Consider the following 72,089-nt stretch of genomic DNA (forward strand, 5'->3'; position numbering starts at 1 on the left):
AAAATAAGTTCTTCCTTTTCTGTACTAATTGTCTCAGATATCTGTATTCCTTTTACTGTCAAGAGACTTGATTAGGATATGGTAATTTTTTTTTTCATTTAATTCATGTATTATCCAAGCACCCACACAAAGACCAGGAAAGTCTAAGCACTAAGGATATAGTACAGACAAAACAGTCCTAGCATGTGCGTACAGCAATGTATAAAGTCTACGAGGTAAAATATGAAACAAAAGGTAATATTCTTAAAATAACCATTGTGTTACATTATATTTTAAGAGCCTTTAAGAGAAACATACTGTAGACAGGTTAAGATACACATGTAGATTGACCTCATATGTAAATTTAGATTGCTTTTTAAAAAGGCAAGAGATCTAGTAGCTTTAATAGAGTCAGGCATAATTTAGGTGGTCATTTTAGTATCATTGAATGGAACTTTAAAAAACAGAATACAACTTAGGTGCATTTAAGACATCCAAACACTTCATGGCCTGTATGCTTAAAATAAGACTTGAAGGTAACACCGTATCTGTGGCTGACTGCCCATCTATGTTAGTTCCTCCTGACTACATCTGTTTTTCAGCACAGAGGAGTCAGACCAGTACAGTTCCAATTCCATCCAGACCTGCATTCCAGCTTCCTGCTTTTTATTTTATTTTTTTTGTCAAATTCAGCTCAGATATCTCTTGGCAACTTTAGATAGGTGAGAGAAAAGTCTTGTTAGTAAAGTCTTTCCAAATCTTCACATAACTGCTATTCAAAAGAACAGAAAAGGTACAAAATAAGCCTGGTTGATTTTGTTTCCCTTGTTTTGTCCATGGAAGTGACCAAGTTTGAAACCAATTACTGAATATAGAATTCCAGTGTAATTATGTACCAAGACAAATACAGTTACTATTCATGAAAAGCTAATAATTACAATCTAAGTAACTTCAACATCTCAAAGATGCCTAGGAAGTTCAGGTAATTCTTTATATACTTTTTCTTCCCTATTATAATTTGCTTTTTATACCTGAAATGAATCCAACTGTAAACACAGGATATGAGTAGATGAATTATTTTTCAATAGTGAAAATTATTTTCTCCATAATTAAGATGCATCAAATTTATATACTCAGATTGCTTTAGATGGGCACATTTGTGTTCAGTAAGTATATTGTCAATGACAGTGCAAATAATTACTAGGTCCAAAACAAAGAATGGCACAGATCTACATACAATGGCTCATTGTCTCTAAAGAGGACATTATTGGGATCTCTCATGTATTTGTTCTTAATTCTTTTTTAAAATAAGGAATAGGTGGAAAAGCATTTAGTGGGGAAAATTTTAGGTGAAACTTTAGCCTAAATTAAAACTGATTTATGACATTTAAAAACAGAAAAGGGGCAGGCCTGACTTACACTGGGTGCTAAGAAAAACCAGGATCAGATTAAACATTTGTTTGGGGTGAATTACAAAACTATTCAAATTATTTAATATCTTGTTCTCAATCCTGATTATGCATCAAACCCCAAACAAACTGATTCCAAGTCTATAAAGTTGGGATCTGGGCTTCTGTTTTTAAAAGCTCAAAAGATGAATGTAGTAGACATTGTTGGTTGCCCACCTTTTTCTCTTTCTTACCAGAATCCTGATTTAAACAATTATCCATTCCTCAGAGGACGAGAATTCTATTTCCAGCTCCAGCAAACTAGGCTGGCTTATGGGTCCTTTCAGGATAGGTCTAAGCTATTTTAGATCAATAAGACCCAAGGATTTGGTGGCAAATTTGGGGAAAGCTTTTTTATATTAAGGAAGGGCTGCTGGAATACAGCCTGACTCCTCCACTGCATGTAAATGAAAGTGTCATACACGGCCTGAACTGCTATTGGCAACCATTCCATGAAGGTAGCCAGCCTTAGGATGATGCCAATGCTGCAGTTGAAAACAGGAGGAAAAACCCAAGAGGTTCCTAATGACACTACTGAATCACTGGATCAAAAACACTGAAGCCCGCCCTAGCTGGTTTGGCTCAGTAGATAGAGCACTGGCCTGTGGACTGAAGGATCCTGGGTTCAATTCCAGTCAAGGGCATATACCGTATTTTTCCGTGTATAAGATGCCCCTCACTTTTCTAACCCAAAATTAAGAAAATATTTTAAACATTTTGCTGGTTTTCCTCTAAGGGCCTTCTTTTTTGGATCTTAAGGAGTTGTTCCTGTTTTCTCCACTGTCTGATCATATACTCAGTGGGAAGAGGTCCAAATTGTGTCTCTGCAGCTCTATTTCCATGCTCTCTTGCATAGCTGATTACATTCAGTTTGAATTTTGCAGAGTAAGACAATCGCTTACTGGTATTTATCTTATGTTTTGACACCTTTATGGGCTCAGAAAGCTCCGGTTCTGGTTGCACCTGTGCACTCTCCACTTCCACCTCCAATTAGGGCATCAGTTGATGTAACAATAAGCTTGTGATTGGAGGAAGCCTGTTTGACAAGGTATGGGCAGCTATGCACCCACACAGCTCCCTCCTCAGTTGACTTCCATGTATAAGATGCCCCTCGATTTTCAGTCTAATGATTTTAGGAAAAAATTGCATCTTATGGACGGAAAAATACGGTACGTAGGTTGCAGGCTGGATCCCTGGCCCTGGTCAGGAAGCATGCAAGAGGCAACCAATCCATGTGTCTCTCACATTGATATTTTTTCTCTGTCTCTCCCCCTCCCTTCTCTCTCTAAAAATCAATGGTTAATTTCCTCGGGTGAGGATTAAAAACAAAAAATACCGAAGCCCAATGTATCAATACATTTTGTCATTTTAAGTTAAAATTTTAGTTATTTGAATCTGAAAGCAAGAGGGATCCCAGAACAGCATTCTTTGAACCATAACGATCTGTATAAAAACCACACAAACACTCCTTTGTACTTATTTAATATGCAAACCTGAAACTGATTTACCTTTCCTCTTTTAACAAAAAATCTAAAATATAATTTGTCTTGTTATATTTTTCTAATATTTGAGCTGAACTGTATTTAAAAGTTTATATTCATTGCATTCAATTCATTATTTACTCAAAGTTTTTGCTATAGGCTTTGTCTTGAATGTGTAAGACCATTCGCCGTGCATAGAAGTCCCTGTATTCCTCTGGTAATTCAGCCAATGTTTTTAAGGCTCTGTCCAAAATTTGTGCAGCTCTTGATGCTGCTGTGAGATCTTTGTTTCCATAGGTATCTGTTTTATCATAGCATTCAGACGGAAGGTGTTTCCAAAAGACATTCACTCCCACACCAAACTCTTCAGAAATTACATTATGGAACCATAAAGCTGAAGAAAAATTTTTAAAAAGTTAAAAATACAACCTACAGTTAAAAAGAACCAAACCACCAAAATGTCAGTGAAATATCACAAATTGCATATAACCAATGTAAGAAATAATTCTTGTAACTAGACCCCTTCGTTAGCACACTCCCAGCTTTTAACAGAATCATTTTAACTTTTATGAATTGCCAACCAATTTAAAGTGTCAATAGCACAAACCTACATTTAAAACCTTTTCAAATAGCAATTTTTCCTTTTTAACTTGAAAGACATAATAAAGTTATATTTGTTTTACAGATACGTAATTTGGAGCTGTATTTTGTGTTACTTGTTTACACTTCCTGAGCCACACAACCACATCAAAAGTATGTTTTGTACACAGAACATTTCAATTATTTGAGGAGTATATTTGACCTTTTCTGACTTAGCACAATACCTTTGTTCTCAAAGACTTCCTGTTCAAGCTGCATTTGCTTTCTAACTTGCTTAAATTTGCATTCATTTAATTTCAGTTTTATATTTCTAATGCAATCATAATCGTATTTTTAAGCTCCTTTACAATCTATCTACATATATATATATATATATATATATATATATATATGTCTAAGTGACCGTTATGAACAGTCGACTGAACAACCAGTTGCTATGACCTGCACTGACCACCAGGGGGCAGATGCTCAATGCAGGAGCTGCCCCCTCGTGGTCAGTGCGCTCCCACAGCCAACCTCCCGTGGTCCCTCCCCCTGGTGGGCCGGCCCTGATCGGCCCCTATCAACCCTGATCGACGGCCAGGCCAAGGGACCCCACCCGTGCATGAATTCGTGCACTGGGCCTCTAGTAAGTATATAAAACTAAAGCAAATACAGAGGTGGGCAAAAGTAGGTTTACAGTTGTGAGTATGCAAGTTTATTTTTGTGTTATTTATTTATTACTAGTGGCCCAGTGCACGAATCTGTGCACATTGAAAGGAAATTAATTAGAAGAAATATTTTAATAGCGCTACTCGCCTTTTCTCTATAGAAGTGTCAACCAAATTCACAATTGACAATGACAGATCAAAACATGCATGCAATTGGCGCCAGCAAGAGCTTTATATGTATTGCCATGTGCGAGTCAACTTAGCCTTTTATATATAGAAAATAACCTTGCTTAATTAGACCTGCTTTCTGATTTAACTAAACTTTTTCCAGCCCAGTGAAGCACCCCAACTTCTCTTTCAGGTAATTGTCAGCAACACAGCAGTAAATTATCAACACGAAGCAGATTATTATTGTAGACTAGAGGCCAGATGCATGAAATTCGTGCAAGAGTAGACCTTCCTTCACTCGGCTGCCGGCACTGGCTTCCCTCCGACACCCAGGACCCAGACTTCCCTTCGGCCGCTGGCAGGCACCCGGGACCTGGGCTTCCCTCGCAGCCCAGGCTTTGTTTGGAAGGTCATTCAGAAACACATCCGGTCTAATTAGCATATTACGCTTTTATTATTATAGATCATGCAGGGAGAACAAAGGGTAAAATATTTAACTGCAGCAGTGTTTGACTATATTCTGCGCAGTGAAAAACCTAAAGTCATTTTCAAGGTCCACCATTTCTTCTTTTCAGCCAAGTCAAGTTTCTAAACTTTCTAAATCTCCATTTTCCGGCTAATGAAAAGAAAATAGGATTCCACTGAGTCTCCCATCTACCTACTCCAGGACTTCTGTGAGGATCAAATGAGATGAGGCACGGGAAAATGCTTCACAGACATTTGGTTACAGTGTAAAATGTTTGCACCTGGCTATAAAGCAAGTTGGGTTCCTGGGCTGAAGAAATTGCAAGGCTAGTCGCTAGAGAGAGGAAGCCGGGCACTGCTACGTGACATCATTACCCAGCACCCACAGCCACCATTTCCAGACTGGGCTGAGCTGGCTGTGGGCCGCATTTTGTGCCATGGGTCTCAGCAGCATCACCTGCGATTTGGGGGGCTGTTCCTCTGGGGTGGTGGTGGGGCCTGTGTCCCCTTGGGTGAAGTCGAGTGTTGCTTTGTGGGCACCAGGTCCATGGTGCCGTTTCTTTGTAAATGGCCAATGCATGTCATGACAACTCCAGCACTGAGCGTCAGCTCCTAGGTGGTCAGTGCACGTCATAGCGACCGTCGGCTGGTCAGACACTTAGCATATTAGCCTTTTATAGATATAGATTGTATTACAACTGTAAACCTCCTTTTGCCCACTCCTGTATTTTAGTGGAGTGATCTTTTTCATATACATATAGCTGATTACTTTACTTTCACTAGAAGGTTTACATCTTTGTCTTCAATTGAGTAAACATTTCAAAATATAGGTGCTACAAGAATATTAAAGCAATACCACAGTATAACAAAAATGAAATAACTAATCACATCCAAAAATGTCTCAGTTAGTGAAAGGGTGAAAGGAAGATATTTAAGATGTTAAATTTAAAAACAAACTCAACAAATGCCCATAGAAAAAACAAAACCTTAAAGTGTTTTGATTTGCAAAACTAGTTTTTAAACATGGGTTTAATATTAGCCACTCTTTCTTTCAGAACCTTTTTTTCTTTATTCAATATAACAGGAAAAATTATAACCATTCTGTTAATTTAAATCCAAAGGTGGGGCTTTGCTTTATTTCAAAATATGTGCAAATGTTTAGTATTTCTGGACATTTTTTTCCTTTTTAAAAAGGTTGTACACAGAATAAGGGAAAATTACACAGCCCTTAATCATGCTCTAAAGATAAAAAAAAAATTAAATAATGGCAATAGACTTAAAGACTACTGTGCTGGTTGATCAATAAATATAAGAATCAGAAGTCAATGTATCAAACTTTATAGACAATCAATTATGTGAAGGATATTGTATCAAGCCACTTGGGGAATACAAAGATTAACAAAACATGGTTCCCTGTCTTCAAGGAATTTATAATCTATCTGCAAATGAGATCAGCATATTTTTAGTAATACTTTACTTAATTCTATCATTAGAGAGGTATTAATGATTTTAAAAATATTAACTTAGAAATGGGAAAATTATATAGAGAATTTGTTAATACAACTATTTAATCTGAATTATGATTTTTATAAATTTCAGGTATTTACTTCAGAATAATCCTATATAATAAAAGGCTAATATGCAAATTGTCTCCTCAGGGGTTCTACCAACTGGGAGTTTGACTGCTCGCTATGACATGTGCTGACCACTGGGGGAGAGGTGCAGAACAAAGGAAGGCGCTGGCTGGCAGCTAGGGGAAAGAAGGCCCCGATAGGCCCTGATCGCCAGCCAGGCCTAGGGAACCCTAACCGTGCATGAATTTCATGCACCGGGCCTCTAATAATTATAGATGTTAATTATATCACTGGTTAGCAGCAACAACTAATGCCTATTTACAAAGAAATTAAGTAATACATTAAAACTGTAGAAAATAATGAACACAAGATATCACAGGTGTTAAAGATTATAACATTTTGATATTTAATAAAATCTCTAATCTATTTTGGCTATGAAATACATTTACCATTTCTTGGTAAATACTGAAATGACAGTTCTAAAATACATAAATATTTTAAAAATAAAATGATTAAAAAGAACCAGATAGAATCTTTTCCCAGATATAAATCATCTTCCTTGATGTCATTTAATAAAGTATAATAATATATTTATATGTTGCCTTCAAAAAATAAGATTTAATTTTATAAGAATTTGCCAAAGCATACTTTAAAACACATACACACAATTGTATATAAAAATCATTTTTTATAGGCCAGCATACATATAATAAATATATTTTTGGACTAAAAAATCATATAATGGGTAAGCAATAGAGTACAGATTTTATAAATAGCAAATTACAGAGGTCCAGAAATCTTACCAGGAATGAATAATACATCTCCAGCATTAAGGGAACATTCATACCTTCTAGCCTTGGAAAACAGTGGATATTTAGCTAAGTCTGGGTCATCTATATTCAGTACTTCTGATTTAGTACCTGAAATGTCCCAAAAAAGAATAATACATATTGAGCAAAGTTAGCCTTTTTATAAAAGTAATTACAAATATAAATTTGAAAATTTATTTTTTTCTGTATGACTTTCTATACCCTCACTGTGAAAACAATTACCATTCTCCTGAAACCTAATACATTTTCCAGTGACTCATCCTTTATGTATGACCACTGCCATTCATGTAATACAATTAAGAAAATCTATAAATCTCATTCTTCATATAGCCTATCATTACATGTATACACATACACAATGGAACACAATACATTTTAATTAGGAAGAAGCCCTAACATGTTTTTCTATGAGAAGAGAGAGATGTCTCAAAAAAGAGTACTAAATAAATCAATCTTTAAAAACAAAAACTTAAAAGAAAATACCTGATAAATATAAATACTGGGCATCTCGAGGACTGAACAGTACAACACGCTTTTTTCCTGTCACTTGTATTAGGAAATTATCCATTACCTGGAAAGCAGTAAGAACTTATGAATAAACAGTATCTAAAATTCACATAAACAAAACCAATGGTATTCCAAACAGTGAACTGTAAATCCTATTCTTTAATAAGACTTGGCTCACATTATGTAAAATCTTAAGAGTAATGTTCTAATGTAACAATGAAAACATTTGTATTAAAAACACCACTGTTCATTTATGGAAGATATTTCTGTAGCACTGCCTTAACATGGAAAGGATTGGCAAGCCATTAGGAAATCTGTAGTTGCCTCACCATTATTACAGGGAGGGTAGTGACACCTATTTGAGGCTTCCCGTTTTGGTTTTATTACTTATCTGTCCAGGAATGCTAGAAGGCCAGTACTCAACAACAAATTAAAAGCACCTAGAAATATTATGTGTTGGAAAAATACAAGGTACTGTGGCAACCACTGCTCTTTCAATGACTTAGTCTATGGCCATAATTTGTTTATAGCAGCGGTCGCCTACCAGTGGTCTGCAGACCACTGATGGTCCACGAGGTCTGAAAGGTTGGCAACCACTGGTTTCAGGAAACCTTTGGAGCAGCAATCACCAACCGGTGGTCCGTGAGGTCCAAAAAGTTGGCAACTGCTGGTTTATAGGCATCTTAATTTTAATATTTCTATAGGACTATAACCTTGCAAATTTTCTTGACTGGAGCAATACTTATTACTGGAGCAATCATAACTCTTCCTGTGTATGCAAGGGTGCACTTTGTTGGTAGAGATTGTGAAAAATGTTAAAAGCCAGAGTGACATAATTCTCAACTAAACAATTAAAATAATACAAACAAGATATATTCATGATTATTTACATACTAGAGCAGTGATGGCGAACCTATGACACACGGGTCAGAGGTGACACGCGAACTCATTTTTTTGGTTGATTTTTCTTTGTTAAATGGCATTTAAATATATAAAATAAATATAAAAAATATAAATCTTTGTTTTACTACGGTTGCAAATATCAAAAAATTTTTCTATGTGACACGGCACCAGAGTTAAGTTAGGGTTTTTCAAAATGCTGACACACCAAGCTCAAAAGGTTCGCCATCACTGTACTAGAGGCCTGGTGCACGAATTCGTGGACGGGTGGGGTTTCTCAGCCTGGCTGGCAATTGGGACCGATTGGCTGGCTGCGGGGAGGGAGCGCTGGAGGTTGGCTGTGAGAGCGCACTGACCACCAGGGGGCAGCTTCTGCCCCCTGGTGGTCAGTGCGCATCATAGTGACCGGCTTTTATATATATAAATAGATCATTTCTACGTAAGCATTTTTCCTTTTACCCACCTTATAAACCTTAACTATATAATAACCAAAGGGTGTCCCAAAAATTGTATACACACTTTAACAGCTGATAATTTTGAAAATGAACTGTATGTTAATAAATATTGACTTTATAATCATTCAACGCCTGTATAGCAGTTAGTAGCTCACTTAATTTTGAAAATAATCTGTATGTTAATAAACACTGACTTTATAACCATTCAAAGTGTGTATAATTTTGGGGGGGACACCCTGTATACTACTACTATTCCTTTGACTTATTTTTAATTTAAGAAAAGCTTTATGATATTCCATAACTCAATATAAAAAGGATACTACTTAAAGTTAAAAATATAACCTGAGAATTCAGTTAAAATGTATTTGAGTTATCACATCATTTTCTCACCATATCATTTACATAAGACCTTTAAAAAACAATATGCTAGGATTCTGTCTATCTCACTTAATTATAAAGTTACTACGTTAAAATCCTCTCAAGAGATCTTCAGCTGAATTATAAAACATACTTATAAAAATTAATATAGTTGGACTCAGAACTTTTTAAAAAAAGAATTCCTTTATCTTTATAAACATATTAGGTATTAGCTTATTTCTCCACCCAACACCAAACCATACACAATACCAGATTTTTAAAGTTTGTAAAACATTTCTATCCATTAAGCAAATAAAATTACAACACCACAAAATAAATTATCAAGATCAATAATCTATACATCTTGCTACTCAACAAATAGATATCTGACACTCTCAGGGGATATATACCTAAGACCTTCTGATGAGTGAAAATGGCTGTCCACAAGCTTCTGACTCATACCGCAACCTTACTACTTTTTCTACTTCCACCATTTTCCTCCTCATCTAGTGGCCACTTCTCACGTGTTAACAAAACAAAAACACCTAATAAAACGTTATATATGACTAGAGGCCCGGTGCACGAATTTGTGCACATTGAAAGGACATTAACTAGGTGGTGGCTGGTGGGGAGGGACTGGGCGAGATGGGCGGGATATGCCCTGGAGCCAACCTCTCACGGTCTTTCCCTGGCCAGCTGCACCTGGGGCAGCGCTGGGGCTCGAAGGGCATCTAGAGTGAGTGGGGTCCCTCAGTCTGGCCTGTGGGGATTGGGCCAAAACTGGCAGTCCAACATCCCCCAAGAAGTCCTGGAGTTCAAGGGCACTCTGCAAAGTTGCTGTGGCTCCACAGCTCCTGCGTTGTCTGCCCCCTGGTGGTCAGTATGCATCATAGCCACTGACCAGCCCATCGACTGGTCACTTAGCCTTTTATATATATAGTTGATGAATCAATAACAAGACCACTGAGAATGCAAATGTGATAAACTAGGCTTTGGTGTTAGCTAACAATTCATTTCCATATCACCGCCTTGCAGAGCATCTGTTTTCAACCTCATGTTTTAGCAAATTACATGTCGAAGATACTTAGGGTAGCCCACAGAGCTGAAACTGTGACTGTTAAATCTATCAATGCTAAACATCTACAGTAGCCTAGATTTCTCATCTGTGTAGCATACATCATAGTGGGTCCAAAGTTGTAATCCCGGTGAGCTAATTCGAAAAACACTGGAAAAGAACTGCTCCTCTTTGAAAAATTTTGGAAACTTAATATCTTCTTCCAATAAAGGAAACTGCTTTCTGATATCTGCAACATCCTGCATTGAGAGGAACACAATAAGAATTTTAACAAAACAACACTGGCACAATGCTTATTTTATCTAAGACTGCCATCAGAATCCATGATACAAAAGAGAAATGGAGTGAAACTCTGTTCACTGCTTTAAAATACTAGGACATGACCATAGCCACCAATGAGTAATACACACTGTGTAACAAGACTGCAGATTTAACACTGTTTAGCTTAATATACTTCATTTATAGAAAGGTTCTTCCTACTTTAAGCAAGATTCATACAGTTGTTACATAACATTAAGTATTTTAAGTTTAGGAGTCATCAACTTGAATGTTATCAACTATGTAAACCTGTGGTCTGAGGAAGGAGAATGAAGGCAAAGAACTAATGTAATCTTACTTAATTATTTTAGGGATACTCTTCAGCACTACAGCCATATAAATTAGACTCTGAATGCATGTCAAAGCTTATATAATGAGTTATTCAGAATTTTTATAATTATTTAAGTTTATATTTTATTAGGTGAATTGCAATCTGTAAAATACAAAATAGAAAGAATTTCTTAATTACGTACAGATTACCAGATGACTTTAAACACTAAGATTCTATGGTCCTACTTGAAAAACTAAGTTATCAACTTTTAATAATCATACTTATTCGAATCATTAAGGAAAGAATGAAAAACGATAAAACAGATCATATGACAGGCAGCAAGTATAAACATTATAGTGCCAGTTTATATATGTACATCCATTTAAGCTTGAAGCAATTGTTTTATATTCAGAATTCTTACCTTTCTAGGGTCTTCCCCAAGTGAGCGTAAGTAGTACTTTTCATCCTTAAATGTCCCAGAGAAAAATAACATCAATACTCACTTAGAAATATTAGAAAGTAAAAATGAAAGGAAGCAAGTATTAAAATCTAACCCAGTGAAGTCGTTTTCCAAAAAGTTACATCTTCTTACCCTTTCTACTAATGCTCTCTGGTGGCCGTATGAAGAAAAGTCTTTACATGCTGCTTGTAATAATGACTGAATCCATAAAATATAAGTAAAATAAGTTCTAAAAGCAATACACACGTACCACATCTAAAGCCACATTGTTCAATTTAGACTTTATACTCCAAATTCTTTAGTCTCAACAATGTCTTAAGACTTCAAAGAATTCCCATATGTACAACACACATGATCTCAAAGTATTGTGAGTGCCAACAAAAAAGTTCTTATTTAATGTAATACAAATGTACAATAGGGGACAAATAAAATATACTTTTAATAATTTTTTAAAATTCTGAATTGTACTTTATCAAGCTAAGCCTATCCCTGATTATATAAATTCTCAAGCCAAATTCTTAAGAGTCAGTTCATGTATGTGAATTAGAAATGTCGTTTTATAGCAGTAAGTTTGATACAATACCAAAAATCACCAATTGTACTGCACTGAGTAGCTATAATAAGGAATTGTTTGAATTAGAAAACATTTCTGTTGCCTGCATTTCCTATGAGAATTAGAAAACTGAGATATACTGGGTCAAGCACAGGGGCATTCTCCCGTTTTTATACCTACATTGACTGTTAACACAAACTTCATTTACTTTATTAAACTTCATTTGCTTTTATAAATCCACTAGAGGCCCTATGCACGAAATTCGTGCAAGGGGCTCGGCCCTCACAGCCCCAACCTCATCCAGAAGGACATCGGTCTAATTAGCATATTATGCTTTTATTATAGACTAGAGGCCTGGTGCACAAAAATTTGTGCACTCGAGGGGGGAGAGGGGGTCCCTCAGCCCATCCTGTGCTCTCTCGCAGTCTGGGACCCCTCAGGAGATAATGACCTGCTGGCTTAGGCCTGCTCCCGGATGGCAGAGGGGAGGCCCAATTCCTAGGTGCAGCCCCTGGTCGGGCTCAGGGCAGGGCTGATTGGGGAGTTGGGACGCTGCCCCCTGTCATGCACAGAGCAGGGCGGATTGGGAGGTTGCGATGCCACCCCTAGTCACGCTCAGGGTAGGGCTGATGGGGGGTTGGGGCACCGCCCCCTGTCACACTCAAGGCAGGGTTGATAGGGAAGTTGCGGCGCCACCCCGTCACGCACAGAGCAGGGCCGATCAGGGGGTTGGGGCGTTGCCCCCTGTCATGCACAGAGCAGGGCCCATCGGGGGGTTGAGGAGCTCCCCCCTGTCACGCACAGAGCAGGGCCGATCAGGGGGTTGAAGAGCTCCCCCGTCACTCACAGAGTAGGGCCGATAGGGGAGTTGGGGCACCGCCCCCTGTCACACACAGAGCAGGGCGGATCAGGGGGTTGGGGCGCTGCCCCCTGTCATGCACAGAGCAGGGCCCATCAGGGGGGTTGGGGCTCCATACCCTGTCACACACAGAGCAGGGCTGATCAGGGGGTTGAGGAGCTCCCCCCTGTCACACACAGAGCAGGGCTGATCAGGGGGTTGGGGCACCGCACCCTGTCACACACAGAGCTGCAGGGCGATCAGGGGGTTGGGGAGCTCCCCCCTATCAGCACAGAGCAGGGCTGATCAGGGGGTTGGGGCGCCTTCCCCTGTCACGAACAGAGCAGGGCAGATAGGGATGTTGTGGCCCTGCCCCCTGTCACACACAGAGCCGCAGGGCGATCAGGGGGTTTGGGTGCTGCCCCCTGTCACGCTGATCCCGGTGCCAGGAGGCATATTACCCTTTTACTATATAGGATAGAAGCATGGTGGACAGGTGGGGGCTGGCTGGTTTGCCATGAAGGGTGTCCTGGATCAGGGTGGGGGTCCCCACTGGGGTGCCTGGCCAGTCTGGCTGAGGGGCTGAGGGCCATTTTCAGGCTGGCGGGTGACTGAAGCTCCCAACCGCTCCTTTTCTTTTCTTTTTTTTTATTCTGGGCCAGCTTTAGCTCTGAGGCCTCGGCTGCTGAAAGCAGGATTCTGGCCTTTGTTTACCTTCTGTATTTGATACAAGTTGCGGTCCGGCTGGCTGAAGCCCGGCTGACTAACGCAGGTTTCTGGGGTTTTGTTTAGCTTCTATATTTGCAACATAGTTGCTTAGAGTTGCAGCTGAGAGGCCAGCAAGTCAGGCAGGGAACGTTGGAATCCGCCGTCACTGGAGCAAGCAAGCCTCCCTGTTCACTTCAGTGCATGGCTGCCGGCCGCCATCTTGGCTGGCAGTTAATTTGCATATCGCCCTGATTAGCCAATGGGAAGGGTAGCGGTCGTACGGCTAATTACCATGTTTCTCTTTTATTAGATAGGATGATCAGAAATGTAAACTTTCAGATTGTTTTTATATTATTAGATAGTACCATATCAAGTAAATTCTATGAATTTATTACTGGCTAGACAGGTTTCAAAATATGTTCTCAAAATTCTAAGAGTTTTCTACCAGTTCTACTATTTCAACATTTAAATAAATTCATGTGGCAGATACAGAGACTCACTTCTCAGACCCCCTTCAAAAGTGTGAGGACTTCCAGCTGCCAGCTGTTAGCTCCCTCAGGTCCATCTCACTTTTTGAACCAACGTCCTGCTCTTCTTGGAGTTCCCCCAACTAATGACTGAGCAAAACGGTAAAAGCCTAGACACTGCTACCCCACAAGGACTCCTCTACAGGCAGGGTTGCTCAGGAGTTCCATGATATTTAAAGTGAATTAAAGGTGGATTATAATGTAAATAAGTAGACTTCTTCTGAATAAATGTTAAAGCAAATTAAAAAAAGTAATCACACTGATAGTAACTAATAATAAAATAAATAAATAGTTCTCCATTAGCATTTGAACTTGGTATATCAAACCAAAGCATTTTCAATGGAAGTAATACTAATAGCTAACATTTAGTGAGTAGTTTCTAGTCAGGCACTGGGCTAATAATTCCTCTACAAATTAGATTTAGTGAATTGTACTGTTATGATTCATATTTTATAGCTGAGTACACTGAGGCACAGAAAAATAATCTGGCCAAGATTTACAACCTAATAAATAGAACTAATATCTACGGCATATACAACCAAGCCATAAGAGTGGCTATTAGAGAAGGATACAGCTCTTGTATATAAAATATTCTCTTATAAGAAAATTGATTTAATATATAGATATTAATGTTTTCTAAAAAGAAATGTTAGAACCAATTACCTCTGAAATAAAGAATTCTTTATGCTTTTCTTCAGCTGCCCTCTGAACCAACTTGTCAAAAGGTAAAGTTCTGAAATAAACACAAGAGAATCCTTGGCCTTAATAATAAATCAATTAATAATACTCTAATCATTATATATTATAGGGGTTTGTTGAAGTTGGATATGACCTTTTACAATATCCATAATTTTTATTATAACCTATTATGTGGAATTGTAAATTTTCAAAATTCATTTAGCACTGTCCTTACTTGACATAGGTTGTCTGATATTCCTATTTTAAAAATTAAAGATTTTTTAAAATATATTTTATTGATTTTTTACAGAGAGGAAGGGAGAGGGACAGAGAGTTAGAAACATCAATGAGAGAGAAACATCGACCAGCCGCCTCCCGCACACCTCCCACTGGGGATGTGCCCATAACCAAGGCACATGCCCTTGACCGGAATCGAACCTGGGACCTTTCAGTCCACAGGCCGATGCTCTATTCACTGAGCCAAACCGGTTTGGCAAAATTAAAGATTTTTAAATCTATGGTACAGATGGATCCTTCTCATATGCCAATATCCTCTTATTCCAAGTTTTTGTTAGAAAAAGGTTCCTATGATGTTTGGTTACCTTTGGAAATACACACTTTCAAGCTCTTGTGATGATGGGGCAACTACTAATAATGCTCCTTTGGAAGAGACAGTAAGCAAAGGGTCGATGAAGGTCAAGTCCCCCCACCCTCAACTGGCCTTCCTGCCTTCTGGCGTCAGCAGAGAACACAAGCATGTAACACTACTCTCATCCTCCTGAACCATGCTCTGTCATTTTAAGGCTTCTGAGGAATATCTCGAGAATTCCAGTGAAGTGACAATGTTTTATTCTTCAATATTTCTACCCAAATGCCTGGCTCCTTCCACCTGGTTGAAAAGGCTGAATATTGTAAAAGCAAAGTGTGTTTCCTTCACCTCACATTCTTGAGCCTTGAAAGTTATTTTTTCTCCAGGTCCCATCCTATCCCTTCAAGAATCAAAAGTACTGCCCCTACATAAAGATGATCCCTTATCAGTAACATTAAGACAATCAAGTCCTCAAAAGCATCAAGGTCAAAAGCCTCTCCCCTCCTCCAGCAATGAACTGCAGCCTCCAAACCTCTGATTAAAAGTTATCATCTTTTCACTTTTACTTCCCCCTGAAATCTGTACTGGGAAGATGGGGAGAAAGGATTGGCCCTACTTTCTCCTAGCAATGTTTTCCTACAAACATACTGGTTAAGATAAATGTGGAATGTCAACTGTGACATCAGGTAATACTGTTTATTGGTGAACTATGCCTGGCTAGAGAGCTGGTGGTGGACTATAAATACTGTTAGGAAGCAGGGGATTTGGCATCCTTATGTGTAGTGTAACTCTTTTTTTTTTTTTAAATATATTTTATTGATTTTTTACAGAGAGGAAGGGAGAGGGATAGAGAGTTAGAAACATCGATGAGAGAGAAACATCGATCAGCTGCCTCCTGCACATCCCCTACTGGGGATGTGCCCGCAACCAAGGTACATGCCCTTGACCGGAATCGAACCTGGGACCCTTCAGTCCGTAGGTCGATGCTCTATCCACTGAGCCAAATCGGTTAGGGCTGTAGTGTAACTCTTGCAACTGAGTATGCCCTTAGAGAAACCTGCGTCAGTTCATGGGTTGTTTGTGCTACTGGTGTCTAAGCTAGGGCTCACTTTTGGTCTTGCTCCCTTACAACAAAGCTGTTATATTTGGTGAGCCAAAAATGGCTCCCGGATTGGCATAAGGACTCCTACTGATACTATCCTGCTAGAATGCTTTTTTTGGCAAATCCAAGTGAATCTGATGCCAGATTATAGACTAGTGGATCCTGTGAACATGAATGTCAACTGAACTCGAGGCCTCTGCTGGTACTGTAGAATGAGCACTGTGAGGGAAAAGGAGCCTGCCATCTACTCAGACCAATCTTCTACTATAGTTTCTGCCTAATATTATAAACAAATTTACTTATCATCCTCCTATTCAGTTTTTCCATCTCTGACCTCACCATATACCCTTCATTCCTACCAAAGCATCTTTGAAGAGTCTGGGAGCAATGGGGAAGCCTCTCTGTCCCAGAGCCACCTCTGTAATTGGTGCGGTTGCCCAGGCTTAGATTGTTACTAAAGAGAACCCAGAAGTGTTTCAAGACCTTTACAAGAAGAGGGCAGATAGAGTGGTTCAGTCCAGAGAAGAACAGGGCTGCCCCAGCACCTTTCTCCCTTAGGTACTGGTACCTGTCAGAAGTTCTGCAGAAGCAAAGCTGAGAGAGGGGGATATGAAGTATATGAACTGGCAAGTTCCTTGGCCTTGACATCTTATCTACCTCATGCATGTTTCAAAAAAAACACACAAAAAACCCCCACAAAACACCTGCTACTAAAGTTCCATTTGTCTGGACTAACATATAGACTAGTAAGGGAGGTAGTATCAAAAAGGGGGTAGGATCAGGGTTCTGTGGAGTCAAGCACATCTGGTATAAGTCCTGGTTCCATCATGTCAAGCTACATGATCTTGGGTAAGTTACTTAACATTTTTAAACCTCCATTAGCTCATCTGTATAAATATTATTAAAGTGAAGTGATAATACTGATAAATGGATGAGAGTTTCTTACTTTCTAGTCTGTCTGTGGCTGAGATGCCTTCCTTCTTTCCTACTCCCAATTAACTGCCAAAAATAATCTATTTTTTTCTTGCACTAAGAAAATATTCTTGTAGCTTTTTAGTAGCTCTAGTGAAAGGTTTGGAGGAAGCTGGGATAAGAACTATTACATAATGTATGTACTTCAAAAACAAGTTTTGAAAAGCTTATAGGACATGACAAAACATCAAGGCAATTCAAGAAGTTTCAATAACCACTTGCTATGGCATTGGACTCTCTGGAAAATAAACATTAACTGCAGGCTGAAAAATGCTTATCATTCCAGCACTTTCTCCCACTTTCTTTATTTAATAAAAAATGAAAGTTCTTAGACTTGGGAAAACTCATGGCAATTAAATTCAATTCATGGTCTATTAAAAACCAAAACTATAATGGTGAATATTCAAAGGATAAAAAAACTGAGAAATGCTTTGGCAAGCTGTTATATGAGCTTGGAAAACTGAGAAAGGGATGGCCCTGGAAATTAGAAGCTGTTTAACTCATCTCTACTCTGGAAGAAACAGCTAACTCCCTTTAAAAGTCAGGTTATTGTGAACTACACGTTTTTAATAGACTGAATTTGTTGGGAACTGCACATGCTCAGAATGTGAAAGTTGTTTGTTTTTTAATGTAACATTTTTAACAAAACTCATGGGAATAAATAGTATATTAAAACTATGAGATTACAGTATTTCAAGCTTTCAAATTTAGAAATCCAGAAGCTTTTAACAATTTCTTATTTGCTCCTAAGAGAGAGATAGTAAAACATAAAATTACAACCATGAGGAAAAAAAAGTATTAAGGTTATTTTTTAAAAAGAGAAAATTAAGCATGATTTTTTTGTTACCTGAGTTGATGAAAGCTTATACCAAACATAGCAACTACTTGCCCTACATTTCTGGAGAGGGCAGAAAAACAATGGGCTTATACTTACCAAAAAACAATCTGATTTAGAAAAATTTCCAAAACTAGGGCATTAAAAATCAAAATAGATCATGAAAGGAAACTTTAGAATTTATTACTCTGGACAATAATCACTAATTATTAGTAGGATCAGTTAATTAACGAAGCATTCAGATGTAACCTCTCTAGTTATGACAATTCTCTGTTCCTTCCATGATTCAGAAGGCATCAGGTATACACCCTATGTAGAAAATGGTGTTTGGAAATGTCTTTGTATTATTATGTGAAATCAGAATTCTTGTCTTTTGTCTTATAAAAGCCATTCTTTAAAAATTAGTACGCTATTCCATGATTATATCAAACTAGCCAAAATATGATGTGCCATATGGATTTTGTATAAATATCTTAAAGGTTTAAAACAAGTTATTTGAATCCCAAGAGTAAACCTGAGAAGAAAATACCTATATACAAAGTTCTTACTAATGAAGTCCATCTGGGCAACAGCAGCAACATGAATCTTCACTTCTTTCCTCCCTCCAACTTGACTTAGGTACTCCACCGTCCATTTGCTTGTGCATGTCCCCAAATCAATTCCTTCCAACACTACAGGTTTCCTCTACAAAGGGGAATAGTATAAAAACAGGATCCAACAATATATCAGGAGTTGTATTTGACAATAGAGGGATAAAAAGAAATGATTCTTTATCCCAAGATGCTCAAACTCAAACCTTTCGACAATTCATGCTGTAACTAAAATAGGAAAAGGACCCATCCAATATACTTAGAACAAAATTTTAACATTAGGAGAACAAAAACAAACAAAACAGTGACATCATGAATAGCTAAGAGATTAAAAAAAAATCTAGATAATCTAAATATTATTTAAAGCATTTTCAGGAGTGTTACTTATGACTAAATGACTAAAATGTGTATTTATAGTCAAATATGCTTGTAACTTTTTATTTTGATACCATTTCAAACTTATGGAAAAGTTCGAAGAACTGCCATTTACCATCTACTCTGATTCCCCAATTGCTTCCTGTACCATTTGCTCTCATTCTAATTGTGTATAGAGAACAAGATAATTATTCTCTGAACTATTCAGGGTAAGCTGCTGATATCATGCTCCTTTATCGCTAAAAACTTGAGTGTGTTTCCTGAGAACAAAGCCATTACTTTTTCTCTGAGTTTTCTTTTAAAGAACTAAGGTTCGAATTACACACGAGATTCCAATGTTTGAACTAGAACCCGGATTAGTTAGCATCCAAGACCAAAAGCAGTGGCGGTTTCCTGAGGGAATTCCCACCGATTCCCTTTGGCTCCGTACAGTGAAAAACTGCTCCTTGAAATCCCGTAAAGCGGACTGACAGGCGCCATTCACGCCAACAGGGGAGCCTGGAAACCTCTAAAATGTAAGAAACCCAAAGGAAGACAGCAAGGCAGGCGGGGTGATGAAAGCGAAAGCGCCCTTCGTTGCCAAGGTAACGGCAGAAGGCTTCCGGTCGGGGCTCCGGCAAGGCCGCTCTTCGCAGCGAGCGCAGCTCTCATTAGGCAAAAACGGTTCCCGCACGCAGCTCCCCGGAAACGCGGAGCTGTTCTCTCCGGAATGGATGAGCCGGCGACATCCCCGTGCGCCCACTCCCCCGGCCGCAGAGCCCACCGCCCTTTGTGACGCCCGCCCCTTCTCCCCACTCCCCGGGTCGCGAGAAACACGTTGGGAGCCAGCTGGGAGGCAGGGACGGTACCCCGGCTCCCTCGGTCCGGCCCCGCGCGGGGCCTCACCTGTGGGTAGAGGTGCTGCATGAAGTGCTCCTGCGAAACACCCGGGAGCCGGGGGACCGGGAGGTGCTGCCCGGCCATCGCCGCTCGCGCCCGTCCACTTCCGCGTCTCGGGACCTAGGCCTACAACACGTCCTCCACAACCGACCCGCCCGGAAACTCGACCCCGCGAGAAAAGGCCCGCGAGGCCGCTGAACTCGCGAGAGCGGCGGGTTTCCGGCGGGGCTGCGGCCCCTGTGCGTTGTCTGCTGCAGGGAGAGCGGGGAGGCGGCGGGCTCCCCCACGGTGGCAGCCACGGGCCAGCTTCCCTCGCCAGTCCCGCTCGCGAGCCCAGCTGAGGGGTGGTTTCCCGCCGGCGTCCGTTCGCTGCAGCACCGGCCGGCGCCGGGGTGAAAGGTCACAAGATGGCGCTGGCGGCTCGCCTTTTCCCCCGCTGGCTTTTGTCCGGGCCTCTGTCCGGAGGAGCCGCCAGACCCCGGCCCCCCGGCCGAGCCGAGGGGAGGCCGCCCTTGGCTGGACTCTGCTGCCTCTGCCGCCGCCACCTGGGCTGGACAACGGCCCCATGTCCTCCAGCTTCTTGGGCCTCGGCGGCCTCGGCGCTGCCTGCCCGGGACCCCCGGCGTCCCCTGCTGCTCCCCGCCGCCCTGCCCGCGCTCCCCGCCGGCCCCCGGCGCAGCTACAGCACCGAGGAGCAGCCCCAGCAGCGCCAGAAAACCAAGATGCTCATCCTGGGCCTCTCCAACCCCGTCAACTGGGTGCGGACGAGGATCCTCGCCTTCCTCATCTGGGCCTATTTCGACAAGGAGTTCAGCATCAAGGAATTCTCCGAGGGGGCGAAGCAGGTTTGTGCATTGCCCCGGGGGGACCCATGCGCCTTCGGGCCGGCAGCCTGGGCACGTCCCGGTGTTGAGCGGAGACCTGTCCCCACGGGCCCCCGGTCACCGGGGGAGCGGCCCTGCGCGCAGCCCTCCGGCCGCTTCTCGACGGTGAACTGCGCTTCCGCTTCTGGGCGGTGGCCGCGAGGTCCTCGGTGCCATGGAGACACCGGCGCGAAGCCCCCGGTCACCTCTTCCACTCTCCGCAGGCTTTGAATCAGGAATGGACTCAGAGCCCATTTCGGCCACTTGAAGGTCACATCGCTCGCTTTTCTGAGCGTGGTTTTCCGCAAAATGAGAAAGGCAAGGTCTGTCCATTGATAGGTCTATGTGACATCATACCTTCCCTAATGCTGCTGCCATCACATCACATGAACCGTATACTGTGTTTTTCCCGGTATCTTGCCCATTTTAGCCTTCTCTATGAAAAAGAGGGCTATTTCCTCGAAGACTCTTCAGGTGAGATAATCCTTATCAGACCCCTGACGGCAGTTCTGGCACCAACTCCCCGGCTCCCTGCATTGAATGCCGAGTCCACAGGTTAGGGCCTGTTCCCGCAAGACTGCCTCCACTTCACACACCCACCCACACTTCTGATCTACTAGCTGTGAATCGGGGGTTCCCACATCACTCAGTAATTGGCTAAATGGCTCACAGAACTCAGGGAAGCACATCACTTGCTCTTTCCAGTTTATTTGAAAGGAGCGGCCTAATGAAGGAGATGCACATGGCAGAGTATGGGGGGGGGGGGGGGGGCATGTCCATGCCCTCTCCAGTGCACCACATCTCCCGCATCTCCGAGGGTCACCCGCCCGGAAGCTCCTAATCCTCCCTTTAGGGTTTTATTGAGCTTCCATTGCATAGGTGTGATGGATTAAGACGTTGCCCTTGATGATTAACTCAATCCCCAGCACTTGTATCCTCCTTGAAAGTCTGGAGGTGGGGCTGAAAGTTCCAAACCTCTAATCCCAGAGTTGATTCCTCTGACAACCAACCCCCATAATAATTAGGTAACGTCATCTCTCTGACATGCCTGTGCATCCTCTCTCCTCCCGTTCTTCAGATTTCACCCCGGATGGTACTTGCTGCAGGAAGGCCTCCCGGGCCTCCCAGAGTGGCTTCGGTGGCTCTTCTGTTTGCTCCCACAGCATCCAGTCCTTACCCGTCGTCATGCTTGCACTTGTCAGTTTACTTGCCTTCCTCCTTCCTTGAAGACAGGTCGAGTTTTCTGCACAGCTTCACTTCTCACCGCTAGGATGTGGAGGACTGCAGTTTGCTCTCCCCACTTTAAAATGGGACCTCATACTTCAGAGTGGAAATCTACTGTCTTAGACTGCAAACTCGTTATCTTTCCTGCCACTTTCCCAAACCTGCTTACCTAGCTTAATGGCTCAGACTACAACCCAGATCTTTGGACTCTCAGATACAATTTAGATTTTACTGCTTCTCAGCTGCTGTTTATGTTTGATTAAGCGGGAGGTGGGGGGAGTCGTGTAACACTCAGAATGGATGATTACTCCATCATTATTTTAAAAGGAAATATGTAGGAGGATTTTTATTCAGGTCCTAGTGTGCACACCACGCACAGTCTTTTCCCGGGTCCTGAGAGTGGATACATAGTTAGCAATCTGCCTACTTCCTACTATGTATGTGGGAAGGCTCTATGAGAAAAGAAAAGCCAACCAACTGGAAGGAGTTGTGCCTGACATTGGTATATTAGTGCTTGATGTTGTTTATCACCTTTATCATAAAACAGTCTGTCACACTTGGCCATTTAAATGTGAGCATTGAAATAATCACCACCCTCCCTCCACTATTTTTTTTTTTTTTTTTGAAGGCTTTTGCTCATGTGTCCAGATTGCTGTCACAGTGTAAATTTGATCTGCTGGAAGAACTTGTGACCAAAGAGGTAAAGTATACTTTTAATTTTCCTATAAAAATAAATGTATTATTTTCTTGCAACCAAATAATATATATAGTACATTATCCTTATATATGCTTAAAATTAGTGTGTGACATCAGCCAAAGCAGAGTCCCTGTATCATTCCTTTTGGATAAAAGCATTGAATGACTTGCTACTAAGGCATAAGTAAGTAAATGTGACATCCCTTGATTGTTCTTATATAGAATGTTCTGTTATAAATTACCTAGTTCAGTGGTCGGCAAACTCATTAGTCAACAGAGCCAAATATCAACAGTACAACGATGGAAATTTCTTTTGAGAGCCAAATTTTTTAAACTTAAACTATATAGGTAGGTACATTGTTATTAACTTAATTAGGGTACTCCTAAGGCTTAGGAAGAGCCACACTCAAGGGGCCAAAAAGCCGCATGTGGCTCTCGAGTCGCAGTTTGCCGACCATGGACCTAGTTGAATGATAAGATGCTTTTTAGCCTTGCTTTTGAAGCTGAGTAAATATGGTAGTAAATTTAAAAATAGGAATAGAAAAATTCATTCCATGAACAGTTTATTGAGTTTCTTGAAAAGCTTTCGAAAATTTGAGAGGTGAATTACAGGTTGCTTTTTCCAAACTTAGCTGCTGCTTGTGTTGAAAGAAAAGGTTACTTCACTACCTGACAGCCACAAAGATGCCCTTGCTGCTGACATAGATGAGATTGTGTACACCTCCACAGGAGACATCTCCATTTACTACGACGACAAAGGTAATGCTAGAGCGTAGGCGGCTTTAAGTGACCCACGGTTGTCCAGGTAAACTAAACTACTGGATGAAAGATCATGACATAGTGGGAGTTTGTTGGTACAAATGGATACTCATGGGACTTCAGATAAAATAGTGTGTTCATTCTTTAAAGACCTAGCTCTGGAAGAGCTGCGATATGTTAGTAGTTTCTTATGCCTTTTATCTGGAACTTTGCCTACCACTATTTAATTCACAGGCGAGAGCATCGTCACGTTGATGAAAATAGTCTGTCTGGGACAGTGATGGCGAAGCTATGACACGCGTGTCAGAGGTGACATGCAAACTCATTTTTTTGGTTGATTTTTCTTTGTTAAATGGCATTTAAATATATAAAATAAATATCAAAAATATAAGTCTTTGTTTTACTATGGTTGCCAAGATCAAAAAATTTCTATATGTGACACGGCACCAGAGTTAAGTTAGGGTTTTTCAAAATGCTGACACGCCGAGCTCAACAGGTTCGCCATTACTGGTCTAGGACAAGCTGCTCCCATATCGCAATTAAAAATATTTGTATGTCAGATTTCCTAACTCGAAGAAAACAATTAAGCATTTTAAATGTCCAGCTATATGTTACATAGAAGGAGTAAGGAGTAAAAGAAAAAGTAAATAATATCAGCTAAAGACTTTTGAAAGTAAGATCAAATGTAGAACTCCCAAATTGGAGACAATGAAAAACATTGAAAGGAACGTTGGTGGTTATCTGGCTCATCATCTTGTCCAATGCATACTTTTTCCTTATAGCATTTCTGAAAATTTATTGACTTATTTATTCCTGCTACAAACCTTTGCATATGTATTATGTGCCAGGCACGTAGGAGATCTAGCCTTTGCTTACACACTTCCCAAGGCAGTTCTGATTTGGACTCTTAATATAAGTTAAGATTTTTTCATTTTCATACACATGTTAATTTGAAACATTTGTAAAGGTACTTTTACATGTTTTTCATAAATATTTTTTCTTCCCTAATATTTCAGATTGCATCTCAGCACAGTAGTCACTACCTGATTTTTACACAAGTCGTTGTCATAATCACTAGGCATAGCAAAGTGAATTAGGGTGGAATAGCAGTCTTCTTTCTGGCATTTGGGGTTAATTACTTAGTAGCAAGAAGTGTTTTCCCCCCTTATCTTTTGGTTTGACAACAGATATCTGTTACAGTTTTAGATGATGCCACAAATTGAAAACAATCTATATAGTATACTTAGTAAATAGTACATGCTCAGTAAATAGTAGCTATTATTATTACAATGCAAGAAGAGGGCAAAACCGACATTACCCTAAGAAAATAAAAAGGTAGCAATATAGGTACGTTAAGTTAGACTAGAAGAAGCGCAAAATTTGATCTGTAACAACTGTGTAACTACTGCCAATTTCTATTTCATTTTGGATATGTGGATGATAGACTATTGTGATTTGTATTTGTGTGTGTATGTGTATGTTTTTTCCCTAAGGAAGGAAGTTTGTTAACATCCTGATGTGCTTTTGGTATCTAACCAGTGCCAACATCCCCAGTGAAACTTTAAGCGGAGCTGGTGTGTTCCAGGTTAAGTTGGGGAATCAGAACGTGGAAACTAAACAGCTTCTTAGTGCAAGCTATGAGTAAGTCTGTCACATGCCATACTATGATCAGAAAACTAACAGAGCTTTAGGAAGAAAGGGTTGAAATTTGACAAGTTATTTATAAAGAGAAAAAGACATAATGACTACTGGCCATGACACGGCAATGTTCGGAAGGGGGAAAGGCGGTAATATTTCTGAACGTAATTGCACAGTGTTTCAGCTTCCATGGCTGCATTGCAAACCACTCCAAAACGCAGTAGCTTCCAGCAGCCCTTTGCTGTTGCCTGCTGTTTCACCGTCAGGAGTTTGGACAGGCTGAGCTATGGGGATTCTCTGCTTCTCCTGGGCCTGGCCTCCGCTGGGTGATGGGGGCTGGAGGACTCATTTCCGCAGTGGCTTCTTCACTGACGGGCGTCACCTTGGTGCTCCTTGGCCGCTCCAATAATGTCGAGTTCTCCCAGGCCTTTCTGCGTGGCTTGGGCTTGTGGTGGTCTCAGGCTAGTCACGTGTTTTATGGTGGTTGGGATTCAAGAGGCAGAAGTCAGAAGATCTAAACCAGTAGAGGGCTATGCCCAGGATTGGGACCACATCATTTCCACCGTAGTCCACTTGTCAAAGCAGTCACAGGACCTGCACAGGTAAAAGCACCTGGGGAGACCACCTCCTTATGGGGCACCTGCAAAGCCACCCTGCAGAAGAGCCTGTTGGGTGGGAGAAAAGGTTATGGCCCTTGTTGGAAAATAAAATCTGCCGTAATTGGCAAATGGACTCTCCACTCACTAGACGTTTATTGACCATCTCCCATTTGCAAGTACTCTGGTATGGGTTCAAATGCAAAGTTAAAGGGTTCTTGCCCTTAAGGAGCACTGTCTAGGTTAGCAAATTACTTAAAAGAGACACTATTGTTCATTTTTTTGCTAATAAAATTGGGAGCAGTGAACAAGTCAAGCAAGTCAATGGAGACATAATTATATATTTAAATACTTATTTAATTGAAATCTGAATTTTTCTCTTTTAAGATATCATTTATAATTAAAGAACACTATAATCAATACTGATCTTTGGTTCTTCTGATCTTCCCTTCCGAGACCCTGGGCAGCTCATTAAACACTGTTATTTTAAAGATTGATCTAATGTATATAAGCCAGATAACACTAAAGTGCTGTATTCAGCAACATAGTCCAATTTATTTCCCCTCATATTAGGCATATGTTATAGCTAGTGTTTAATGACAATAATACCCCAGTTTCTCCAGGATTGGCAGATGTTGGAGTGGAGATCCTTCCATTAAAAATACTCATTTTAGTTGAGAATGTACTTCTGATTTTGTGGGGATATTTTTGTGATTGAATTGGTAAAATTATTTTATTTTGATTTTTATTTACCATTGACTGTTAGCTTATTGCTAAAAACTGCCTCCTACACTTGCAAATTAGTTATCTGAGAAGATTTGGACTGGTGTTTGCACTTCTTCCCTAGGTTTCAGAGGGAGTTTACACAGGGAGTGAAGCCCAACTGGATCATTGCACGGATAGATCATGCCAAGTTACTAGAATAATCTTTCTTGGGAAAATCAGCTTATTTGAACTTTCAGCAAATGCTGTGAAAAACTAAGGAAGAATTTGGATCAGTTGATCTTCACTTAGTCAAGTCTGTGGATGACTTCTGCATTATTCCGAAATACCCCTTGCAGTATACTGACATGACATAATAAAGCATTTCCACAGATCGTTGCCATGAGAGAGGTCAACAGCCCATTGTTGGTGTCACATCCACTATCATCTCTAACGTTACACATATGTGTATATATACACAAACTAATTTTATAGACAATAAAGAAGTATTGAAAAAAACTACACATTTCTAACTTAATTCTTAAGTATTTTATTTATGGTTAATACATTTAAACCAGTAATTCAGGAATGTGTAAGGTTTATTTTTTAAGATCAGTGCTGCTATTTGATTACCTCTGGTCACTAGCTAGATGAGGAATGGATGGAATTATGGCTTGGTCACTGCACAGTGAATTTGAAGCTTTCTAAAACACAAAGAGAAGCCCTGACCTGTTTGGCTCAGTGGATAGAGCGTCGGCCTGCGGACTGGGGGGTCCCAGGTTCAATTCCAGTCAAGGGCATGAACCTTGGTTGCGGGCACATCCCCAGTAGGAGGTGTGCAGGAGGCAGCTGATTGATGTTTCTCATCGATGTTTCTAACTCTCTATCCCTCTCCCTTCCTCTCTGTAAAAAATCAATAAAATATATCATAAATAAATAAATAAAACAGAAAGAGAAGAAACCCCACATAGAACAGTCTGTCAGCCACCTGTGAGGTTATATCAAGTATTTTAACATACCTGTACTTGGAGTTCTAGAAGTTGGGGTAGGGAAGATAAATATATACATAAGAAATAATGTCAAAATTTTCTTAATTGATGAGAACTATAAATACATATCCAAGAAATTCAGCAAGCAGGATAACAAAGCCTCATTGAGTACATCATAAAGTGTTGAAAACCAGAAAGAATTGTAAGAGCAGCTGGAGAAGTGAAAAGCATATTCTATACAGAGAATGACTGCATTTTTCTTCTCTCAAACTGCAAGTTAGAGACCTTGGCATGATACCTTTCAAATGCTGAAAGAAAACCTATTGACCTACAATTCTATATTCAGCAAAAATATCCTTCAGAAAAAGTGTGAGAAAAGAATTTTTCAGACAGGGAAAAGATGAATTTGTTGCCAGTAAACCTGTTTTATAAGAAATGTTAAGGACCAGTGGGCAGAACTGTTTCGAAAAAGACCCATACATATTGGGCCAGTGGTTATTTACTTTAAGGAATTGGCTCACAAGATGGTGGAGGCTAGTATGTCCAAAATCTGCAGAAGAGCCAGCAGGTTGGAGACCCAGGGAAGACTTGACGTGCAGTTCAAGTCTGAAGCAAGTCTAGAGAATTCCTTCTGGGGAAATTAGTCTTTTTCTATTAAGACCATCAACTGATTTATGAGGCGCACTCACAAGATGGAGGGTAATCTGCTTTACTCAAAGTTGGCTGACTCAAATGTTAATCTGCTGGAACGTATCTTCACAGAAACAGCTAACGTTATGTTAACGTTTGACCAAATAGCTCAGTACTGTGACCTAGTCAAGTTGCCAGATAAAATTAACTGCCATAGCTATGATACATGACTATATACTCTCCCCTTAGATTCAACAAAGGTTAATGTTCTGCCATATTGTTTCATCTCTACATACACACACAGATTAATCTGGTACTAGATTCTAGAGCAGTGGTTCTCAACTTTCTGGTCCTTTAAATACAGTTCCTCATGTTGTGACCCAACCATAAAATTATTTTCGTTGCTACTTCATAACTGTAATGTTGCTACTGTTATGAATCGTAATGTAAATATCTGATATGCAGGATGGTCTTAGGCGACCCCTGTGAAAGGGTCGTTTGACTGCCGAAGGGGTCGCAACCCACAGATTGAGAACCGATGTTCTAGAGTGTGTGTTGGGGAGGGGTTCCCCCCAAATGTCAAGCAATTCTGGGACAACACCTGAGTGCCCTACAATTCAACTCAATTCTGGCACTATCGGAGATGGCATCAGATTCACTGGTTAAGGGTTCAGTCCTACAAGATTCTCCCCTCCCTTCAGATGCCAATCACAAGTCCAGCCTATCACCTGGCCTTCTGACAACTGGCTATAGACTGGAGGTTGCAATGACCCCTTCCTGGGGTTTCATTAATTTGCTAGAGCAGCTCATAGAACTCAGAACATTTTACTTATAGATTACCAATTTATATAAAAGGATATAACTCAGGAACAGCCAGATGGAATGAATGCATCAGGCAAAGTATGTGGGAAGGGGTGTGGGGCTTCCATGCCCTCTCTGAACAGGCCACATCCCACATCTGCAAGTGTTCACCCTGGGAGCTCTCTGAACCTCATCCTTCTGGGGTTTTATGGGGAAGTCATTACATAGGTGAGTGATTTCATCATTGGCTGTTGGCTGTTGATTTAACCACCAACTCCACTCTCCCCCTGAGAGGTCAGGGAGGTGGGACTGAAAGTCCCAACCCTCTAATCACATGGTTAGTTCTGGGAGCTAGCTGCCCATCCTTAGGTACTTTTCAAAATTCACCTCATGACTATAAGCTGAGGTCTGGTTGAAAAGGGTTTGTTATGAATAGCAAGACACCTTTATTGCTCTTATCACTTAAGACGTTCCAAGGGTTTTAGAAGTTCTGTGCTGGAAACTGGGATAAGGAGCAAATATATAAAGTCACATATGCACCCAGTTTTTAAGCCATTTGAAAATAAGTTTCAGATGTATGTGGCTGTTTTAAGCCACTAAGTTTGTAGTAATTTCTTACATCGGCAACAGGAAATTAATATACAACATGATCCTTACATAATAGTTGGAAAAAATGATGATCCTCTAATTCTATATCTTCTACTGGCATTCTTCTATAAAACAGTGATATTTAAAAATATTACTGCAACTGCATGGCTTTTAATCATGCAATGTGGTATTAATAATATTCTTTTTGGTGCTTAAATAGCCCCCTTTTTGGCAGTGGGAGCCCTTTGACAGGTTAAAGATGAGCAAGACCTCATTGTTAGTCTTTGAGTTTTTTGCACTTTCTGGCATAATATTTTCTAGGATCTTTTGTCCATTTTCTGCCTCAGCTGAAAAAACAGTGTTTTCTCCAAGGAGTCATGATTTTTTTACTCAGGGCAATGGCTCTACACTGAATGTTTGTGTCCACCTTCTCTCCCCCCACCTCCCCACCACGAATTCATTTGTTGAAATCCTACCCTGCAATGTGATGGGAGGTGGGGCCTTTGGGAGGGATTAAGTGATGAGGGTGGAGCCCTCATGAGTGGGATTAGTGCCCTATTGAAAAACAAAACAGCTTCCTCACTGCTTCTACCAAGTGATGACCCCGTGAGAAGATGGCTAACAAGACCTAGTATCTGAGCCCTCACCAGATACTGAATCTGCTGGCACATTGATCATGGACTTCCCAGCCTCTAGAACTGTGAGAAATAAATGTTTGTTGTTTAAGCTTCCCAGTCTGTGATGTATTTTGTTATATAGCAGCCTGTATGAACTAAATGAGAATGATGTTTAGAAACCCAAGATTTGGGCATGTTGAAGTGTTTTGACACTATGTCTGCAAAGGAATGTTCATATTTATACATATTTGAGATTTTGGATCATTTATCTAAAGGAACATTGGGAGAACTAAATGTGGACTGCTTGCCTTTATTTCTGCCAACCTTGTTTAAAACATCCTTCCCCCATCACTCTCTGTGCCCTGACCCAGATCTGTTTTGGTTTATAGCACTTATCACATCTGGCATTGTTATATGTATTACTATGTTGATTTCTCCTGTTACCTGGCTTTCCAACTAAGGCAGTAACTTCTTCTGTCTTAGTCCTGGAACAATATCTGGTACGTAGTACAGCTCAGTAAACAGCTGAATGAATAAATAAAAGGGTGACCCTCACTCCTGAGTGTCCTGACTCACATTTCAGGGTCATTTTCCTTCTCGCTTGTGATTTGATGCCCTAGCAAAGCTAAATGTGCTTTCTTTCGTCAGGTACAGTCCCCCTCTCAAGAGGGTGCAGCATTGTTGGATACATGGCCCTGCTTTCCTACAGTAGATGTCATTTACCTAAACACCACACGGTGGAGCTGATTGTGTACGGATCTAAATGCGGGAATCAGCAGTGAGTTTGCTAAGGTCTGAAGTCGCTGAGCAATGGGAGGGTTGCTTTGCTTACTGACTGATTTTTGTAGATATAGGAAAATGCTAAAAAAAAAAAAAAAATTAGAAACAAAAGTTATTGATATTAAATGGGTTGAGGCATGGGTCAAATCAGAGGGAACTTGTTCCTACATCTCTTCTCTGATTGTTGGAATCATAGGTTACATCATTCAGTTCCTCTGATTTCTCCCACCCTCAGAAGGCTGTTTTCTGGATGGTGTGTGTACTACTCAGGATAATGTAGATTATGCTGCAGTAACAATAAAAATCTCCAAATCTCAATGGATCTAGGCTAAATAAATAAATAAATAAATAGTATGTGTTCTGTTCACGTTGCATGCCCAATAAGAGGCACCTGGGGACTCAGCGGGTGGGGTCATCACCTCCCTCCTGGACACAGCTGATGGGCAGCCACTCCCTGATCCTGTGGCAAATATAAAACAGCTCCGAAGGGTCTCACATGAGCGAGTACACGCTAAACTTGGAAGTGATACAACTCACAGGCCAGAACATGGGCCTACTCAGCCAGAGACCCAGGGGCACGGTTCTGTCATGAGGCCGGAAGGCGGAGAGGGAGAAGCACTCGGTGAGCAGCGATAACGATGGCCACGTGCAGCCAGGAGCAATTTCTCTAGTTCTAACCCGAGGAATGGCTGTCTTAGAGCCACTCCGTGCTCACTACTGCGTCCGTGTAGGGTGCTCAGGGGAAAGAGGGTTCCTAGATCGCTTGGTGATGTTTTCTTAGCTGAGGATGATGGGCTCCTCTGCCGTGGGCGCCTGGAGATGAGGGTGTCTCTGCCTGTAAACCAATGACTGCAGCTGTCGTAAACCTTTTTACATGAAAAAGGCCACAGAACACCTGAATCCCATTCTCTTCATTTAAGGGGGGCTGCCGAGGTGCATTAAACCCCCCTGGGACTAATGAGGGTGCCATATGAAACAAAAAGTGCTCAGCTAAGACCTCACATACTGTTAATTTTATTATAAAGTATTTATTGCTTCAAAATAGTAATGTTAAGAAAGATAAGACTTTATGAGAGTACTTAAGTCATTTAATCTCACAATGTGGATAGATTATGCGAATGGTTAGGTGTCATTTAGGATTAGTTCTGAATGCATGAAGCAGAAACTTTTAAAATCTGAGTTTAGCAGGGCCCCCCGCCCCCGCCCCCTGTCCTGCTTTATGGATCCTCAGGACGTGCACTGCCACACTGCATCCCACTCAGGGCTGCTGAAAAGCTCCCAAGGAGTGAAGGGGGACCCTGGTCTGGTCTCCTGCCTTGTGACTTCCTTCTTACAGTGCAGCATGGGATAGCCCCGTGCTGCAGGGAACAGAAGACATAATGTGGCTATGAAACCGGAAGTAGCCAAACACAATAACTGACTTCATTGAATGCAGTAATTCATTGCTAGAAAAGAGACTTTCTAATATTGCTTCCTAAAGGAAAATAAAAACACACAAACTTTTACAACCAACTTAAAATCCATAGCACATAACTGTGGAGAGTGGCTACAGTGTTTGGACAGGTTCAAGCCTCGGACTAATGAGAGGGCACAGTCCTCTCATGGCCACGTGAAGGCCCAGCTTGGCGGGCAGAGCCCTCCCAGCACAATTATAGCCAACAGCTATGGTTGTAAGCTTGAACCTATGGTCTGAACACGTGGCCCCACGTGCCTGAGTGATGTGGGCTTGATAGAGTTCAGGTGCATGTAGTTGAGTAGGATCGAAACCCACGAGAATGCTGTAAACATCTTGACCACGCCCTTACTTTGCCTCATGGAATCTGGCTATACAATAAAGACACGGCTTGTAGCCCGTGGTGCTGTCTCTCCATCAGAGAGGGCAGCATCCCACTCAGACCCAGCTTTTATTCTCTTGTCTGTCTTTTCTAATTCTTCACTGCCCCTTCTCAGGGTCACTGAACCTGGCTGAGCTGGCTCGGCACATAAGGCGCCTGGGGCTGAGTATGCCATGGCCGTGCCGGCTCGCCACACATAACAAATTGTATATTTTAGTAGTCAAGCACTTGGAGGCAATACCTTTTTCTAGGGAGTAAAGGAAGAAGTAGCATCGCCCAAAGGATGCCATTCTATGGGGCCTTATTTGACTCCTCATCTCCACTCCCACCACGAGCCGCTAAGCTCCCATTCTTTCCGCTCCTCGGTCGCATCAAGCTTGCCCTGGCCATGGCACTTGGGCAGAAGCTGTCTCTCTGCCAGCGATGCTCTTTGCTCTGACCTGCAGTGGCTCATCCCTTGTCATTCCAGCTCCACTTTCAATGCCAACTCCTCTAAGGACACTTCCTCGCCATCCAATCTGAGGCAGCTCGACCCCATCACTCCCTATCCACCACCATGTTTCACTTATTTATATTTATTATTATTACTTAAAATATGTTTTTATTGGTTTCAGAGAGGTAGGGAGAGGAGAGAGAGAGAAAGAGAGAGAGACAGAGAGAGAAACATCAATGATGAGAGAGGATCATTGATCAGCTGCCTCCTGCACACACACCCCCGCCCCGCCCCCCCCCCCCCCCCCCCCCCACACACACACACACAGGGGATCAAGCCTACAACCTGGGCATGTGCCCTGACTGGGAATCAAACCATGACTTCCTGGTTCATAGATCCACCCTCAACCACTGAGCCACACCAGCTGGGCCACCATGTTTTATTTTTATCACAGCATTTATTGTCATCTAATAGTTTCTTATTGCTTGCTTATCTGGCTTCCCTCTATTGGGATGGGGACTTGCAGTTTCAAAATAGCACCTCATCATATCTGGTGAGATATTCTCCCCCTCACTGGTGTTCAGTGCAGGCTAGAATTTCTCAACTTGGGCACGACTGACATGTGGGGCCACAATCCTTTGCGGTGGGGAGCGGTCCTGTGCACTGCAGGCTGTCTGACAATATCTCTGGCCTCTACCCATTGGGTGCCCCCTAGTTGTGACCATCAAACATGTCTCCAGGCATTGACAGAGACCCCGGGGAGGAACCCCCAGCAGCACTGGCTGAGGGGATTGGCTGCCTTGCTGCAGCTTTGGTACCTAGGAGGCAATGGCATCTGGGAGTAATAGTAGCTACATTTATGGAGTGCCCAGGTATTAGGTGTTTCATTCAACCTTTACAACAACCTTACAGCAGGGACTAGTTATCCTCATTTTACAGGTAGGGAAACTGAGGACACAGAATGCTTGACCAACTCGTCCAACGTTACACGGCTAGTGAGTGGTGAGGTCAGGGTTCAAACCGGACAACAGGCTGCAGGTCTGCTGTGCGAACCTCACTGGGGCCTCTGCGGGCAGAGACTGCGCATCCGGTGGGCTCCTCACCCCCAGCCCCAGTCATTCATTCAGAGTGACCACGGGCCAGTGACAACCGCTCTCCAGCCCTCCGCTGCCTCTGTCAGTAACGACGACAACCATCCTAGCAATCATAATAACTTCCGGCAGAGCTGCTGTAGGAATTGACTGCAATAGTGAGTGTGGAAATACTTAGCCAGCTTCTGGCACGTAGTCAGTCCTGAATTCGTTTCTCCTCTCCTTCCTCTTCCATGGCTCCGAGCTCCAAGCTCCCAAAGCAGCTTCTAAGGCACCTTGGGCAGGGGAGCCCCTGGGAGAATCTAACCTTGAAGTCATCTGCAGGGTGTTTGTTTCGTTGACCAGGAGGAGGAAGAGGGGCAGGGGCCCTGTAGAAACAGCCGGCCGCTGGCATCGTCCTGCTAATGCCCACAGCCCAAGCCTTCAGCACTTCCCCATGACCCCAATCGGGGCTCTGAAATCTGGGCTGATTGCATATCCCGGGGCCTGGCTGACAGCCTTCCGCTTCATTTCTTGATGTGAGCTGGAGCTTTAATTGCTGGACCTATGGTTTTCTAACGCGGCCCATTAAAGGAGGTTTTGGTTGAAGAGCATGAGCCTTTTGGCCAGCAGGGGGCCTCCTTTGCTAACAAAACTGACTTGGTGCTCAAGCTGGCCCTCAGAGCCCCACAAAAAACAGGGTCCTTCCTGAAAAGTTTGCTTGGAACAGGGGTTCTAAATTTGGGGGCCACCACGCTCCGTGGATAGAGCTCTGTGAACTTCGATGGGGAATAAACTGCTTATTTTCAGTAGCCTCCAACTGAAATGTTGCATTTTCTTCCATGATGAATGCAGGCAGGAAATCACAGGTGTTTGTGGATCCCACAATGGCTGCTGCAGAGATCTTGAAATATTGTTTATATGGTTCATAGCTTCAAAATTACAGTAGCTAGAGGACCTGCTGCTGGATCTTGTTATTTAAGAAGCGCGTATGGACCATATCGCAAATTTGTTATTTAATGATTGGTACTTTTAAAAGATCTTTTATTGATTTTTAGAGAGAGAGAGGCAGGGAGAGGGAGAGAGATTGGGAGGGAGAGAGAGAGAGAGAGAGAGAGAGAGAGAGACAGAGAGAGAAACATCCATGTGAGAGAGAAACATCAATCAGCTGCCTCCTACATGTGCCCTCACCAGGGATCGAGCCCGAAACCTGGGCATGTGCCCTGACCTGGAATCGAACCAGCAACCCCTGGGTGCACCGGACCACACCCAACCACCTGAGCCACACTGGCCAGGGCCTAACTATTGGAATTTTAGTAACTGTCATCTGATCACCAGCATGCTTTGTAATCTTATGGATTTCATTTAGTTTAAAACATCATTCTGAGAAGGGGCCGGCGGACTTCACCAGGCTGTCAGTGTTCATGGTGCAAAAAAAGGGTTAAGAAAGCCGGGCTGAGTAGCTGTGAGGCTGGTCTCCAGAGAAAAGACGCTACATCGTCAAGGGAATCATATGCTCAACAACTTTGAGTCATCACTCACCTTTTGCCCTGCCATCTCCTCTGGTGACATAAAGATGTGTCACACTCACATCCGAGCCGTTAGCCGCAGGCTTGGTAGCGTACAACGGCATCAGAGTGAGGCTTCTGACTGTGCACTCAGAGTTGTGTGGGCTACATTTTAGGTAGAGCATCTATGACGCCTGTCATCCTGGCCCGCGGGGAAGGGCCTAGCTTTCCCAGCGGCCTCTGACCTCACATGGCTGCCATGCGGGTTAATTTCCAGGGCTCGGGAACCTTCTGTAGGGACAGGGACTTCTCTCCAGTCGGCACCGGGCAGCGTGATCAGTTACTTTCCAGGGAGAGGCCGGAGCCCTGTGGGAGTGTTGCTTCCTGAATCGATTCTTCTCTCACTCCCACAAGGAAAATCTGAAACACCTGCCCCTGCAGAGGAGGGTGTAGGCACGTAAGGGGTTTCCCTCCCAGATTCTTCTGTGCCCTCTGCCCCCGCAGGAAAGTCCGGCCACGCTGGGAGATGGCCCAGCAGGCCAACCTCAGGTGTCCAGTCTCCTGACTGATGCTGGTAGCTTATCCCTGTGTGTGACTGCAGAAGCTTCATTTCTTTAACACGACCTTTGCTCCCCTTCTTTCCTTTTGATGCAAACTGGCTAATCCAGCCCCTGCCTCGCCCACCTCCTCCGCCCTTGCGCGTCTACGCTCTTAATCGTGAAAGCCCTCAGGACGAGAAGGTTCTGGTCAGCATTACACAATCTCAGGAACGAAGCCTCAGGTCTGTTGACCACAGAGACAGAATGTCTTTCGAACTAGAGATAACATCTAGGCCTCAGTTGTGTTTCAGCTCCAGGTCTGGAAAAGCGGCAAACCCCGATGAAAGGGGGCCATGGCCGACATCGGACCAGGTGCACCGACCACTCAGAGAGCCCACAACCCTGACCAGGGTGCTACCGCCCTCAGGCTCCATGATTAAGGATTCTCCTCCTATACCATCCCCAGGAAGCCAAGAGGGAGCCCAGTCTTTCAGCAAGAGTGCACCTGTGACTCCAGGCATCATGCCACTTTTTCAACGAATAATCCCTGACTTTCTTGCCCTGGCCCATGTGGCCCAGTGGTTAGAGTGTCGGCCTGTGCACCGGAAGGTCGAGGGTTTGATTCTCGGTCAAGGGCATATACCAGGATTGCATGCTCAATCCCCAGCCCTGGTCGGGGTGTGTGCGGTAGGCAATCAATGGATGTGTCTCTTTCACATTGATCTCTCTCTCTCTCTCTCTCTCTCTCTTCCTCCCCCCACTTTCCACCCTCCCTAAAAATCAATGGAAAAGACATTAACATAAAGAAAGAAGGAAACTCTTACTTTCTTTGCTGCAAGCTGTTGTGTGTGTCTTCTTGGGCTTTGACGCACGTAGGAAAACAAACCCCTTTAGTCTGAAGCCAGGTACTGGCATCTGAGGGCACAGGCACCAAGCAAGCCCAGCAGCTGGCTGTCCCCTAACACTCTCTCCTCCCCTTTATGACCCCCTACTTTTGCAGCACTGCCCCTTCCCCTGCTACTCCTCAGGCCTGCCCTTTCATCCCCAAACCAAACCTTTTTCCTCATTCCCTAGGAAAATGACAATGACTCCTGCACAAGCAATAACAACAACAAAATCACCCCCTCTTTATTAAAGACCATAACATGGAACTATTGCATGAGGCACTGCCCGTCTGAGCCTCTCACCAGCTCTCATGGGTTGATAGTGCTGCTCCCCCAAATCCATACCCATCAGAACCTTAGACGTGTATGTTATTTAGAAATAGGGTCTTCGCAGAGGTAATTAGTGGAGAAGTGAGATTGGATAATCCTGGGTCAGGGTTGACTCTAAATCTAATGACTGAGGTCCCTATAAGAAAGGGAGAGAACACGGAGACGGAGAGAAGATGGACATGTGGAGACGAGGCACAGATTGGAGTGAGGCTGCCATAAACCGAGGACCATCGGGGCCCACAGAAGCTGGGCGAGGTAAGGAAGGATCCTTTCTTCCCTAGAGCCATAGAGGTAGTATTGCCCTGCTCGCACCTTGACTCCAGTCTTCCAGCCTCCAGAACTAGAAGAGAAAAGTTTCTGTCATTGTAAACCATCTACTTCAGGGGTCCTCAAACTACGGCCCGCAGGCCACATGCAGATACAAATATTGTATTTGTTCCCGTTTTGTTTTTTTACTTCAAAATAAGATATGTGCAGTGTGCATAGGAATTTGTTCATAGGGTTTTTTTTTAAACTATAGTCCGGCCCTCCAACGGTCTGAGGGACAGTGAACAGGCCCCTGTTTAAAAAGTTTGAGGACCCCTGATCTAGTTTATGGTGCTTTGTCACTGCAGCCCTAGGAAATGAGTTCACCAGCCAATGACACAGGGATTATTACCCCATCTGTCAAATTAGGAAACCCTGTGTTACTGGGACCCCAAGGTTTGAGTCCGTCTGCCTGTGCACAATGGCCCAAAGAAGTGCCCGTGCAGGAGTTGGCAGTAGAGAAAGAAAAATAGTCTAATATAGAATTGGCCAGTCCAGAGAATGGAGAGCGAACGCTCTCAAGACCCAGTGCCCTGATGGTGTGTAGGTCACAGATTACAGAGGGCAAAATCACAAGACACTGTGGATGAAGGGGCTTGGGGTCACGCTGGGAGGTGATGGGTCAGAGGTGAGTTAAGTGTAATAAACCAGCCTGGCTGGTGTGGCTCAGTGGGGTTGAGCATCAACCTATGAACCAGGAGGTCAGGGTTCGATTCCTTGTCAGGGCACATGCCCGGGTTTTGGGCTTGCTCCCCTGTGTGGGGGCGTGCAGTAGGCAGCCGATCAATTCAATGATTCTCATTATTGATGTTTCTATCTCTCTCCCTCTCCCTTCCTCTCGGAAATCAATAAAAATATATATTTTAAAATAGTAATAAACCATTTCTCAGGCCTTGAGGTCAGTTCCAAGATCATCCCTCTGTCTGGTCTCATGAAAGAGGAGCCAGGGAGTCACTCCACTTTAGGGCTCAGGAGCTGAAACATAACTTAGGTCACGATGTTATCTGTACCTCAGCGGCATCCACTGGTGAAAGCTGTGGCCATCAGAGGTCTCTCCCTGCCCCTACCTAGGTGGGGCCTTCATGGTTTCTACTCTGAGCTCCCAGGAGTGGGCATCAGGGGACATTTGGGAAGGGGCAGACCCCAGGGGAAAGCAAAGGGCTTCTCAGGGAACCCCCACACTCTCTTACTGAAGTATCCCACCAGGATGGTCCCATGGCCAGAACCCCTTAGCAGCCCCTCACCCTTGAGCCCCCTTCAAATCAAAGAGGCTTGGGGTCTGACTTCGTGAACAGCTAGTGTCCTGGGTGGTATGTCAGGGCTGAGGCCCACCCTTTGCTCCTCTGCGTCCCTCTCCCCCAGGTCTAAGGCTGGGGACCAAAACTCCCTTCCCTACCACAGTCCCCTCCCCCCGCCCCCCCTCAAAGCCCCCTTTGGAGAGTTAATTGTCTGTGTGAGGTGCTTAACCTATTAGCCCCAAGAACACAAAGCAATAATCTTTGTTACTGAGATGCACAGCTGTTGAGTTGTTGTTTTGTTGTTGTTGTGTTTAATGTTTCCTAATAAAAGAGAAGCTGCAATTAATATATACTAATATATATATTTATGTTATCTTTAGTCTGCCAGAGGCCAGACCTTGTGACTACCAGTCAGGTCACATTTAATTGGTTGTTGACTTTGATAGTTTTAAAGTACAGTCATGTGCCTCTTCTCAACAGAGATACATTATGAGAAATGTGTCATAGGCTATTTCATCATTGTGAGAACATCATAGAGCACTTACACAAACCTAGATGGTGTAGCCCATGACTCACCTAGGCTATACCGTTCCGTGGGGGAGGAAAAATAATTTCCCCTCTGCCCTTCTGGGTTCTTTGCTGAGACATCCCTGTAATAAAAGACAGATTAGCAGGAGAAAAACAAACAAAAGTTTAATAACATGTCTACCTTCTGTATACATGGGAGAGACCCAGGGAAATAAGGCTTTGAAATGACCCAAGTTATCACTTCTCCAGCTAAAGACAAAAGAATATATTGGGAGGAGGGGAGGGAGGAGCCAGTTATGAGAGGCATCAGGAAACGCACAGTAAACAAGGGTAAGGTTGTTATGCAGATTTAAGTCTTTGTCTTAGGCATTGATAAGAGTTTCTAGAGATAATGTCATTTCCCTTTCCTGGTACAAGGAGGGAGACAAATGGAGAATTCCCTTACAAATGTAAATGTTTTTGACAAAGGGTAACTTCTACTTGGTTTTCAGAGCTATCCCATGCCTGCTGTTTCTTAAAATTAGCCAGCCTAAAATAATCCTTTTGCAATGAGACATATTTTGGGTGTCAAATTCTGTTCCCCTACAACTCACAGGTATGCTACATACCTGTGATCTGTCGTAATACCCCAGTTATTAATTAACTGGAAAGGAGCAAAGGAAAGATCAAATTTTATAGGCATGTCACTTGTCCAGCTTTGCCAGGAAACTGCAAAGCCACTGGTCTGTCCCCCGACTGGGGGACGGGACTGGACAGGGGGAGAATGGACGCATGCCCAGTACAGTCTGCGGGATATCCAGAAGGTACTTGTCTGTCCGTCACACCTGGAAACAGGTCATTGGCCAGAATAGACATGACCACGGCACGTGTGGGAAGACTTCATATTTAAACTCCAGAACGAAGGAGTCCCCTCTCGTCTGACCCCTGGCTTTCAGCGCCCTCGCGCTCTGCGTTTGTCCTCACGACCACAGCCGTGTGGACCACCCACACAGTGGCCTGGTGGACTGGAACTAGTCTGAGGCTGTGCCAGACCCAGCTCTCCATGGAGCAGAAACGCTGGGCACTGGCTTTGCTTCTAGCTCTGCTGAATCCCCAGCTGCACATCTTCCCGGATGGTTTGAGGGAAATGGGACTTTGGAAACCTAGGGACATAATTCCACACAAATAAAGCTTCCACCACATCTCACCCTCCCACGGGGCCTCTAGAAGTGCTTATTCCAGCGGCACCCCGGGAACCCTGCTCTCATCAGCGAAGGAGAAGGGCAATCCACGCAACTCTCCGATAACACCTGTCTGTCAGGGTTGCCGAAGGAGGGACGCACGAGGCCAAAAGGGGTGAAGAATTATGCATTTATTAGGTCATCTGGATACCCAGATGGGCTGAGCCCCCAAATGGCGCCAGCACCCAAAGACGGGGAGTCTGAGGTCTTTAAAGGACTCTAGGTGGCTTTTTCGGGGTGCAGGAAGCTGCCCATTGTCTTCACTAGCAGAGAAGTGCAAACAAGGATCCCGGAACGCTGGTGAACCTTGAACCCATGGCAAGGGCCAGAGTTATGCACCGATTGTCTAGTCCAGGCAATGGGGGCTCAAGCTATTTCCTGACCAAATAGTCTCAGAGTAAATCCTTCTAATATTTACTGGCCTTTAAGATAGTCTGTCTGCTACCGCAATTACCTGCCTAAGAACTCGATGTGTATCCAAAGTTGAATAAAAGGTTGGCACGGCCTGGGCACCAGTGAAAGTCCTTCCCCTTGAGTTGGGCTTGCCCGCCTGGCCCCCAATATTTCCAAATTATCTCTTGTCTTGTCTCTTTCATTTGCCTGCGGCCCCTCTTCCAGATACTGAACCCTGAACCTCGCGGGACGTAGGGGAACATTCACATCTGGGGCTGAGAAAAAAGTTCCATTTGTTTTTTTTGTTTTTTTTTTTTTTTTATTTTTATTTTTTGTAGCTTTATTATGAGAATAGAGTACAGAATACATATAACATACAAAATCCGTGTTAATTGACTTAATCAGTAAGTCTTCTGATCAACAGTGGGCTATCAGTTAAGTTTTTGAGGAGTCAAAAGTTACACACTGACTTTTGACTGACGGAGGACAGGTTCTGGGGCTTGGGGACAGGCCTGGGTCTGGACTTCTTCGTACCTTTCTGCAGCTCTGTCTGCCCAGAAACCTGCATTTTGCCAAGAAGAGAGAATGGCTGCTGGGTGCCTGCTCCCCTGGCCCCAGGTGAGTGGAAACTTCCTCCTACCCTAAAAGGCACCCAGTGTGTCTGCAGAGAACATACACTGAGTGGCCAGATTATTATGACCACCTGACATTTGTAGGCAAATTAGCTATAATTTCGCGCTGAAGTTGCTAGAGGGCCAGACCATTATAAATAGGGAAGCAGGTTGTTTTCCACGACAGTAGAAGTGATTTTTTTCTGAAGATATGGGTAAACAAAGCGATTTAACAGCCTTTGAACGTGGGATATATTTGAACGTGAGTGGTCAGATTATTATGACTACCCCATCAGTACTTCGTTGGGCCACCTAAAAAAGTTCCATTTGATATATGCTGTGAAGTGGCCTCGAGGAGGAAAATGTCTCTTTCCCGGTACAGGCTGAGATGGTTCTCCATCATTATGTGCAACGTGCCATCAAATTCACTTTCCACAGTTCTGACAATTAGTCCATTGTCCAACACTGCTCAAGGCCCTCTCCCACCTCAAACCCCCCCAAACTCTTCTTTCAGTGTGTGCGCGCGCACACACACGCACGCACGCTCACACATACACACATGCACACACATACACACACGTGCGCGAGCGCACATACACGCACGCACACGAACACACTAGGAAATTTTTACTTTTTTATTCACCTGAACTTGCAGACGCCGGCCTTACATTCACAGTCAGACAGCCCTATTGCATTATCCTCTGCATCCCCTTCAGATTTTTCCTTAATATCTCAATGAAATTCTCTCATAAATCCCGTCTTTGCTGACCAAGAGCTGTGCGGCTGCTGATTTTGCAAGATACGTGCTAATGTAAAGTATGTCTCCTTTGAGTCTCTTTATCACCTGGCTGCTCTGGGCTCCACCTCCTCCATATTTATGTCCTTATCAGAGCTGCACACAGTCTTCAGAGGAGCCTCAGTGCTCCCGGAGCCAGGCCCGAATATGGACTGTAATCCGATAGCCTATCTCCAAATTGGCTTGGGGGATTCTTTTTTCCACTGCGGTTAAACCTGCTCGCCTTGTAAAGGCCGGAAGACATTTTTTTGCAGATTAGGGTTTTTACAAAGAATGGTGTCAGATGCTTTCCGGAAAGGTGTGAGAAGATTTGGAGAGGCTGCGTCAGCCGTGCACATGTTCCGTTGCCCGTTACCCTGGCGGGTGTGCAGGCCAGTCTCCCCTGGAAAGCGTGTGCCGGTTCCTTTGTAATTAAACAGGACGTGCTTAGCGAATCTTGCCCTCATGCTGCGGTTTCCATGCTCAGAGCACGTTCCTCCTGCTGTTGGATTCATGAAGTCCATGCGCTCCCAGATGCTTGCTGAAGGCCTCTCCTGGCAGAGGGGCAGCCTTCACAGCGCCTGTCCTTTTCCGCTATGGTCACCGATTGTTTCAAAGACCTTCCCAGACTCGGCTCAGCACTGGCCGCTGAGTGTTTGGGGGTGCCTTCGTGACCCCACGTCTCCTTTCGAGTTGCCACTGGCGTGGAGGGGCGCCTGTGGAGGAGGCCTGTGCTCTCCCAGGGCGGCTGCCTGTGTTCCTTGGGAAGCTGTGCACTAGGGTTGCTTTTCCATCCCCAGTTCCTGCCAGGCTGCTCCTCTTCGCTGTTCAGATGCCTCTCTGGGCCTCGTTTGCATTTCTGCAGTACAGTTCTGGCGTCCATGTCACACGGGTGATGGCTAGAGCACATTTCACTGCTGTCTCAGCCCCATCGTTTCTCGCTCCTCAGTTTATCTGCGCACATGCCGCATCCTGCCAGCCCCAAGACCTGAGACCTCGCTGTTGCTTTTCTAGAGCTGGGACGGGTGTCAAGATGATTTATAAAGCACTCTCGTGCCACTGCCATGGGCGAATGATAGCATCCGTGTTGCGGCTTCGCAGAGGCTTCCCTGGGCTTGCCTGTTGATGAAGGGCACTTCCAGCCGTAGCTCATTCCACCTGTTCCGCCCAGCAGGCCCCGGCGCACCAGCCAGTCATTGGTGAGGAGCATCATTTCAGTCATCGTTGCACGACGCGCCTTTGGCACTTTTTTGATTCACATTCATAGGCCGCAGTCACCCTTAATTAAATCCTGTCACTGTTGCATGAATTATTGTATCTAGTCATATTTAATTCACCTCTTCTTCTTTTGGAAATCTCCAGGGAGCTTTAGGCCTCATCCTGGGGATCTTTTGTCTATTTCTGAAGCCAGAGCTAGATTGATTACACATTCTGGCCTTCGAATACTTTGTGCTGGTCCTCATGCCAGAAATAAAAAGTGATCTATTATCAATCTAGTTTTCTTTCTTAAAAAAATAAATGTTTTTATTGAAGGGAGAAGGAGAGAGAGATAGAAACATCAATGATGAGAGAGAATCATGGATCGGCTGCCTCCTGCATGCCCCCTACTAGGGATTGAGCCTGCAACCCAGGAATTGAACCGTGATCTCCTGGTTCATAGGTTGACTCTCAAACACTGAGCCATACCAGCCGGGCTAGTTTTCTCCTCTCTTTCGTGAGATCCAAGGTTTTGCAGATCACTGCAATCCACTGGAAGGTGGTAGGTGTCCCTCTAGATCAGTGGTTCTCAACAGAAATGACTTTTTCCCTGGGCACATTGGGCAATTTCTGGAGACACTTTTGCAGGAGTTGGGTGGAGGGAGTCCATGGGGGGGACTGGAAAGTGGGACATCTGTAATACTTTCAACAATAAAGATACATTTTAAAAAATAAAATAAATAAAAAAGCCTGGGGCAGGGGAAGGGAACCTACTTTAATCGCAGAGCTGAGCTCTGGGGAGTCAGCTGTTATGTCCCTTTGGTAATCTAGACATGACTTTTCCAAATGTTTTCATCCAGAGAAAATGGTTTCAATCTCTTTCTCCAGAGGAACCTGGTTCTTTTATTATCTTCTTTATTGTTTCTGAGATGTGTAAGGTTTCCTATGTGCTCAAAGTGGTTCCTTGGAAATCAAGCCAGACCACTCCCACTGTTGTTCCACACTTTACCCTCACAGGAGGATTCTTCTTTCTTGGCTCCAATATTCACTGGGATGTGTAAATGTCTTTAGACCCGTTCTGCAGCTCACGCTCTCAGGCTCGGTTACCTGGTCTACCTGAGCCAGGTGTAATAGGTATCTGTGTGAAGGGGTGGGGGTGGGGAGGCTGCAGACTCAATCAAGAGGAAACTTTGCTTAGATTTCAAAGGCATGACTCCTTGAGAACCAACTCCACTGGATACCCGCTTAGCCACAGGAGTTCTTTGGAAAACAACCAAAACAATTTCCCCAAATAACTCTATCTCCATCTTTCTATATATCACTAATAATGTAGGCACATATGGCAATATGCTTTTCTTAATTGGTACACAGAACATGTAGGAAATGTGGAGTAAAAAAAGTGCTTTTTAAAACTGCAACACCCAGAAGCTGCTCTACTTCTAGGGCAGTGGTTCTCAACCTTCCTGATGCCAGGACCCTTTAATACAGTTCCTCATGTTGTGGTGACCCCCAACTTCATTGTTACAAATTGAACATAATTAAAGCATAGTGATTAATCCCCAAAACAATATGTAATTATATATGTGTTTTCCGATGGTCTTAGGCGACCCCTGTGAAAGGGTCGTTCGACCCCAAAGGGGTCGCGACCCATAGGTTGAGAACCGCTGTTCTAGGATTCAACTCTTGGGAGTAGATTCTCTCTGCTTATTTGAAAGCTAAGTATTCCTCTTCTCCTCCCATGCCGTCCCCTCCCACCATCCCTCTGCTTTGAAAGAACAGGAAGAGAGCACTATGCTGCTCTCCAAAGGAAGTGAGGGGGAAAGCAAGGCACAGGAGAAGAGGGCCGAGAGATGTCACAGGAGGAAAACCGCCCATGGCAGGGTGGTGGTGGTGGTGGTGGTGGTGGTGGTGGCTGAAGGACTTTTAAGGACAAGGATGGTTGACATTGAAATGAAAGCTGTTGGTTTCTTAGTGCTGTAGTGTCAACACTCTGTTGCTTCCCTGGCCGCCTCTTCTCCATCCCGACCAAGGCTCCAGCACTTCAAGAAAGTCTGCTCCATCCGCAAATGCCTGTGAGGGTGGTGCTCGAGGCAAATGAGAAGGAGAAAGCCCAGTTTCTCAGCTGGGCCATGTTGGAGCAGAAAGCTAAGAACAGATGCATGAGAAGAGAGAGAAGTGAGATGAAGCCTTTAAAGGAGCAGCAAATTAAACCCAGAAGCGCTCTTGAGAACATAAGACACCAGGAATTCACAAATTACCCCGAGGAAGGCACTGGACTTTTGCAAGAAAGGGAGTTCCTCTCACCTCTATGTAAAGCTGAAAGAATGGGTACCTCGGCTGATATCTGAGTTAGCATGCAAATGGTTTTGAAAGTAGGACCAGGTATCAGATGAAGCCCATCTGAGAAATTCACTCATTATTCCATCAATAGAGAGAAGTGCGTCAGTGGGCCCATATAAAGGTAAGGACAGACATGGCCCATGACTTTATGGAGTTTACAGTAGTGTGGGAGGAGTGGGGGGAAAGGTGGGCAGAGGTGAGAAACACTTAAACAAACACATGGTCAAAACAATGACAGCTTCTATTCAATGTTAACAATGGGAGTGCTGTAACAGAAAATACCACGGTGGGCTACTTTAGGTAGTCAACGAGGTCCCTTGAGAAAGTAACATTTAAGCTGAAACCTAAGGGTTAAGAAAAACCCTCCATGCAAAGAGCAAAGGGAAGGACACTCTAGGCAAAAGGAGGAGTGAGTGCAAAGCCCTGAGGTGGAAAGATTCCCCTGTGTTGTCCTCGTGGAGATCATCGGAGGTCTTGGGAGCAGAGAGAAGGGAAAGGAAGCCAGACTGGATTGTGCTGTGGAGGGGACAGGAGTGAGGGAGTGGACGCAGAGTGCTGACAATCCTTCCAAGAGGTTCTGAGAAGTGGGGCTGTGGTTGGAGGGTGACACAGGGCGAGACGAGGGCCTCTGTTTTGTTTTGTGTGTTTGTTAAAGGGAAGATGATTAAACATGTTTGTGTGGTTCTGGGAATGATCCGGGCCAGAAGGAAGCTCTGATCATGAAAAGGGAAGAGGGGATAGTGGAAGAAAACAGAACCAGACCTGGGATCTGAGCCCGAGCAGAGGGCTGGCTGTACGGCACTCCTGACGCTGTGACAGGAGAAGGAAGCAGATATGATGGATGCAGTGCCCACCGAGTCCGTCTTATCGAGGAAACGAGCCAGGATCAGGAGCACGTTCTTTTATTTCTACTCTGAGGCCTCAATTGTTAACTGCACCCCGTGTGGCCAGGATCCTCCAGCCACTGCTAATGTTTACTGGCCAAGAAGAAGATGGGGAGAGAATAAGGGGGTGGGTTGAACGGCAACCAGATGCAGCAGCCAAGTAGGAAAGTTCTGGGGTCCGGTCTCTCCATGTAGTCCCACATTCTGCACTGATCCAAGGGAAGAGTTTAGTCACTGTTGCTGAGGGCCCTGGGAATCAAGGACTAGTCAGCTGCAAGGACGGCCTGTTTTCACAGCTGTGGGTTTTCACACCCGGGACGGGCCAGCCCCAGGTCTTCTGGGCTGCGGCAGCGCTTAGCCAACCAGCCGTTTTCCGTGGCAGGAGAACTGGAAGGCTTCCGCTGTAAGTCTCTCCGGGGCAGGGAGAACTCGCTGGGCGCCAGGCAGCTGTTGAGAAAGGACATTCTGTGACTGGTGAGAAAAGAGTTGGATGAGGCTAGGGTTCCCCCTGAGAGTCCGGAATAGCAACAGGAGGGGATTCGTTTTGGGGAGCCCTGGGGGTTGGGCAAGGAATATTAGCTACAGCAGGTTGTCCTGGGACGGTCCTCCCTGTGCCTCAGTGTTCCCAGTAGGGAGAAAGGAAGATGGAAGGACATTATAGCTCATGTGCCTGAATGGGCCGAGCTGACCTAGGGTTTCATGCCTGCTATCTCACTGAAGCCTCACCGCAATCCTGTGAGGTGTCTCCCCTTCCCTTCATTTTACAGGTAGGTCCATCGAGGCTCAGGGAGTTGCTGTGTTTAAACTCCTTACCTAGCAAACAGCAGCTCTGGGATTTTAAGCTGGAAACACGTGGCTCCAAACCCCACACACATGCCAGAATGGTGCTCTGTGGTCCTGAGTCTCTGGGGAGTGGTAGCTGGTGGGAAGGACAGATGAATGAGAGAGCCGCTCTGGTGAAGAGTTACCGAGTGAGTCAAGCCAATGCGAGGAGTCAGCCGCCAAGGAACTTGCTTCACCACCTTCTCTTCCTGACGCTGCTGGGTGACGTCATCCGGAAGTCGTTCCTCAGTGGGCTCCTTGGAAGTTGTTGACTTTGAGGAATCAGGAAGGTATGAAAAATAGACCCTGTGCTCCTGACTTTTTTTCTTCTTTCTGCATTTTTAAAAAATCCTCACCTGAGGATATTTTTCCATTGATTTTTAGAGAGTGTGGAAGAGAGAGGGAAAGACAGAGAGAAATATCGATGTGAGAGAAACACATTAATTGGTTGCCTCCTGCAGGAGCCCTGACCAGAGTCCAGGCCAGGGAGGAGCCTGCAACCAACGTACATGCCTTTGACCGGAATCGAACCTGGAACCCTTCAGTCTGCAGGCTGATGCTCTATCCACTGAGCCAAACCGGCCAGGCCCCTCTTTCCGCATTTCAACACCCTCTCCTTCCCCAACTCTGCGATGTTGGGCTGATAGGATTCAGAATGCGCCTCCCCCACGGGCTGGGTTAAAGCCCTCCGGGACCCATTAAGCCAACCACACTCCCTGGCGTTGCCCATGCCGAGCACATCCTCAGTGTTTACTTGTTGAATAGTTTATGATTTGCTCTACATCTGATCAGGCAGAGTCAACTACCAAAACTGCTGATGCGTGGAAACTTTCCGGGCATGATAATGGCTACAGCTCCAGCTCATTCAAAGGGAGAAATAGCCTTTGATGAGCAGTGCAAGGACGAATTAAGATGTGACTCTCACCCAGTATCAAGACAGTTGCCTGCTGCTGCCGGTTTTACTTGAAAAGAAATGGGGCTGGGGATTTGGGGAGGCTGCCCCCCCCCCCAACAGCAGCAGGAATGCCAGGACAGAAAAGTGGGTACATTTCGAGGGCTTGTCAGTCTATCAGAAGTGGAGAGCAGCTGTTGCTAAGGCAACTCTTTCTGTTATCTCTTCTCTTTCGACCTGTGGCAGAGTGTGCTCATTGTTCCTAAGTTTCCATTACCTACTTCCTTTAGTAACAGGGTCCCAAACTTTTAGGGTGCAGGGGGTCCTATTTGATGGAATACATTTTATATTCCTAGCCTTTTGCACGATGGATTTGGCTGTGTGTCTACTATGTTCTGGACAAGGAGATGAAAGAACTTCCCAGTATAACTTCTAAGAAATATCCTTAAAGCAAGAGGTATATAGTTTATTTGCCTTCTTTCCTACTGACTGGAACATGGTTGTGATGATTGCAGTTTGAGCAACTACCTGGAACTACGAGGTGCAAACCATTATTCGGAATGACAGAAAGAAGGAGCCTGGGCCCCTAAAGACTGTGGCATCAAGATTGCAGCCTGGCCCGGCCAGTGTGGCTCAGTGGTTGAACATCAACCCATGAACCAGAAGGTCACCGGTTCAATACCTGGGGTGTCGGGCTCCATCCCCAGTAGGAGGTGTGCAGGAAGCAAATGACCAATGATTCTCTCTCATCATTGATGTTTCTCTCTCTCCCTTCCTCTCTCTGAAAAAAAAAAAAGTTTGCAGCCTGGACTGCCACTCTATAAACCATTGATCTTTTTGACACTTGTATTCTAACCTAACCTATTTCAGGTCACCTTTTAGTGGCCCTAATGGCCCCTGGAAAGCAACAGCATAGCCTTCCCAGGAGGGGAGGTGCAGCCACCTTGCCTCGTCGGGAGCAGTGGTTTCCGGGGCCCGTGAAGCCCGCTCTAACAACCTTAACCTTCTCTGATCGGTCAGCCATTGAGGGAAACCCCACATAGTTTCCTTTCCTTCGTGATGTTCAAATTTCTGCTTGAATTTCTTTGATCAAACTTTACATCCACATTTTTAAAGTCCTGCAGGACGTGGGTTTCTTACCAGCTCCTCCTACGAGACACATCCAAAACCAAACTTCTTCATTCTCTCTTCGAACAGCCCTCAGACGTGGGAGAGAGAGAAGCTCCCACGCTGGACCTCAGGCTGCAGGGGGCCGCATCCCCACCCTTTCCCCAGCTCACCTACTAGTAAAGCCCACGTCCCCCTTGTTTAGACTACATCCACCTGGGTATCCAGGACCCCGGAACCCCCTGTCCAGGTGGCCCAGGCCTGCTTCCGGAGCCTGTGCAGGCAGCTTCGACAGGTTGGCCATTCCACCTGGTGAAGGGACAATGTTCTCAGGGAGTGTGGGTGGAATTTGGGCGTGAGCCTGAGATGTTTACACATGTCCTTGCAAGATCCCCTCCCCCATGTGGAGCAAAGGTAAGAAAGCAAAAAGGTTGTGTGGCAGGTTGGGGCCAGGGATTGGGGAGGGGACTAAGTCTCACCTGCCTTCGAGTTTTAGGATAAAACTGTGAGAAGGCCAATAAATTAAATTTTCAATCTGGACTTCAAGGACACAATGAAAGTATATTTGCCAAGGTTGGAGAATAGAATATGTTTAATTTAGCAATTGGTTGGCTTAATGTATAACCTTAAAACATTTAGACATACTGTAAATGGACCTCCATTGGTACTTTCAGCTAGGGCTCGGGTACCCCAGGTGACACTGCCTGGCACATAAGGGCTTGTTGCCCCAGGGAGGGCATCAAGATTCCCAATTGCTCTAGCGGTGGGTGATGACTGGTCAGATGTTCCAACTGGGTAAGCAAGAGGGAGTTCCCGTGCTCAGGGCAACGTGGGGCCAGGAATAGCTGCTTCTGGAAGCGAGGAGCAGAAAGAGCGAACCAGGTGAGACGACCATGGGGGGGGATGGGGGGGAGGGAAGAAAGGAGAGGAGATGCGGGATCCAGAAATTCGAGGTTGGAGGGTGGGATGAAAAGGAGCTTCTGGTCACAAAGGCTGAAGCCAGGGACTATCAAGGCTGGACACAGGGAGGGCAGAGGGCAGAAGTACAGGACCCTGCTTGAACCGAAGTCTTGCTCCTCTTGCCCTGTGTTTGCATCTTGTCTGTCTCAATAGAGCTGGCTCCACAGCTGCCCAGCGCCTCAAACATGAAGGAGAAGAATAACTCCTGACGAGCTCAGGGGCACCCGGGCTAGCGGGTGGATGCAGGCAGCAGTTCTGACCACAGTCAGACGGGTAGGTAGCTTTACTTCCTGAGGCAGCCAGCACCTGGGGGAAGGAGCAGGGACACACTTGGCAGGGTGTCAAGGGCACTGGGGGTCAGGGAAGGATTCCTGTCCAACAAGCTGACTGAGGCAGAGCATCCATTGCATGGACTTGGCCAGTGTCACAGAGGAAGGGAAACGCCAAGGATAACGATCAGAGAGAGAACAATGCTAGTTCCAGGCAGGACCACAGCCAGAGCAATTGCTCATTGCCTGGGTCTTTTGTTACCAGTAGAATGGTCGGATGATTGGATGGTATCCATGCCATATTCATTTTACATCTTTTAACGTCATCCCTGGTTGCCAATACAGTCTCTTCTCAGGCCATAGCTTGTTTTTGGAAGATGGAAGGAGGGAGGTGTTGCATGTGAGAGCAAAAGGCCTCAGAGATTCCAATAACTAAAGGCTGAGGAGTCTGCAGGACCAAGGGGATATGGAGTCCATGCCTCCCCTTCTTGACCACATGCTAGGTGTCCAGACCCTGAAAGTCCCGCCCAAGTGGCCTGTGCAAACCGCTGCCTGTGTCTGTTTATGTGCGTGTGGATCGCTCTCTCCCAGTGCATGCCTCAGCCTGACCAGGGGCCACAAAGGCCATCATCTTTGGGGAATGTGGATGGAGCTCGGCCATGAGGACCAAGGTGTCCACATGGGATCCTGAGGCCCTTCACAGTGCAGGATGGAAGAGGAAGGGTGGGCCTGGAGGCCCCGTGTCCCTGGAAGGAACTCTGAGAAGTCTGAGGGATCCTGGATTTGCAACTAGCCTTCAAGGTCAGTGTCCTTTTTAAAAAAAATATATATATATTTTTATTGATTTCAGAGAGGAAGGGAGAAGGAGAGAGAGATAGAAACAGAAACATCAATGATGAGAGAGAATCATTGAACGGCTGCCTCCTGCATGCCCCACACTGGGGATCAAGCCCTCAACCCAGGCATGTTCCCTGACTGGGAATCAAACCTGGGACCCCTCCGTCCTCAGGCCGACGCTCTATCTACTGAGTCAAACCAGATAGGGCAAGGTCGATGTTCTTAAAAATAGATAAAGGGAACCTCGTTTAAAATGGAATCGGGAACCCTGAAGGCGAGCTCTCTCACAATGCCACCCAGACCTTAAGCAGGAGGACATGCCACAGCAGGACGAAGGCATCTCTCCTGGCCCAGCAGAACACCCGGATCCGGATCCGCACCTGAGCCTCCTCTGGGGGTTGCCTACAGGTTTGGGCTCCTGGTTACAGCCCAGCCAGTGAGAAACTGCCACACTCAGCCAATGAGAAGCTATCGCCATGCTGAATTTTTGAAGCAGCCTTTCCCAATTCCTTCTTCCCTATAAGAGCAAGCTCCTCCCTGTTCTTCGGACATGCTTATGGTTCTCCGCAGGTGGCTTGTCCCAGATTGCAATTCCTCTGCTATTCCTGAATAAGCCCATTTTGCTGGTAAATAACCTGCTCTTTATTAGCTTCACTGGTCCTTTGAACGTGTTTACACATAAGGTGTGTGGATTTTCATTTGCCCGCTTGCCTCTGGGTGTTTATAAAAGGAGCGTGGAAGCCTTTTTTGGTAGAAGTGCATCCTGCAGGCAGAGAAGTGGTCTTATGATCCAGTCTAATGAATCTATGCGGTGCATGCTGGAAGGATTCGCACAGCGAGGAGAGGCGAGGCGAGAGGGAAGTTCCAGACGAAGGAGGAGGAGACGCCCCAGCGAGGCCGGCCCACCTTCCCAGCAGCCAGTGCTGCAGGCGGCTCTGACGGTGCGTTTCTGATCGCGTCCTCTTCTCTCTGTACGCCCTGCAGTAGGACCTCGCCGACATGTTACTGTGTGCAGGTGAAGCTGTATCATCAGAGGAAACATGTAAAAGCACGGCCTCCCTGCCAACACCTGATAACAGGTACGTGTGTAGACCATCTTACAATTTTCAAAACCCCTCCCAAAGCATCGCCTTGTTTATTCCTCACACCTGCCCTGTGAGGGTAGGCCGGGCAGGTGTCATTCCCATTAGCAGATGGCAAAACTGAGGTTTGGTGAGGTTAATTACCAGTAACTCCAAGATCTCACAGCCAATAGAAGAAAGGCCTAGACAGGAAGCCAAGCCTTTTAGCTCTGAATCTAGTACCCTTTGACCCCACACAGTCCCAATGTAACTGAGAAACAGAAACGCCAAAAGGAAACCAGCATTTTTTTTCTGAAAGAGTCTGTGAACTGTATTTGGTCAAAGGTTGTCATGTCTATTTATGAGACTCCGTTAGTTCTGTTTGGTTAATGATATTTAATCACATGTACCTTTCAGTAAGCCAGGATAATTGAGAGAAATTCATAGGGATGAACTAACAACAGGAAATCTGATAAAATCCCAAAGCTTATAGGGAGCACACTGATCCATTAGATAATCCTATATAATAAAAGCCTAATATGCTGTGTCCAACTTGTTTGACCATTCAACCAATTGCTCTGATGCACACTGACCACCAGGGGGCAGACATTCCAGTAGGTAGGATAGCTTGCTACTGGGGTCCAGCCGATCGGGACTGGGTGAGATGGGCCCTGGAGCCCTCCTGTGGTTTCAGTCAGCTCATGGATGGGCTGGATGGCCATGGCCTTTTTTCACATCTTCTCACCCTTAGGGAGCGAGTTCAAGCTTACTTACATGGTTTCCAAGCAACAATTCTGAACCCCAATGTGCAAGCACTTTGCAAGCTTCTCCTTGCATCACGTTTGCTAATGTCCCATTGGCAAAAGCAGGTCCCAGGACCAAGTGTTAATGCGAGGAAGTTCAAAGAAACTGTGACTCTTTTTTGCAAATCTACTATAGACTTCACAGACCCCTTACTTCTCGTGCCATCAGACTTGAAGCCCAGGGTATCATTACTGAAATCAGGCCCAACTGCAGATGAGGTGCTTCGTATATACTCCAATGCAGCTCCTCTTGATCTGGAGACTTAGGAACTAAAAATGCAGTTATCTGCCCAGCCGGATGGCTCAGTGGTTGACATTGACCTATGAGCCAGGCGGTCACAGTTTGATTCTTGATCAGGGCATGTGCCCAGGTTGAGGGCTTGATCCTCAGTGGGGGGGAGGGGGGGGGGCGCGCAGGAGGCGTGCAGGAGGCAGCCGATCAATGATTCTCTATCATTGATGTATCTATCTCCCTGTCCCTTCCTCTCTGAAATCAATAAAAAAAATGTTTTTAAAATAAAAGTGCAGTTATCTCCACCCCCTTCTTCTACACACACACACTCTACATCAGTGGTGAGATAGGGAAAGGACACACCAAACACTAGTTTATAAAGGGAAAGAATGGGAGGAACAGCAATCACTGGTCATGGCAATTCCAAAGTCCAGTTGGGCATATGCTGCCTGGTCTCCTTCTCTGGAGACAGCAAATGTTCCTGTTGAGGCCCAAGTCCTGCTCCTGGGAGTGGTTCTTCCCATCCATTTTTCTCCCCTGCTCCCTAGAAATACTCACCAATCTGTCGTCTTATACCCGTTTCTGTGAGGAAACCAGATGCATTATGAAAGATCCGTGCCCTGAAAGGCTTAACACTCAGATTATACAAGCCACAGATGGTTAATAGTGAAGGTTTAACCTGCCGGTGCAAGGTGGTGTAGAAGGGCAGAAGCACTGATTAGGGTCTGAGGCCAAGTGAGTGATCTCTCAGGTAGATGAAGCAACCTAAATAAGTGGGCATTCTCTACCCTGGCCTTTTGTTAAAACCTGGCAGGTTCGGCCTGCATAGAGTGCTGCTCTGGCCCTGAACCTGGCTTGCCTCCAATCCTGGCCGACTTCTCGTTTCCTGGGTCTGACTCACATTTTGGTCATATCAACTGGACTGATGTGAACCTTCACCAAGTTACAGTCTCCTCCTGGGCCTTTTGGGGCCCCCTACTCCCAAAACAGAAACTTGAATAAACCCTCAAAGGAGACTGATGGTCTGTGATATCTGTAATTTAGACAAAAAGTAGAAATTTGTTTATTTCTTATTCCCAGAATCACTTTTTTTTTTCCTTCTTAATTTGTGCACATGAATCTCAAGCAACCTGGATTCCCAGACACCTCCCTAGATGGACCAGATTCGATCCTGATGAATGGTGATCCCCATCCCCCCAAATAGAAAGAAGTTGGTCAATCTGCTTACCCAACCCGTTTTCATCACTGCGAATCCAACAGGAACATTTCATTCTGTTCTGCTTCAAGACTTGCCGAGGTCTAGCAAAGCTGTTAATCTTTTGTAGACAGTAAATCAGCTATTTTACTTTTTTTTGACACCTTCCTTTTCCATCTCCGCAGCACTGATAGAAGCCATAAACTAACTGGCTGGCATTTAAAAACAGCCCTTCTTTCTTCTCCCCTAAATTACATCTTGTGGAAGGCGGATGTATCTTACTTGGCCATGGAAGTTTTTTTTTTTCAAAATGTGGTCTGTCACACTCACTAGGTACACTGTAATCTGCTGCTAGCTTTGCACTCTCTATACCATGTCAAGGTGACCCAACAATGTTTTTCAAGCCATGGAAACATTTGGGCCTAAAGAATGTGCCATGGTGGGGAGGGTTGTTGGGAGGGGTTAGGAGAAGGGTTGGGAGACCATACTCCCAGTCACTGTTGTAAGCATCATGGCCAAGTATCGGAGAAATGCTTGCCAGGAGTGATTCTATTCAAAGCAATAGACAAAGAGGGGTTCCTGAGCTTCAAATGCCTCTTGGTTTCCCCCTTGGAGTTCACGGCCACTTTCCCTTTTCTGGAGGGGAACTACTCCAGATAGACAGGGAGGGGTTAGCCATGTTACACCAAGTAGCCTTCCCCTCTGGCTATAGCTGACCAACACAGCAGTGGGCGCCAGGCCTCTGCTCAGCAAATCAGATTCTCTCTAGAATCTCCAACTTAGGATTCAGAGATGGGGGCTGGGAGCTGACTCAGGTCAATGGCAGCCCCTAGAAAGAAGGTCCACAGATTCCTGCTGCTCCGGGTTCAGCCACCAGGCTTGCCTGTTTACTTCATCCTTGGGTTTGGGGAGCGGCCTCAGCATCCCTTCAATAAATTACCTAACTTAGCCAGAGACTGTTTCTCTCACTTGCAGCCAGGAGAATGTTAGCTGTCCTTCAGACTATGGCAGAGAAGGCCAGTGTAGCCAATGTCAGCCACACTGGACGGCAAAGGAATAGAGATGGACGCCCTGTCCAAAACAAGGCTGTATTCTCACTGTGGGCCTACTGGTCACCTTGGTTTCCAAATTAAAAAGGAGGAAGCATGACCTGACTGGTGTGAGTGTGCTTATGGAGAAAACAGAACAACGTATTTGCAGGCAGAAGTGTCTAGAAATATGTAGAATGTTTGATTAGTACCGAGTATCTAAATGTATATACAGGACAAAGGAAAACTACAGGGCACAGGGAGGAGGGGAATAAGAGAGGATTGACAAGCCACTCTGACATTAAATTTTAAAAATCCACGTTGCTTCCCCCGCGGATGGCCCTGCTTTCCCCTGCTAACCCCAAATTCAACTTTCTCTCAGGAGGAACACAGGAGCAGCATATTAATGAGAGCTCAACTTCACATTCTTATGATCGGTGAGAACAGCCCAATAGTCTCTCGATCACAGGGGTCACCTTCCTGCCCGGTGTGTTTGTTTGAAATGCAGCAGACGCACTGCGTTGCCCACAGCTCCGGAGGTCACCGGCGCCAGGGGAGGAAGGACAGGGACCCTGAAAAAGACTCTGTGTCGTGTCTCATTTGGAAGAGTGCTTTTTCGGATGTGGCGGGCAGCGTGGCTTCCTAAACCTGAAGATATGGAGCCGGCTCTCGGAGAACACAGCTGCCTCACTCCTGGTCCCCTGAAAGAGTTAACCTTTCTCCCAAGCCCTGACTCAAAACAACAGAGTAGGATGCCACAGCAGTATTTATGATGTGCCAGGTGATCCATTTGGCTTTGTAAGTTTAATGTTTCCAGTTCGATAGGTGATAACTCTGATTGGATTTATGCATCCAATAATCAACTGGGAAATATTTCTGATTCAATAAGATACATTACACGGCTGCAGCCATTTCAGTAAATAATGTCTCTGGATTACAGTACACTCCCAGAGAACGCATCACATTTTTTTTCCAAGAGGGCTAGATCAGATTTTTAGGACAGAATATTTATCTCGGAACAAAGACAAACCATTGCCAGTGACATAAGCTAGCGAAGTTAATCTAGTTTGCAGTAATGCAGTTATGTTGAAGGCTAATTCATGGATACCGGTGGTAAAATTGGAAGCAAAATGAAGATGTTCATAGTCTTTGATCAAATGAAGGATGAGCCAATAAGAGCAAAGGCACTATTCAATATTCCACGAGTAGTCCACCTAGTGCAAGTTCATGTAATTTGGAGACAAGCAAACACAGTAACAGCCCCTCTTAATGGGAGGTTCAACTTACAATTGGTGTGGGAAGAAACGTTTTCAACCTCAGTAGCTCTTTACCACCCAACATAGTAAAACCTTAACTAGAATTCACAGCCTTTGGTTCCCTGCCAACAGCCACATCAAGTTCAGAACTGTGTCTTCTCTGAATGGAAACCATCATGACCCGATTCCCACAAAAGTGCCAATGACATTTTCAGAGAAGCACCTGGGCAGATTCAGGTTTTCAAAGGTCTATGTATCATTTTTCTACTTGGATGTGTTAAAATTTGCACAATAATGAGTCTATGCATGAGGATTCACTTTAGCATTCCTTTTTGCTTTTCTAAAAAAGAACCATAAGATTCGAACATTCTCAAGCACTTCTCTTAGGCCAAGCACTTTTCTAGGAGGGTTGCATGTATTAAGTCATTGAATCCTGACAGTGGTCCCATAAGTGAGTGCTGGTATCACCATCACCATCTGCAGCTGAGAGGTGAACCAACGTGCCTAGGGGCTCATCCATGGGGGCAGAGCTGGGGCCTGAACCGTCCATGTGAGATGAGGACTGTACTCCAAAGTGCAGCACTAGGCTTCATTGCAGGCTTTGTCCTCAAACTATTCCTGTCAATAAGCACGAAAAGGTGTGGACTTTTCCTGCCTGAATTTCATGGTGGGTATCTATTACCCGGCTCTCTAGGCAAAGCAGACGTGTCAGGACCCTTGAAATTGAACAACAAGCTAGCACATACATACATGTTTCCTCTGATTGTCCCTCACCTTTGCTCTCCTGTTTTACTGACTCTGTCTTACTACTGTTGTTTGCATGGAGATATATATATATATATATATATATATATATATATATTCAAATATTTTCACTTTCTCCTCACAGTAAAGTATACAGATATCAACTGTACAGTTTGATGAATTTTGACAAATGAATGCACGTACTTGTAAACCAATGTCCCAATCAAGTTATAAAACATTGCCATCACTCTAGAAAATTCTCTTCAATGTCTACAACCCCTCCTCTCAGACAACCACTGCTCTAATTTCTATCTCCATATATTAATTTTGACTGTGATTGAACGCACAGTATGTAGTTTAAGGGCCTAGCTTCTTTCACAACAGAGTCTTTTAGAGAATCATTCACATCATTACATGTGTCTGTTGTAGTTTTTTTCCTTTTCTTTGCTAAGTATTATTCCATTGACGATGCCATAACTGGTTTATTCATTTTTTTGTTGATGGACAATTTAGTTATTTCTAACTTCATGCTATAATAATGATGCTGTCATGAATATTCATGTTTAAATCTTTTTGTGGACATGTGTGTTTTTTTCCTTTGGAGTAAATATCTAAGTGGATTTACTAGATCATAAGGCTAGGTATGTTGTGAACTTTATAAAAACCTGTCAAATAATTTTTCAAAGTGATTGTATCCTTTAACCACTCTATTAGCCACGTTTGAAAGATCGAGTTGCTCCACATAATCTCCACACTCAATAAAGGAAAATCATTTAAAATATCTTGACCACTTCTGTCTCCCTATTGTGGTCATACTTTAGAGTAGGCTAGATCTATTCTAGGCCGTGTAAAAGTGACATTCACCCACTGCTTCCCTAAAGTGATTTGAGATACAAACCAATAGCAAGGTAACTGCATTTCTGATGTCAGCTTTGCTTGCTCCTCTCTAAACTCCTGGCAGGAAAATGTAAGTTATTACCATCTTTAGAAGTCATGAATATTAACACAGTGGTTGAACAATCTCTTATGCATAGTTGCAAGAAGAAACTCACTTAAGCTGGGCTCATTAAAGAGAGTTTTATTGTCAGGATACAGAAGCATCTCAAGGTGCCCAATTTTAGAAAGTATAGACAAATGTTATAGAACCAGAAAGTTACCAGTATTTTCTGACTCTTCCCCCGCCCCCCACTCCCACTCTGTTTCTCTCCCTGTCCCTCTGGCCCCATGTCCCCAGTCTCTGCTGTACCCGTTTCATGCTTTATGTCCTTAAAATAGCAGTTCCCATCTCTGATTGCAAATAGCATTCTTGTCTGCACATCTGAAACCAGGAGAGAGAATGTGGTGGCCTCAGGATTGGTAGAACTCAACCTTACTCCAATCAGTTCACACTGTCCGAGGATCAGGACTCATGGCTCTCGTGTTTATTCCCGTCATGGCCAGACATCCTCTCTAGGAAGAGGGAGTGAGCAGCAGGAAAGTGGTAGGTGGGTGGAATGACAGTCATCTCCAATATAAGGTTTTGACAAGCTGGCATTTATTTAATTTCTTCATTGCTATTACTAAGCATCAATAGCTATCTTATCTTTAGCCTTGTAGATTGGAACAGATTCACCAAAGAATTGACTACTCACCTATTCCTACCTGTCAGTGAAATGTTATTGTATAGTATACACATTGTTTGTACTTCCTTCTAAATTGTTATGTTTTATAAATGTTATAGGAAAATATATAAATAGCTCATATCCTTTAATTATAATTATATCCATCTTTTAGAAAATATATCTTTTTATTGATTTCAGAGAGGAAGGGAGAGAGAGAAAGATAGAAACATCAATGATGAAAGAGAATCATTCATTGGCTGCCTCCTGCACACCCCACACTGGGGATCAAGCCTTAACTGGGAGTTGAACTGTGACCTCCTGGATCATAGGTCAACACTCAACCACTGAGCCATGCCAGCCAGGCATTATCTTTATCTTAATAAGGTTCTCTCAGTGCCTCACAATGGTGCTTGATGAAACCAGAAAGATAATGATCTCTTTTTTTTGCCATTGCTAATGTGTGAGGCTTTGATAAAAATTCTAATTCTTAATAAAACCAAGTTGAAAAGTGATGCCTCATTTTTAATATGTATGTTCTCTTCCTGGTATGCAACATTAAAATCATTTACTTAAAGATCATTGAACTTTTTTTCTTTAAGAATAAAAATCTCACATTTTCAAAATTAGAAAACGACTAAAGAGTTACTTTAATTCCTAAAAGCAAGACCTTAGTAATTCCCTTTTAGTGCTAGAGGATTACCATAAAATTCTTCTCAATTGCTCCCTGCCCCCCGCCCCCCCCCCCCCGCCCCTGCCCACACACAATCACAGATATCATAGAAATTTCTCAGTTGGCTCCTAACAAAAAATTATGGATTTAAGAATTCTCAATTATCTAGCTGTGAATTACCCATTTGTAATTATCTGTGGCAAATGGCTAATCCCAGGCTGATGCCCCATTGCCAACCAGCAGACCTGGGCCATTCCTCCCTTTATAAATCAGTGTGTGGTCAGGGATGGCAAATGACTTTGAACATTAACCTAGGGAATATGCAATTAGAAAGACTCGGCTGCAAGGAAAGAAAGTAATGGATTGCGCTCCCAAACCAAGGAGCAAGGTGTTTTGGAACTATCTTCTGTTGGGATTATCTCCACTGAGGCAGATGATTGGTGGGAGGGCAATTCTGACAACATTTCCTAAAACCAGGGAACCCGTTCTCTAGGGCCTGCTCTGTGCATATCCTAACCATGCTAGAGTCCAGTATTATATTTCCTTAAAAATGTAGGTAACAAAAAATGTCTTAAATTTATAAAACTGATTTAGTATGCTAAAAAGAAAGCTTCTCCCACAGGAGAAAATGTCCTTCTAACCTTTCCAAAGTTATCTTAGCTTAACTCTCCTGCATGTAGAGTGGGTACCAGGCAAAGAAAGGGGAGGAAAAGCAGATATGCTTGGACGGCCTCCGTAATTGCTTATATTCTGGCTTTTCTTGGATTCTTGGTGAAAGAATTCACTTTGATCAAATTCTTCAGAGCTCCCAATTACCTACCAGATAAGGATTATGGATACCAATTTAGATTGATCATAATTTAGAGACTTTAAGTATTTAAAGATAACACTATAAAATAAATGAGAATAATTGATATTAATATTACATATTTATAGCACTTCAATTTTCAGAGTGATTTTATATACATTATTAAATTCAATTTTCAAACACCTCTTTGTGGTAGTGTGAGACCATATGGATAATAGGAAAATGTACTACTGATTTACCAATATAAATATGTACTGTTTTTGCCAATACTCCTAATGATTCACGATGGTAAGCATTTTTATGTGCTTACATAATTATTTATTTTATTAATTCCTCTTGGCTTTCTCCCCTTCTAGAACTCCAATTAGATGAATGTTGGATCTCCTGTAACTGTCTTCCTGTCTCTTAATTTTGTACCTCTTTTCACCCCATTATTTTTACTACATTGCGGGAGAGTTCCTTGGCCAGCTATTTTAATTTACTAAGTTTACCTTCTGCTATGTAAATTCTGTTATTTGGGCCATCTGCTGTTTATTTTGGTGATCATATTTTTAATTTCCAAGGATTCTGATAGATGATTTTTTCAGAACCATCTGTTCTTCTTTTCAATGTGACATGCTCTTGATTCTCTTGTTTCTTCTATTAACTCTGTTTCTTCAGGAATTAGTTCTTCCACTACTTGAGTTAGGTTCCTGTCTTTCATGCTATTCTTTTCTCTCTCTCTCTCTCTCTCTCTCTCTCTCTCTCTCTCTCATGATTGGTGATTGTTTACTGTATATTTCCATTTATTAATGGTTTATATTGACCTGGATTGGTAGCTGGAGTGCATTTCCTCAGCGCAAGTGAAAAATCCCTGCTTCTCTGGAAGGGACAAGTTCTGAATATACCAACCTTTCTTTTGGCAATTGATGAGGGAAGCGATGGGAAGGATGTGCACATTGTTTGTTTGTTTTCACTGGGCATCACAGAGTGATTATATATTGCCCAGAGAGCTCCCTGCTCTTCTGGTTCCAACAACCACTCTGGGAATGCTCTGTATCAGATTATTTTACTTATTTGGCTCATGGAAAACTGTATCCTGGGGCAAATAACAGAACCAGCCATTCTGAAAGCAGGGGACGGGGGCAGCTCTTCCATGGGCCTTTAATCACTCACCCAGCCTACCAGCCCACAGCCAGCTCCTTCTTTTAATTCCCACTGTCCTTGACTTTAGGATTCCAGGATTCTTCTGGAAAATTAACGTATGTCTTTCCCTCCTTTCTTTCTTTTCTTTTTAAAATTTATTTCTCTCTATTTTCTCTTTTTGTTTCTTCTGAGGAAGGGTACTCCTCTCAACCACAATAAGATTCCAGGTTCTTCAGCTTTGGGGGAGATTTCCATTTGCTTTATAACTTCCAGGAATTCTTTACTTGCCTGAAGGTACCTCTCTCCATGTTTCAGTACTACAGTGGGTTTGTTCTTCTTTTGATGTTACTTATGACATTTTGATGGGATTTAAGAAAGAGAAAAATACATGTAATCAGTTAGGAAAATTTAGTCTGAACTTTTCAGTTTAAACTTCATCCCTAATATTTTAAAATCACAGTAATGAGATCAAGTCATAGTCTTTCTCCAAAAACCCTTCCTTATCACTTGGGCCCACAATCTTCCCTCCCTTATGGGCCAGCACAGAGCAGTTATAACAGAAAGAAAAATGTTATTTAAAATTCAAACTAAGTATAATCATTTCTGCTCACATTCTTAGCACTCAAGGTTGGGTGTCAAGATTAATATTCCTGGAAAAAGATATCTATACTGGCCCAGGTCTCTAGTAGAGACCAATGAGAAAGTAGATGACCCATTGTCTAACAAGGAGAGAGTCTTTAGATGTGTCAAGGGAGGCCTGGGGCTGAATTAAGGAGAGCTGAACTGCTATGCAGAATAACATGAGACAATTACCGGCAGGGCCTGAGAGTAGGAGAAGGCTAAAATCCATAACAGGCCTGAATTATTGGAAATAGCTAAAGGACTTTTAAAGATATAGAAATTGAATACTTTACCATCTCATCTTTGGTGTGAGTCCCCTTCTTTTCTCCAAAATTTGAGTAAAGTGTGTTATACTCAAATATGCTCTTGTAAAAGGGCGATATTGTTGGTTTGGCACAGAGCAGAGAAAGGGGAGCAATTGGGACATAAATAAACATGAAAAGAAGATTTCAGGGGTAGCAGATCCTAAGGTTCAAAACTGACCTTCAGTATGGAAGCTTCTGGGAGTCTTCAGGAAACTTTGGGAGGAAAAGGAATGTGAAGTTTCTGCTGACATCTGGGTTACATATTTATCATTTGAGCTTTCACTTAATTGTGTGTGCATATATTCATTATAAACTCCTTACATGTAGGAAGTTGAACTTTTCTGTGCAGCTAAATTTTTCCTGACAAGGAGTCTAGCACTGCAGTGTGCATGTTATATGCTTTCATTTAATAGTTTAAAACTCACTCAACATATTGAATTTCCACTGATCCATTCATACCCCTACTTATTCTTTGTGAACAAAAAGAAAAAAAAAGACCCTTTCTGACTGGGTAAGAAGTACAACTTTAAGGCAGATTAGCCTGTTTGAGGATTAAATCCATAACAAATCTATTCTACAACTAGATGTTGAGGCATTGAAAAGGATTCATTTTCATGAAATGAGAAAAATATATACACAAATAGAAATATACACGGTAGAATGCACAATCAATGAGTGGTTGAAAATTAGATTTACCTCTTATGTTTAATAATCATTGATTTTCTAATTCGTATAAAGTAATGAAATATCTCTAGAAATAAACACCTGTTTGTTTTTATTTCTGCCTCCCCAGAATCCCTTCCTCTTTCTTTGGATAAATAGTCATTTGATTTTTTTTTTTTTTTTTGAGAAACCATCCCTCACCTGTTGCAGATCTGATGATATTTTATATATATACACACACACACACATTTATATATATGTATATGTATATATTGATTTCAGAGAGGAAGGGAGAGGGAGAAAGAGAGAGAGAAACATCAATGATGAGAGAGAATCATTGATCAGTTGCCTCCTACATGCCCTCCAATGGGGATGGAGCCTGCAACCTGGGCATGTGACCTTGACCAGAATCAAACCCCGAACCCTTCAGTCTGCAGGCCAACGCTCTACCCACTGAGCCAAACCAGCTAAGGAGATCTGATGATATTTTCAATCAACGTGTTTCCTTTCTCTTGGCCAAGACCTAAGTTTGTTATAGTCTTCCTGGAATTTGGATGCAAAGCCATAATTGAAGGATTAGAGCTAATGCTAACCTTAATGTAGTGTCCATTTGTTTCTGCTACCAAGATCCCCAGAGCTGCCCTAATTATCATCCTTTCTGATTGGGTTGTTTAAGCCCCACCCCCACTCCCCACCCTAAACTACTTAATCCCAGTCCAATAAATTCCTTCTTTGCTAAAGTCATCCAGAGTCAGTTTCTGTTGCCTGCATCCAAAGAACTCTAACTGATACAGCTCCTATAAAATTTTCACTATTTAGAGCCTCTATAAATATTTGATAAATTAATGAAAAAATTGGATGACAATGTCTTTTCAAATAAAAATAGACTTTCTCAAGCAATTATACTAAGTGTCCCATTATTTTTTTTTTGATTTTCAAAAAGGGCAGCATATTTTCCAAGCCTTCATGAGGCATATAGAAGGGGAGTACCAGTCATGTTTCTTTACTTCTAGAGCACGTAAATTGAGGAGGAAGGCCATATATAAATAGTTCCTTCTCTATTTTTGTTTGTTCCATTAGTGACTTGTCCTACTGTGGAATAAAGACTAAAACTAAGGCCCGATATTATGTATGCCTTGACATCTGAGGAAAACCAGGAAGGTCTCGAATGGTCTAGCCACAATTTCACCTCCTGACTCTGTTCCTGTGCATAAGATCTTCTAGCCCAAAGCCCCCCTTTTTAAAATTATTATTATTATTATTATTATTATTATTATGGGGACTAGGCATGGTGCCTGCTTATCTTTGAATAGCAGGCTTAGTTCTCTGCCAGCCCAAGGAATTACTCAAAAAAGCTAATCACATCCTCCCATGGAAATCAGGGGGCACCTCACTCTCTTAATGCTACAAAGCCTGTCTCTCACAGCCCCTGGTTGGTTGCTCTGTTTTCCATTCAGCCCCTGTGTGGCCAAGTGTGAGGTATGGTTTCTACCTCTCCTGGGCTATGAGAATATATGACTAACGAATTGCAATCAACCTCTCATGTGCAGTGTTGGGGGTCATGTGATTGGCCATCTCCCTAATCTAGGTAGGAATCCCTTCACCAGTGGGGTAACTAGGAGGCAATTCAACATCAACCTGTAGAGGGGCTCAAAGCTTTTTCCCACAGGCCCAGAGGAATGCACATGGGCAGGAGACAAGGACACGCTTTGGCCAAAGTCACTCACTGTGCATCCTTTCTTTCATGTAGGACATAATTCCAAGGACTGGAGCAACAACTGCAATGGGAGAAGCAAAAGCTGAAAGCTCTCATTTTCAGCAGAGAGCCAGGAGAGCCTCGTTTGTAACAGGGGAATGAAAAGACCCAGGACTGCCACCTGCATGGCTGTTCTTAGAAGGCCAAGTGGAAGCCAAGGCTCGCAGTGACCCATCCCTCTCACCAGGAGACCAGATTGGGCTTTGAGACTCAACACTAGCCTCGTAATAAGAAAGGTACGTTTGTTTAGAATGCTACCTGCACATGTCCACCTCTAACCTAAGGAGATAAGGGTTCAGAATCCAGGCCATCTTTCTGTTGATCACAACTGTTGTGTGCCACTTACAACCACACAAAATGGGGCAAGGCGTTGGTGACTCATCTTCCTTCCCATAACTGTGTCTTATGCCAAAGAAATGGCTTTCTAATGGTAAAATTCACTACTTTCCCACCTCCAGGCCAATCCAACCTCATTTTATGTACTGACTACTAGGATGTGTAAGAGGTATGAGTTCCCTTTCTGTTCCCCTTTGAAAGCTGTTTTAATCTTAAGTGTTTCATTTCTAAGATATTTATCTTGTAGTTCATTTACTTCATCTTGTAGTGGCTAAACAATGGAGGTTGGAGTCTGGGAGATCTGCGCTTGAACGCTGGCTTGGTCCCTTATTAAGCAAGACTGTAGATAGGTTCTGCATGTGGATTTCCTTGTATGTAAAAGGGTGGGCTGCTGTGAATATTTAACGAGACCACATATGTCAATTCCTGGCACGGTGCCTAGTGCATAACAGATCCTTAACTCTTGTTAGTTTCCACTCCTTTCCATCCCTTTCATTTGCAAATGGGTTTCTTGATCATCAAAGGTTACTGGATATAAACAGAGGCAAGAAGACAGAATCTATGTGGAGTATAAGATCCAAAGTAGACAAAAGGATATGTGAGGTCTAGGAGGAGTGCATTGCTGCCTTCCAGAAGTATCAATAGACTGAATTACAGCATAAACGCATAGGCAGTGTATAGGGTCAGTCCTGTGTGGGTGTGAATGCCTTTCACAGGTAGAAGAATAAAAGTGAGCTTGCTCTAAAACTGTCTCTTTAGGCAGGCGTGTGAGCAGTCATAGGGACTCTGGTTATAGCCTTCTGTACAGCCCCAGAGCCTCTCACTGCCCTCCTTTAGTCTTCCTATGCTCATTCCCCTTTGTTTCCTTGAAACGCTACCTCCCAGTTTGTTATCAAGTTATAAAGGATTTGAAGAACTCGTTGACACTGGAGTCGGTGATGACACCATCAAAAGGGACTGTGTCTTATGCCACAGAAATGACTTTCTAACAGCAAAATTTGTGAGAAAAGAGCTGAGGGTACATTTCATAACTTGGGAGAGGAGTATTTTCAAGTTGGACTGTGCAATTAGACATGCCCATATTTGAATCCTGGATCCATCACATAATAGCTATTAGATCTTACACACGTTACCCTCTCTAAGCCTCAGTTTCCTTATCTGTATAATAGGGATAATAATACCTCATGGGATGATCGTGAAGACTCAAGGAAATAATTTAGACTCATACTGACACTCAGTAAACGTTAGTTGTTATTGTCATTATTGTTTTTATTATTTACATGACATCCTGTCTCAATGGCAATGATCAATTCTTTTCAAATGTAAGGCTAACCCAGTACCCAGGAAAGATGGAAGATTCATTTCATCAGAATTCGTTGTAGAAAGTGGCATATTCAGGTCGTTTGGATCCCTGCCCACCCTGGTCTGAATTCACAGCTCTCACATTTCTTGTCTTTTCCAGGCAGAGAGTAGAAGCTGCATGTTTCATTGCTGATGAGTTTAATTCTAAGATAAATTATGCTACCTGCTTAGCATATTGTTAAATTAGGCTGGCTCCCTATCTTCTTAAATGCACATTTTGGGATGGATGGATTTAGAATTAAAATTTTTATTTTAAAGCTTTGCTGACCATAGGTTTAAGTCATTACCGTTTTCCTCTTCTTTTACATGGATAAACATTGACAAAAATATAATCAGCGAGTGGCTCATTTGAATAAAGTGAAACAGTAAAGGAAGATGTACTGAAGCTTAGGGTTTGGTGGTTCTTGGTTTGCAGTTGTACTTTTTGAAGCAGGAGCCAGTTGGAGGTTGGGGATGCTAACTTTGCCCTTTGTGAATGAAGAGACGAATGACTTGTCTTTCCGTTTGGCCAGGCCTTGATCTCCCGAGTTAAAGGGGAGTGTAAGTCATTCCTCCTTTGGAACAACGCTTTTCAGGGACAGCTGTTTTCCAGCTTATGGGGAGGAAGAATGTGAGGCTGCGAGCCAGCCTCGGCTGAGGGGTGTGCAGACTTCCTGCCCCCCCCCCCCCCCCCGCCCCCGCCCCGTTGTCGCTAATGCATTCCGCATTGTCTGCGGTCGCTGGACTGCTCTCTACATTAAGAGGATAGAAATAAGGATCAATTTCCAAAATCACAGACCTCTAAATTTGTGCAGAATTTTAGACATAGGCACTTGAACTAAGATGAAAAATCTCAGAGGTAGCAGGTAATAAATGCCATGTTTCAAGATACGGAGAAAACTTCCCTTCCAAAAAGACTGCTATGGAGACTAAACTGAGAAAGAATTCCCACTTCCAAGTTTACATCTGGAGTAAGTCTGGTGGGTCATTTTGATAATTCTAGGTTCTCCATCTCTAACACCAGTACCATCTTTCGAGCCATACTCACAGGCTGGTTATAAGAACTATACATGGTTCTTATGCATGGTTTCATCCTATTACGTTTTTATTTTTGGAGGTTAAAAAAAAATTCTGGGCATTTATCCCAGAGAAATGAAAACTTAACATGCACACAAAAACATGTACACAAATGTTCATAGCAGCTTTATTTGTAACAGCCAAACACTAAAAACAACCCAAATATCCTTCAGTGGGTGAATGGATAAACAAACTATGGTCCATACACACACATGGAATGCTACTCGGCATAGACAGGAGCTGATATCTGCACCGACTCGAGTGGATCTCAAGTGAATTATGATGAGTTTAAAAAGCCAGTCTGAGAAGGTGACATACTGTGTGATTCTTCCATTTATGGGACAGTCTTGAAATGACAAAATTTTAGAGACGGAGAACAGATTAGTGGTTGCCAGGGGATAGAGAGATGGGGGAGTAGAATGGGGACTGTGGCCATAAAAAGGCAAGACAAGGGGTCCTACGGTGATGGATCTCTTCTGTATCCAGGCGGTAGAGGTGATCACATGAATCCATACATGCAATATAAACTTGCATAGAATCAAATACACGTGCAAATAAGTGCATGTGGAACTCATGAAATATGAAGAAGGCCAGTGGATTGTATCAAGGTCAGTTGTCCAGTTGTGACATGGCACTAGAATTATGCAATTTGTTATCGTTGGGGGAAACTGTAGAAAGTTTCCAAAGGATCTCTCCACATTATTTCTTTTAACTACATATGAATCTACAATTATCTCAAAATAATTAACTGTTTAAAAATACTAGGCCATGACTGGCCTAGTAAGATATTATTCTTTCACGTCAGTTGAATTTCATGGTACTGTTTTTCTGCATTTCTGTATTTTATCCATGTATTTATCCATATATGTGTTTGGAGCAAAGTGAGTTTTCAAAGAATAATTCGTGCCGCCATATTAGCCCAGCAGACCTTGCTTTGACGAATGATAGAGCCATTCAAAACAGTTCTAAGGCTATACTCAGAGTCAGTGCTGGGCAGCAGTTCCATTCAGACAGTCCTCCCATGGGGTTAACAACTTCCTGCTAATTTGAAGTGTTCACAATATTACTAGCTTCTTTACAACAGTTTTATTAAGTTATACAAGTAATTTGTCTTCTCTGTCGGAAGTGTAAAAATGCCAATGAGCAAGAGAAAAAAGTAAAAAAATCAAAGAACCCAACTAATTTCTAATCTGATTTTGGAAAGTAAACTTGTCACCTGAGGATAAACCCCCAAACCATTGTGCTGCTAAGTGGGACTTTTAGTAAAGCATGTGTTAATTCAGAATGTAGCATTTTATTAAACAGAACTCAATCGACAGTCAGTCATTTGCCTCTTCCTCTTTCTTTTTACTCCCCACCTCTCCAAAGAAGTGACGGAGAGACAGAATTCCAAACATCCAAATAAAAATCTGTGCTCTCTTAGGAGATAACGGGAGAAATGGTAGCATTCAATGTAAGCAATAAGGCAAAACTTCATAACGTGGTGCTTCATAAGCTTTTGGGGAAATGTAAAATAAATCAGATAATTCAGCGGAGATAGTCAGAAAGCTAGTGCTTAAATGTTTGGGCATCGGTGGTATGGGACAGGTGTTGGGCTTAATGAACATAATCGCAGGATGATAGTTTCATGAGGAAGTTGCATGTTGATATCTATAAAAAGAGGTGGAGGACTGTTACAGATTCAAACGAGGTCATCGCTCCTTACTAAGTTCTAAGGCGATACCATTAGGCCATCAGAAAAGAATTTGATAAGCAACTGTCAGGTCTCCAAAATAGTCCCTAGTGTTTGTATTATAAGCAATCAAGCATGTGTCCCAACCCCACTGTTGTGATGGAAACAGCTTACAGTCTTGGCTCAAGAACAGCTCATCCAATGATAATGACATGGGGGTTAATGCTAATGCTGTATCTATTTGGAAGCATCAGCAGGTGCTTTGGAACGGGCTTATCTGTGGTCAAATGCTGGTCTCCGAAGAAAGCAAAGACCTGACTGGGCTCCCTGTTGTCTGAGCGGCTAGTGGAGACGCTCCACTGGTTTTGGAGGTGTGATGGCCCAAAAGTCATTGCTGGCAAATGCTAATGTCATTAGCATACAATTCTGGAAAGTGTCTCCCAAAGGGTACTTCCAGTTCTGACCTTGGCCCAGGTACAAACAGTTGTCTTGACTCTTTAGAAAGGATAGACTATCCCTGATCGAGACAACTTGTCATAGATGCATCTGCTTCCAGGGAGGCACACAGCTAATTCGAGTAACTGGAAAGGTGTGCACGGGACTCCAGGTGTCTGGTCAAGGACTCCAGGCCTGGCCTGGGTACCCGACTAAGTTCAAAGCAGTGATTGTCATCGGGAAGGCAGGTGGGGGTAGAAGGGGTAAATATTTGAATCACTTGGAGAATCTTTTCAAAACACAAATTTCTCTACTCTGGACCTATCGAGTCAGAATTTCTGATAATGAGATTGAGAACGAGCGTGGGAACATAAACAATGCAATACGCCCAGCCTACTCCCTTCCTTACTGTTGTGGAGACCTAGTATCATGTGCCATTATCCAAGGAGAAGGAGAAGGGAGAGAGTAGATTCACACGCAAAACATCAAATCATGTCAACAAGGGAGGAAGTCTATATGTATGTTATAAACATAATCTCCAAAGAGTATCTTCCTATACAAACATATATACACCAGAAGCAGTTTTCCTTTACTCCCCCGCTCCCTTTAGTTGGATACAATATATTAGGTGAATGAATATATCTATTCACTATTTTTTCTAATTAGTCTTAAAATCAAACAGGTACTATTATCTCAAATGTACAGACAAGGAAACTAACAGATGTGAAAGAATAAGGTGTTCATGTTCATCTAGCCCAGTGGTTCTCAACCTTCCTAATGCCGCGACCCTTTAATACAGTTCCTCATGTTGTGGTGACCTCCAACCATAAAATTATTTTCGTTGCTACTTCATAACTGTAATTTTGCTACTGTTATGAATCGTCATGTAAATATCTAATATGCAGGATGTATTTTCATTATTACAAATTGAACATAATTAAAGCATAGTAATTAATCACAAAAACAATATGTAATTATATATGTGTTTTCCGATGGTCTTAGGGGACCCCTGTGAAAGGGTTGTTCGACCCCCAAAGGGGTCTCGACCCACAGGTGGAGAACCGCTGGTCTAGCCAGTACGTGGTGGAATGTGCTTTCCACATACCCCTGCTTGTTAAGACCCTGTAACATAAATATGAGCATAGGTGAGTAACTCTGGGAAAATATTAAAAAGAAGAGATTACTGAGATTAAAACAATATTCAGAGAAAAGTGAACTCGAATGGCCCCCACATGTCTGCAGAATGAGGAGGTAAGTGAGGGTCAGGACGTTGCAGGGGGAGAGGGGGAATATTCAGTCACGTCAGTAAGGGGTG

At 43.5% G+C, this 72,089-nt stretch overlaps 2 protein-coding genes across 3 annotated transcripts; one reads left to right on the forward strand and one right to left on the reverse strand.

Annotated features, from left to right (window-relative positions):
• Positions 1-2,893: 2,893 nt before the first annotated feature.
• Positions 2,894-20,341, reverse strand: TYW5 (tRNA-yW synthesizing protein 5). Its single transcript, XM_070421777.1, has 8 exons — positions 20,191-20,341; positions 18,870-19,024; positions 14,828-14,897; positions 11,500-11,544; positions 10,591-10,728; positions 7,679-7,766; positions 7,169-7,285; positions 2,894-3,302 (listed from the first exon to the last, which is right to left on the reverse strand). Exons 1-8 carry the CDS (start codon positions 20,266-20,268, stop codon positions 3,046-3,048), a joined length of 948 nt encoding a protein of 315 aa, XP_070277878.1. The 5' UTR covers positions 20,269-20,341; the 3' UTR covers positions 2,894-3,045.
• A 91-nt stretch (positions 20,342-20,432) lies between these two features.
• MAIP1 (matrix AAA peptidase interacting protein 1) lies at positions 20,433-31,385 on the forward strand. 2 transcript variants are annotated; one of them, XM_070421778.1, is made up of 5 exons: positions 20,464-21,029; positions 22,900-22,971; positions 23,600-23,726; positions 25,220-25,367; positions 26,808-31,385. In XM_070421778.1, the coding sequence occupies exons 1-5, from the start codon at positions 20,592-20,594 to the stop codon at positions 26,884-26,886; spliced, it is 864 nt and encodes a 287-aa protein (XP_070277879.1). In that variant the 5' UTR covers positions 20,464-20,591; the 3' UTR covers positions 26,887-31,385. The 2 variants fall into 2 exon arrangements, with proteins under 2 accessions (XP_070277880.1, XP_070277879.1); XM_070421779.1 differs by lacking the exon at positions 25,220-25,367 and having other exon boundaries at positions 20,433-21,029.
• The last annotated feature ends 40,704 nt before the right edge of the window (positions 31,386-72,089 follow it).

Source organism: Myotis yumanensis, unplaced genomic scaffold, assembly GCF_028538775.1.
Source record: "Myotis yumanensis isolate MYYU_CA2020_CCGP unplaced genomic scaffold, mMyoYum1.0.hap1 SCAF_8, whole genome shotgun sequence".
NCBI lineage: Eukaryota > Metazoa > Chordata > Mammalia > Chiroptera > Vespertilionidae > Myotis > Myotis yumanensis.

Bases quoted from the DNA above. Each gene is read 5' to 3' on its own strand.
- TYW5 (XM_070421777.1), bottom strand. From the start codon at position 20,268: ATGGCCGGGCAGCACCTCCCGGTCCCCCGGCTCCCGGGTGTTTCGCAG. The intron at 19,025-20,190 runs GTGAGGCCCCGC...TCCCCTTTGTAG, and splicing joins TGCAGCACCTCTACCCACAG to AGGAAACCTGTAGTGTTGGA. The intron at 7,767-10,590 runs GTATGCTACACA...ACTGCTTTCCAG, and splicing joins AACTTTGGACCCACTATGAT to GTAATGGATAATTTCCTAAT.
- MAIP1 (XM_070421778.1), top strand. From the start codon at position 20,592: ATGGCGCTGGCGGCTCGCCTTTTCCCCCGCTGGCTTTTGTCCGGGCCT. The intron at 23,727-25,219 runs GTAATGCTAGAG...TTTTTCCCTAAG, and splicing joins CATTTACTACGACGACAAAG to GAAGGAAGTTTGTTAACATC. The intron at 25,368-26,807 runs GTAAGTCTGTCA...CTTCTTCCCTAG, and splicing joins CTTCTTAGTGCAAGCTATGA to GTTTCAGAGGGAGTTTACAC.